At 49.6% G+C, this 71,147-nt stretch overlaps 2 protein-coding genes across 2 annotated transcripts in view; both read left to right on the forward strand.

Annotated features, from left to right (window-relative positions):
* Positions 1–21,299: 21,299 nt before the first annotated feature.
* Positions 21,300–51,850, forward strand: LOC132433034 (protein-arginine deiminase type-4-like). The gene is given in 18 exon segments (XM_060023828.1): positions 21,300–21,318; positions 21,321–21,390; positions 31,114–31,294; positions 32,840–32,906; positions 34,446–34,513; positions 35,974–36,088; positions 37,523–37,648; positions 39,138–39,297; positions 39,958–40,069; positions 41,964–42,071; positions 43,480–43,570; positions 44,761–44,938; positions 47,681–47,822; positions 48,073–48,175; positions 49,013–49,083; positions 49,629–49,644; positions 49,647–49,753; positions 51,617–51,850. Coding segments are annotated over 18 exon segments (1,968 nt in total).
* Positions 51,851–57,419: 5,569 nt separating this feature from the next.
* The window catches only part of PADI6 (peptidyl arginine deiminase 6), a 22,509-nt gene continuing 8,781 nt past the window's right edge, over positions 57,420–71,147 (forward strand). The window contains exons 1-8 of the mRNA XM_060015285.1: positions 57,420–57,511; positions 58,229–58,412; positions 60,116–60,188; positions 63,059–63,123; positions 63,628–63,739; positions 64,546–64,671; positions 68,249–68,427; positions 68,673–68,776. Coding sequence (XP_059871268.1) covers positions 57,420–57,511; positions 58,229–58,412; positions 60,116–60,188; positions 63,059–63,123; positions 63,628–63,739; positions 64,546–64,671; positions 68,249–68,427; positions 68,673–68,776 — 935 coding nt within the window. The remainder of the gene's footprint in view (positions 57,512–58,228; positions 58,413–60,115; positions 60,189–63,058; positions 63,124–63,627; positions 63,740–64,545; positions 64,672–68,248; positions 68,428–68,672; positions 68,777–71,147) is intronic.

Consider the following 71,147-nt stretch of genomic DNA (forward strand, 5'->3'; position numbering starts at 1 on the left):
ACTTGCTGTAACTATGTGGCTCTCACCGTTCTTGGAGACGTGTCCTGGTGTACACATTCATGAGTCTCTAGAACACATTCCTAGAAGGTGTTTAGCTTTATTAACTGGGAGAATGGTGATGCTGTGGAGGAAAAAGGGATAGGAGCCGTTTGGGAGGAAGTAAGCATTCAGGGAGGCCAGCTGCTCTAACAAATAGACTATAAAATGTGTAATGGCTCAGACACTGCCTGTGTTTATCTCCTGCTCAGGCCAACAGTCTAAGGTGGTTCAGGTCTGAATGGTAAGTATGCGTGTTGGGGTGGAGTGGGGGAGCTCTGCTCCACACCGTCCCTCAGGGACCCAGGCTGATGGAGGTTCTGTTGGCTTCACTCTGGGCATTGACCTTGTGCCCCCAGAAAAGAGAAGAGAGAGGGCAGAGAAAGCACACCAGTATCTGAACCACCTCAGGCTGGAAGGGCCCCACTTCACTTCCGTTTACAGTCCAACAGGGAGAACTCAGTGGCCACGTGTGGATGCAGGGGACTCTGGGAAATGTAGTCGTTGGCTGGGCAGCCACCTCCAGAGTCGGGTCCACGTTATAGACGATGGGGAAGGAATTCCTCGTTGATCCCTAGCCACCCCGAACCCAGAGGAGAAGGAATTCCTCGTTGATCCCTAGACACCCCGAACCCAGAGGAGAAGGACACTGGGCCAGGAGAAAAACGTCGTTCATGGCGAGAAGCTTGCCCGGGCTCATCCTTCAGTTTTCGGACCAAGTCTCATTTCTATTCACTTCGTGTCCTACCCTTAGGGATGCAGAGCCAGCCTTCTTCTCACAGTGGTGGCCAGACAGCACAGGCCCACCCCTGTAGGTTCCTCTCTGATCCCTCACCCCATCCCGGGCCCATTCATGTTGTGGTTCTGGGTCTCGCTCGCTGAGCAAGAGACACTGTAAGCAGGGTTTCCTGGAGAGAGATTAATGAGTCAAGGGTTTCTGCAAGGGAAGCTGACAAAGGGCCTCAGGAAGGGCCTGGGGACTGATGAAAGCGTGTTGGGAAGTGTCTCTTTCTGCCTTTTCTGCTTCCCTATTTGTGGCCACGGAGCAATTGGTGTGCCAACACAGAAGTAGGTTGAGATTTATCTGCAAAACTGTCCCTGCCATTGCTCATGAGGAAGAGCTCTGCAGATAGGAAGGAAACAGGAGTGGACTCTCAAACATATTTTCATTTAATCCAGTGAATATTTGTTGAGCACATACTATGTACCCAGGCAATAAGTGACAGTGACTGTAGCACAGTTCAGAGCCCGGGCTCCGGGGCTGGGCTGCCAGGGTGTGCATCCTAGCTTTGCCACCACCAGCTGTGTGACCTCGGGCTGATTGCTTAACCTCTCTGAACTTTACTTTGCTCATTGGTAGAATGGGGATAGTGACAGTACCCATCTCAGGGCGGTGTTGTGAGCAGTGTGACAGATCCGGGTAGGTGATTGGCATAGGGCCTGGCACTCAGCGAACTGCAGCTAAGTGACAGGGAGAAAGTAACTTGAAGTAACTTACCCGAGTAAGCTAAAAAGACAGGTATGTTTGGCTCCAAAGCCTCGTTTTTTCTGCACTGCCGCCTAAGGAGTCTCTTGCCTGCTTTTTTCCTTTTTTTAAAATTTTCTTTTTTTATTGGAGTATAGTTGTTTTACAATGTTCTGTTAGTTTCTGCTGTACAACGAAGTGAATCAGCTATGTGTGTACATATATCCCCTCCCTCTTGGACCTCCCTCCCACTCCCCTGCCCATGCCACCCATCTAGGTCACCACAGAGCACTGAGCTGAGTTCCTTGTGCTATACAACAGATTCCCACTAGCTATCTATTTTACACATGGTAGTGCATATATGTCAATCCTAATCTCCCAATCCGTCCTACCCTCTCCTTACCCCCGCCATGTCCACATGTCCATTCCCTACGTCTGCGTCTCTCTTCCTGCCCTGAAAATAGGTTCATTTCTACCATTTTTCTAGATTCCACATATATGCATTAAGATACGATATTTGTTTTTCTCTTTCTGACTTACTTCACTCTGTATGACAGTCTCTAGGTCCATCCACGTCTCTACAAATGATCCGATTTCGTTCCTTTTTATGGCTGAGTAATATTCCACTGTATATATGTACCACATCTTCTTTATCCATTCATATGTCGATTGATGACATTTGGATTGTTTCCACATCTTGGCTATTGTAGATAGTGCTGCAATGAAGATTCGGGTGCATGTCTCTTTTTGAATTATGGTTTTCTCAGGGTGTATGCCCTGTAGTGGGATTGCTGGGTCATATGGTAGTTTTATTTTTAGTTTTTTAATAAACGTCCATACTGTTCTCCATAGTGGCTGTATAAATTTACATTCCCACCAACAATCTTGCCTGCTTTTTTCTGATGATAAATATTTTTTTAAGATAAGCCGGACAAGGACTTTCCCGGTGGTCCAGTGGTAAAGAATCCGCCTTCCAATGCAGGGGACACGGGTTTGATCCCTGGTCAGGGAACTGAGATCCCACATGCCGCAGGGCAACAAAGTTCGCGCGTTGCAGCTACTGAGATCGCGCTCCTCAGCGAGAGAGCACGCGTGCCGCATACTACAGAGCCCACATGCTCTGGAGCCTGTGCACCACAACCAGAGAGAGAAAACCCGCATGCCACAACTAGAGAGAAGCCCGCGCACTGCAGTGAAAGATCCTGCGTGCCCCAGTGAAGATCCCGAGTGCGGCAACTAAGACCCCACGCAGCCAAAAAAAAAAAAAAAAAAAGAGAAGCTGGACACATAAGAAGTCAGGTGACAGCAAAGCCTTCATTAAGACCACAAGTGTAAGCACTTGCTGCCCACTGGGGGTGGGCAGTGGTGTCTCCCGTTTGCCCACTGCGATGTGTCAGTGGCCACTCTCTTACGATCTGAAGCTGAAACAAACATTGGGCACGTTTTCATGAGGCTCAGGGTGGGAGAGGGGCTGGACTCTATTCCCTCAAGTCCGTCCCATCAGTTCTGGGCACCTGTCCTGGGTCTCCTGGTTGGGTAGCAAGGATTTGGGATGGTTGCTGACAGGATGTCAGGGCGCAGGAGTCCCCCTTGGAGTTCCTAGAAAGGAACGCATGCTTGGAAAGCCGAGGGTGAGCACTGTCGGTGTGGGTGCTCATCTGACGTGTGTGTCATGAACCAGTGGATGCAAACGAAGCGCGATTGATAACTCCCTGAAGCAGAGCTTCTTTGAAGGGTTTAAGGCCAGCAGTAAAGTTAGTTCCATAGTTTCTTTTTTGAACCTGTCTTGGGTCTTTAAATGAGTCTCAGCATCTTGAGAAACAGCATCTCAGTGTTAATTATAACAATTGGAACATCTTAATTACCTTAATCACAGAAATTATAGCTGTCCTGGGCAGTTTCCAGGGCTCGGGCGAGCAGGGACCTGAGCAGGGCTAGGCAGGGAATCATTCAGAAAGGAGCTTTCATGTGAGTAACATGACCGAAGAGGCTCCTGGACAGCTCAGTCATTATACTTACTTATTCTTTTTTTTTTTTTTTTTTTTTTGCGGTATGTGGGCCTCTCACTGTTGTGGCCTCTCCCGTTGCGGAGCACAGGCTCCGGACGCGCAGGCTCAGCGGCCATGGCTCACAGGCTTAGCTGCTCTGCGGCACGTGGGATCTTCCCGGACTGGGGCACGAACCCATGTCCCCTGCATCGGCAGGCGGATTCTCAACCACTGCGCCACCAAGGAAGCCCCTTCTTCTCTATTTTTAATTTTTTATTTCCTTGACACATTTCTCAAGGGACTCCAGGCCACTTATAATAAGGAAATATTCAACAAGCAGGTGACTAAAAAGTAGAGAAACATAAAGACATCAAAGCAGGAAAAATCTCGGACCTAAAGGCCACGGGAAAGGACAAACATATCTATGACCATGAGGATCGAACTAGCACCTGTGGTTAAGCTCAGAGTTAGGATCTGAGCTTCCCAGCAGCCCATGCAAGAAGGGAACCAGAGTTAGGCATCTGATTCTCATTACTGGAAGGAAGGCAACATGCCAAATGATTCCTGCCACACACAGACCTTTGTAAAAGGGTGTGGAGGAGTCAGGGTCCTCGACGACCTTGTAGCAGCAAAAACCTGATGAGAGACCGCCTGGGGCAGAGCCTCTGCTTACTCATCTGTAGAATGTGAGGACTGCTTGCTTTTTGGGTTCTCTGAGGACTAGGCCAGCCCCTGGCAGGCCGTAAGCACCCAACCAAAATTCATTTCTTTACTTTCTATTCCCACTCACTCCCCACAGGATTAGTGCCTTACTATAGTTATTGGTTCCTTATTATCTAGCTATTTAATCCTCATGCCTACTTTATATGGGCACAAGTATCCCTATTATGTGTCCAGCTCAGTGGTAGATTCTGGAGATATAGCAGTGAATGAGCAGATGTGGACCCTGCCTTTAGGGAGCTCACAGATCAGCAAAGAAGCCAGGCAAACAGACAATGGCAACCTGGCAGGGTAAGTACGATTATAAGGACATAATAATACTTATTATTATAAGTATTATTTTTATTTATTAATTAATACTTATTATTATAAGGGCATAATAATACTTACCCTGGCAGGGTAAGTACGATTATAAGGGCATAATAATAATAATCGGCATATAATAATAATAAGTATAATGGCTTCCATTTATTAGCCCTTAATCTGAGCTGAGTACTATACATGACAAGAACAGCATGAGAAAGGAAACCTATAGACTCAGCAATGAACCCAGAAACAAAAATATTCTAAGTAAAACGCTTAGCAAACTGCATTCGAAAAGGATACAATATCAGATTATACAATACCAGGTTAAATTAAATGGATCCCAGGAATGCAAGCTTCATCTCAGAAAATCAGTTCAATAGATTAACAGGTCAAAGAAAAAAAATTATGGAATTTTCTCCATAAATCAGAAAATAACAGTTGATAAAACTTCCATTTATGATTTTAAAATAAAAAACTAAGAATAGGGCTTCCCTGGTGGCGCAGTGGTTGGGAGTCCGCCTGCCGATGCAGGGGACACGGGTTCGTGCCCCGGTCCGGGAAGATCCCACGTGCCACGGAGCGGCTGGGCCCGTGAGCCATGGCCGCTGAGGCTGCGCGTCCGGAGCCTGTGCTCCGCAACGGGAGAAGCCACAGCAGTGAGAGGCCCACGTACTGCAAAAACAAAACAAACAAACAAACAAAAAAACTAAGAATAGAAAGGAACTTCTTTAACCTGATAAAGAATATCTATCATGGTGGATCTCAAAGGGCATCAGCATTGCCAAGGAACTTGTCCAAAATGAAAACCCTCAGGGTTCACCAAGACCTACTGAATCTGAAACTCTGGGGTTTGGGGTAGGGGAGTAATCTGTTTCAATAAGCTCTCCAGGTAACGCTAGTGCCGGTAGAGTTTGACAACCAAGAAACCCACATCAAAAACTATGCTTAATGATGGAATACTGAAAGCATTCCTTCTAGGATCAGAATAAGACAAGAGTGTCCGCTATCATCACTTTTATTCAGCACTGAACAAAGAAAGTTCATGTAGTAGGTAAGGCAAGAAAAAGAAATAAAAGTTTTAAGGATCAGAAAAGAATGATTATATATGTAGAAATCCAAAAGAATCTACAAGCTACAAGAATCAATAAGAGGGTTTTGCAAGGCTATCATTATAAAACCAATACAAAAGTTAACTGGATTTCTATATATCAACAACAAATAGAAAAAAATTTTTAATTTAAATATATCACTTATAATAGCAATAAAAAAGAAAAACAAAATAAAACACCAAAGAGCAAATCTAACAAAAGATGTGTAAAACCTTTATGGAGTATACTCTACAACTGTACTGAAAAACATTAGAGAAGATCTAAATTCATGGAGAGAGTTACCATGTTTATAAATTCAAAGCTTAATATTGAAAAAAATGCCAATTCTCCCCAAGATCTGTAAATTAATGCAAACCCAATTAGAATAGCTACAGTGTATGTGTGTGTAGAACTTATAAGCTGATTATAAAATGTATATAGAAGTATTAAGAGCCAAGAATAGCTAAGTCACTCCTGAAGATGACAAGGTGTGAAAACATGCTCTACCAGGTGTTGACTTATTATAAAGCCATAGTAAATCAAACAATGTAGAATTTATGCAGAGATAGACAGACCATTTACACAGAACAGAGGGCCAGACATTTTATTATTGCATGGGAGAAGTTTTTTATAAACCTATATACTGATCTGTCACCACTTACATGTATTACAGGTATATTTTCTCCCAGGCTGTGGCTTTTCTTTTTACTCTCTTAATCTGTCTTTTAGTCAATAGCAGTTCTTCACTTTAGTGTAACTAAGTTTATCCTTCCTTTCCTTTATCATTTTGTTCTTTGTGGACCAGTATCTAGGATGTATAAAGCACTCCTACCATTCAGTAAAAAACAAAAGAAGAAAAAGGGAAACAAACTGCTAGAAAAATAGGATAAAACTATGAAGAGGGCCTTCACAAAACAAAAAACACAGATTTCCAATAAACAGATGAAAAAGATATTCAACCTCATTAGTAATCAGGAAACTATGAAGGAAAGCCATAGTGGTATAATAGTACATGCACACCAGATGGGCAAAAGTAAATAAATACATAAAGTAAAACTGTTAGTGAGGATACGGAACAACAGAACCCTCGTATATAAATTGCTGATGGGGATAAAACTGGTACAACCACTTTGAAAAATAGTTACTACCCCACACGTTAAAAATGCCCTCACCCTACGCCAGAAACTTGACTCCCTAGGTATATACCTAGAGAAACTCTTGCACTGGTACCTGAAGAGACATGAATATTCATAGCAGCATTTGTCAAATTATCCCCAAACTGGAAACAATGCCCATCTCCAGTAGGATGGATAACTCAATTGTTGTATAGTCATATGGTGGAATATTAGAGAGCAATGAAGATGAACCATTTATGGCTCACACATCAACATGGATGCATCTCACAAACACCACGTTAAGGGAAGGAAGCAAGTCACAGAGGAATAAAGTGTGCTTCCATTTACGTAAAGACCAAAAGCAGGCAAAACTAAACAATAAAGTAAAAACCATAAAGAAAAGCAACAGACTGATGATGGCAAAAGTTCGCATCATTGTTTGCTCTGCAACTGGGGGGAAGGAGTGAGGGAGGTGTCCTCAAACAGTTTCAAAGGTGCTGAAGGCTTTCTATTCCTCAACCCGGGTGGTGTTTCCACGGTGTTCACTTTGTTGTTATTCCTTAAAATGATTGCATGTTACAGGCTCCTCCAAATGCACGATACATTGTGCAGTTTGAAGAAGTGCACACGGATATAAAGACAACCACGGAAAGCGTGCATGAGTGGCTCAAGTTCATCAACACGGCTCACACTGGCCGGAACAAGAGCAGACCCCGCCTCCAGTGGCAGATGACGGATTTGCCAACCCTCGGGAAGGGCTTCTGGGGGTGGGCTGCAAGCAGACCAGCTGCTCCAAAGCTCAGGGAACAGGAGGGCGTCCACAGACGGGTGGCCAGACTACAATGTCATCACTGAGCCCCCTTTCCCCGGAAGAGTCCCTGAGCGCGAGTAGAGGGCAGCTGTGTCATTAAAGCCCTGACCATCTCCGGGTCGGGGCGGGTGCGGGGAGTGGGGGTGGGGAGAGAGGAAGAAAGGGTCCCTGGAGATGGAGATCGTCAAGCAGAATCCCCAGGGGTCTGTGAACCCATCAAACTGTGGGCAAAATATTCCATATTCATTTTTCAGGGGAAATGTGTCCCCAGCTGTGCCCTGCTCCTTGAAGGGCTGAGGACACGGCTCCTGTAACAGATGCTGTCGGTGCCCCCCTACCCCGTCCCTCTTCAGTTCATGGAGGTCCAGCCCGCGAGTGCCAGCACCTGCACTCTGCTTGAGGTTTTCTCTGGCCACCAGAGCCCGCCCATCAAAGTGCAGGGAACTAACGCCCCCCAGGAGCAGCCCTTAACCAACGACTGATGGGACTGGGTGTATTAATACCCTGGCCCCGCTGCTGCTGGGAAGGCTCGCTCTGGAGCCTGAGCTCCGCACCACTTCCCAGGGCTGCCCGGTGGGTTAAGCTCCAGTTACCCGCAGGTGGTGACCAGCTCACTAATATGCCTTCACTGATTCTTCCCTCCCTGTCTCACTTTCCCACTCCCTCCCAGTGTATCCGGCGCCTCTCAAATAAACAACTTACACTCAGATCTTTGTCTTAGAGTCTCCCCTGGGGTAACCCAAACTAAGAAGCCCCAAGAAGATGAAGAACGCTCACAGGGAGTCAGGAAGAGAAACTCCCATCTTGGTTCTGCACCCACTTGACCATGACCCTAGGCCAGTTACAGCTCTTCCCCAAGCCTCACTTTCCCCATCCGCAAGGGAAGGAAAGCTAAGGGCATCTCTATTGCTTCCTTTAAATGCTCAAAAGGGTAAGTGACCATATGCGTTCAGAACACCCATCCTATTTTCAAAATGACAAAATTGTGATGATGGAGAACAGATAGCTGTTGCCAGGGGTTTGGAAAGGTTGAGGGGTAGGTGGGTGGGTGTGACTATAAACAGATAGCAGCAAGGGATATCTTTGCAGTGAAGGAATAGTCTGTATCTTGACTGTGGTGATAGCTAGAGTAATCTACACGTGTCATAAAATGACATTAAATACACACACATTGTGCTCATGTCAATTTCCTGGTTTTGACATTTTGACCATCAAGATGTGACTATTGGGGCAAACTTGTTTAAGGGTAAATGAATGGGGCTTCTCTGTACTGTCTTTGCAACTTCCTGTGAATCATCTATTTCAAAATAAAAAGTTTAAAAAAGTAAAAAAAAAAAAAAAATGGAGAACACCTGTCTTAAATACTGGATGGTATCACATACATGTGGAATCCAAACAACAGAAAAAAGTCCATTGCATAGAAATGGAAAATAGAATGGTGGTTGCCAGAGATTGGGGGAGTGGAAAATAGGATGGTTTAGGTCAAAAGGTACAAATTTTCAGTTATAAAGAGAATAAGTTCTGAGGATCTAATATACAGCATGGTGACTATAGTCAATCATACAGTATTGCATACTTAAAAGTTTCTGAGAGTCGACTGTAGGCATTCTTACCACATACATACACACAAGAGTTAACAAACGTTAACTGTGTCGGGTGACGGATGTGTTAATTATCTTGATCTTGGTAATCATTCTACAATGTATATGCATAGCACATCCTCATGTTGTGCACTTTAAATGTATACAATTATATTTGTCAATTACTGCTCAGCAAAGCTGTTTTAAAAGATAAGGAGAAAAAAGGAACAGCTGTCCTAAACTATGTGTTCTGTGATGGTTAATTTTACGTGTCAACTTGACTAGGCCATGACACCCAGATATCTGGCCAAACTTCAGTCCAGATGTTGCTGTGCAGGTATTTTTGGATGAGATTAACATTTAAATCAGTGGACTTTCAAGTAAAGCAGATCACCCTGCATAATGTGGGTGGGCCCCATCTAATCAGTTGAAGGCCTTAGGAGAAAAAAGACTGACATCCTCCAAGGAAGGGGGAATTCTTCTAGCGGACTGCCTTCAAACTCAACCCACAACATCAGCTCTTCCTTGGGGTTCTCTCCTGCCTGCCCTGCAGATTTGGGGCTCACCAGCCTCCACAATCATGCGAGCTGATTCCTTAAAATCTCTCTCTCTCTCTCATGTGCACACAGTGTATATATATATATTTTTTGTTTTTGAGAGAGAGAGAGAATCTCCTATTGGTTCTGTTTCTTTGACTTTTGTTTCATGTCCCTTGAAGGCAAGGACCCTTCTATCTTCTGTGTCCCTAATAACTAGCACAACACCAGGCACAGAGGTGAGCTCAGCAGATGTCTGTGAATGAACCTAAGTCAGCAGACCAGTGTGTCTGGGGTCTTTTATTTTCCCTCCTAATTGGCCAGTAAAGCCTTGTGGTTAAGGCTTTGCCATTGCTCGATCTGGGTTTAGGTCCTGATTTCTTTCACCACTAGCGTGTGATCTTGTTCAAGTCCTTCAACCTCTCTGAGCCTCAGTTTAGTTGCCTACACAACGAGGGTGATAACCCCTTCCTCCTGGGGTTGATTTGAGGATCACATGAGTTGGTGTGTGTCAGAGACTTCACCTGGCGCCTGCCTGGAGCCCGGGACCTGCTAGTTGATTCTATTGGTTGGAAGCGCAGGACTGGAACATTCTCTGCACAAAGGCAGTTAAGAAGACGTATATTGGGATACCATACTTGAAAACAGGATATCCCAGAAAAATCGAGGCTTTTTCCCTGGATTCCTTAAGACTTGGGAAGGGGACTTGGCACACAGTGAATGCCTAGTAACTGCTTGAAAGGATGGTGCACAGGTAGTATGATGCAGCCACTGGAGGCCCTGCTCAGTGAAAAACAGGACGAGAGCCCTAAACGTGAGGACAGTGGCAGCCCCAGGTCTCATCATCCTCCACCATGGCTTCTGAGCTTTCTGGACTTTATAGGACAAAGAGGCATGTTAATGTTATACTCACAGGGCCCTTGAGTGGCAGCTGAAGATGTCCGGGCAGCCCTCCTTAGTAAGAGGGATGCACAGTGAGGTCTGGAGCACCCAGGAAGAAGAGAGCTAGAGAAGGCAGCCACCAGACAGGCATGCGCTACCTAGACCTCGGCAACACCATTCTCCAGCCCTGCCTGTCAGCCTCCCAGCTGGGTGTAAATCCACTGAGCAAACAAATCCCGGAAAAGATCATCACCCAAGCCTGGCTGAGAAGAATGTGAGGCGTCAGTGTTATTTTAAACCAGCGCTTGGTTCAAGTTTGTATGGCAGGGCTTCCCTGGTGGCGCAGTGGTTAGGAGTCTGCCTGCCAATGCGGGGGGACACGGGTTCAGATCCCTGGTCAGGGAAGATCTCACATGCCGCGAAGCAACTAAGCCTGTGCTCCACAATTACTGAGCCTGCACTCTAGGGCCCTTGTGCCACAACTACTGAGCCCCCGTGCTGCAACTGCTGAAACCCGCGTGCCTAGAGCCTGTGCTCCACAACAAGAGAAGCCACCGCAATGAGAAGCCCGCGCACCGCAAAGAAGAGTAGCCCCCGCTCGCCGCAACTAGAGAAAACCCACGTGTAGCAACGAAGACCCTTGACCCAGTCAAGAATACATAAATAAAAATAAATAAATTTATATTTAAAAAAGTTTGTATGGCAGTGTTATTTTAACGTAGCTCCAGGTTCAAACTTCTAGTTGCTGCTGGAGAGATGCAATCATAGTCTAATCAGAAAAGACAAAGCGATGAATTTGTGAGGTGACGAATTGCCTGCAGGGCTCCGGCTCCTGGTTCTGGTCCTTTCCCTTCCTAATATCCTTCCTGATCAAAATTGCTCTAAAACAACGAGAACATGGGTGGCAGATAGGATGGCAAACATCTGGAACATTTTTCAGTCTCATTAAGAACTAAACACAAAATACCACAATCGAAATAGCAGAAATGAAAACAAAAACAAAAGTTGCTGGGAAAGCCAGGATGAAGTGAGCAGTTGCGTGAATTGCTTATATAGATGTGATTTTATATAATCCTTTGGAGAGCAGTTTCACATATTAGGAATTCTACGTCCAGGAAAATAGACAAGGAAGTAACCCTATTCAGAGACAAATGTTTATTTGGAATTCATAATAACAGAAAATGAGAATAACGCTTGGTCAAAATGTAAAAGCATTTGGGAATGGGTAGGAAAATTGTGGTACCTCCATTTGATGGATTTTATGAAACTTGCAAGGTCTTTACGGTAATATGATAAATACCTTTTTGTTAGGTGAAAAAATCTGGCTACGAAAGGAAGTGACCTGTGAAATGGCAAAATGCCAAATGGGTAAGTGGGAGTGGTTGTAGCAATCATTACCTGTGGAAATGGTTTAAATTGGGCACGATTTGCTTTGAATACATCTTTTAAATGTATGAAAAAAGAGGGAAAAATCAGGTTTATATGTACAAGGTAGAAAGTTGTCTGAGACCTACAAAGTGAAAAAGGTTGAGCAACAGTAGGTTTGGCATAATCTCATCATCTATAATGCTCTAGAAGAAATTCTAGAAGGATCCACACTTAATTGGTAACAGAAGTTACCAGTGGGGAGTGAAATGAGGGGGTGTGGGTGAGGAGGAGTTTCTCTTTCTATTTAAAAAATATTACCTTTGGTATAAGAACTGGAAATTTTAAAAAAACAAATAAATAAAGCTATATAAGAACAGAAAAGGATCCATAAGATATGAAATTAAAAATTCTATATATGAAAAAAATGGAAGGAAATAAAATTATTTGCTAGAAGTGACTGATGGAATCAGGGAATATTTTTATATGTTTCCTCCAACTAGCCTTTTTCCCCCCCAAACTTGTTATTATCAGCCACTTGTAGTAAGAAAGGGGAAATGTCCCATGAACTTTTTAAACGGAGACTATGGAACTCGGTAATCCTGCCATGTGAAATACGGTAGGGCATCTTGGGGGTATCCATCAGCAGGATACAGAGCTCCAACCCTGGAGGCATTCTGAGTTTCTTCCAGCAGCTACAGAGAGAACCTTGACTATGGGGGTGGGGGAAGTGTCCATTTTAAACTCTCAAGTAATGACCTGGTTGCTTTCCCCAAAGATGAGAAGAATTGATCCTTTGAATGAGTCCCTGCCAAGGTGGGGAAGCCTCCTCCCCACAAAGAGGGAAGCAGATCGGGCCCTTCTTCTCCACCATCCAGACCAGATACTTGATTGCTGCCAGCACCCAGCAAGCCCCTCTTACATGTCTGCTGCATGCCCCTTACATCAAACCGTCCAGTGCTGCAGGAAAAATGGCTCGAGCACTGAGCCTGCCTGGGTCCAAATCCCTGTTCAAATCCCTGGCAGTGCCAGACAAGTGCTTCAGTTCTGCATTATCCAGCTGGATGTAATGTAAATAACTATAAACCAGAAAGGAAGAGAATGAAAGAATGTGGAATTCAACGAGGCAGCAAAGCAATTAGTTGAAAAAAATTAGCCTCAGTCCCACAGAGGGTTCCAGATTCAGAGGAAATGAAAGAATTACCTTGAAGGTATAACTTGAAACTGGATAAACTGTCACCCCCCTAAATGACATGGACTTGGAGTCCCCTGTTGTCATAGTGACTAAAAACCATGGGCTCTGTGGTTCTTCTATGGCAAGGAGAGAATCATTTTATGTCTCATGGCCCTGCCCCCAAAACACATCTGGTTGATATTTTCTTGAGATAGTAAAACTGTTCCTATATTTTACAGGAGGCCAGCGGGGGAGTCAGGACTTTCATGACTACCCAGTGGCAATGAGGTTACCCATTTACACACACAGTGCTAGTGGAGACCGTATGGAGAGTAATAACAAGGTATCCTTATGCCTTCCAGCCAGGATGGTATCAGCTGAGGTCAGAATTCCCACCATCATCCTCCACTACAAGAGATATACTTAAGTCTACTGTAGATAAATCAAAATGAAATCCGCAAAAATATTCAGGTAACCCTCAAGAAGGCAGGAAAAAGAAAACAGAAACAAACAAATAATAAAATGACAAATTTAAGCTCTAATATATCAATAATTACATTAAATATAAATTGTCTAAATGCACAAATAAAAAGACAGAGATTAGCAGAATGAATTTTAAAACTATATGTTGTCTACAAAAAACTTACTTCAAACATAAAGAAATAAGTAGGTTTAAAGTGAAAGAATGAAAAAAGATATACCATGCAAATACTAACCAAAAGAAAGCAGGAATAGCTTTATTAATATCAGATAATGTAGACTTCAGAGCAAAATATTTACAGGAGACTGAGAGGTACATAAGATAATGCTAAAAGTTTCAGTCCACCACAAGGCATAGCAATCCTAAACGTGTATGCACCAAACGAAAGAGTTGCAAAACGTGTGAAGAGCTGATAGAACTGAAAGGAAAAACAGACAAATTCAGAATAATAATTGGAGACTTCAACCCTCCTCTCTCAACAATGGAGAGAACAACTAGATGACAAGGATGTAGAAGACCTAAAAGAACTCCATAACTAACAGAATTGAGGTGACATTCATAGAACACTCTACCCAAGAACTTCAGAATAAATATTCTTTCCAAGTACCTACAGAACTTACACCAAATAGATCATATCCTGGGTCATAAAGCAACCTCAACACATTTAAAAGAATTGAAATCATACAGAGTGTGTTCTCTGACACAGTGGAATCAAACTAGAAGACAATGACAGAGAAATAACAGGAAACTCCACTTAGAAACTAAACAATGAACTTCCAAACAATCAATGGGTCAAGGAGAAAATCTCAAGGGAAATTTAAAAATACACTGAACTGAGTGAAAATGAAAAGACAACATATCAAAATAGGTGATGCTCAGCAGAGTTGAGAGGGAATTTATAGTACTAAACGCTTACACTAGAAAAGAGGGAAAATCACAAGTCAATACTCTAAGCTCCCTTCTCGAGTAACTAGATGCAGAATAGCAAAAGACACTCAAACAAGCAGAAGGAAGGAAATAAGATAAAAACAGAAATTAATGAAATTGAAAACAAAAGTAATAAAGAAAATCCATGAAAAAATCTGGTTATTTGAAAAGATCAATAAAATTGTCGAACATCTAGCAAGAACTGACAAATTAAAAAAGAGAAAAGACACAAATTACCAATATCAGGAATGTAATAGAGATATCGATACAGGCCCCGAAGACAACCAAAGTATGATAAGAGGATACTACAAACCATTCTACACACATACATTTGACAACTTAGACGAAATGGACAAATTTCTTGAAAAGCACAAATGAATACAGCTTACGCAATATGAAACAGAAAATTTGAATATCCTTACACCTATTAAGGAAATTGAATTCATAATTTTAAAACTCCCCAAAAAGAAACATCTTGGCCCAAATGGTTTGCTGGAGAATTCTACTAAACAAATAAAGATGAAATAACACCAATTCTACATAGTCTCTTCCAGAAAAATAGAAGAGGTGGGAATATTTCCCAACTCATTGAAAGAGGCAAGTATTACCCTGATACCAAAACCAGACAAAAAACAATACAAAAGAATCCCAAACTACAGACCAATATCACTTGTAAATATAGACATAAATTCTTAACAAAATATTAGCAAATAGAATTCAGCAATATATAAAAAGAATTACATATTATGACCAAGTGAGGTTTATTTCAAGGATGCAAGGCTGTTATAACATCCGAGACTGTTGGTACAGGCAGCCTCATGTGCACAGTCTTTAGGCTCCCCCTAGACCACGTAAGAAGAGGCGCTGGGCCTGGAATACGTCCTTACTAAGAGATAATGAGCGCACAGAGCCTGTGCCAGGCTTGTCACCTTGCTCAGGAATATTTCCCCTATTTTAGGCTCAATGAGCATTCTGTTAAAACGTGTACCCAACGGCTCTGAGGTGCACCCTCAGCTTTCAGTATTTCAGACTTCTTGAGGGAGGGGGAGGTGTTCTTCTCCTGAGGCACAAGAGGGGTGCACTCAGGCCAGTTGCCCTGCCATGGCTGCCGGGGGCACCTGCTAACCATGAGGGACTGATGAACACTATTGCAGCCGATCCCACTCTCTCTTCTCTATGTGAGTAAAAGCATTTCCATCCAGTGCTTGACTCGGTTGTGTTTCCATGGCAACTTTGATACCAAGGTGCAGTGGACAGAAGTGTTTGGACTTCTCTTCCTGGTGCCTGGCATTGTGATGATCTTGCTATCCTCCAAGTAGTTGGAGTCTTCTCCCAGCATTGGTTGCTGGTGTCTGGTGTTCTGTTCGACAATAAGTAGTGTAACCCACCATTTTAATAGGCTAAAGAAGAAAAATCATATCAATGGATGAAGAAAGAGCATTTGAAAAATCCAATAGTCATTCATGATTAAAACTCTTTGCAGATTAGGAATAGAGAGGAACTTCCTCACCTGATGAAGGGCATATACAAAAAATCTACAGTTAACAACATACCTAATGGTGAAAGCCTGAACACTTTCCTCACAAGACTGAGAATGAAACAAGATGACCGTTCTTGCCACTGTTATTCAACTTAGTACTGAAAGTTCTAGCAAGTGTGATAAACCAAGAAAAGAAATAAAAGACATACAAATGAGGAAGGAAGAAATAAAACTGCCTCTATTTGCAGAAGACATGATTATTTACATAGAAAATCCCAAGGAATCTACTGAAAAACTCTCAGAACTAATAAATGAGTTTAGCAAAGTCATGGGATACAAGATTAATACCTAAAAATCAATTGAATTTTGATATACTAGCAATGAACAGGTGGACAAAATTAAGACTACAATACCATTTACAATCGTTCCCCGAAAATGAAATACTTAGGTGTAAATGTACAAGACTTGTATGCTAAAAGCTACAAAAGGCTGATGAAAGAAGATCTAAATAAATGGAGAGCCATACCATGTTCATGAATTGGAAAACTCAACATAGTAAAATGTCAATCCTCCCCAAACTGATATAGAAATTTAATGCAATTACTATCAGAATCCCAGAAAGATTTTTTTGTAGATATAGGTAATATTACTCTAAAACTATATGAAATTATGAAGGAACTATAATAGCTAAAACATTTTTGAAAAAGAAGAATAAGGTGAGAGCAATTAGTCTACCCAATTTCAAGATACAGCTTTAGTAGTCAAAACTGTGTTTGGTTGGTGGATAGACACATAGATCAAGTAAATGAAATAGAGGACACAGAAACAACCCACACAAGGATGGCCAACTGATTCTCTGACAAAATTGCAAAAGCAATTCAATGGAGGAAGGATAGTCTTTTCAACAAATTGTGATAGAGCAAGGATGTATCTTAAAATAAATGGTGTTTTCTATTTAATAAAATACAATATTTCTTGTACACCTACTCTGAGCCAGACACTATTCTAAGCACTAAGGGTATAGCAATGAACAAAGGAAAGTTTCTGCTTTTGTGGTGCTGACATTCTCATGGTCATTTTCCCCAGGAGAAATCCTGGGTGCTAGAAAAGGAAAGTGGGCACCTGGGGTCAAAGATAGGGTAGGAGCCAGCTCCAGAAAAGGAATGCAGGGGCATTGACCTTCCTCTCGCTAGGTCCCCTTCCCCTTCTCAAAGATGGCATAGTGGAAGGTCACAGGCTTTCAATGCAGACAGAACTGTAGTCCACCTCCCGTCTCTGCCCCTGAAGTAATGCTCACTGTCAATGACTAACAGGTCTTCCCTTTATCACGTTGTTGTGGGGTTCACATGAGTGGGTGCAGTAAAAACAGTGCAGGGCAGGGCCTGGCACATCTTAGAGTCAGATGTTGCTCTTGTGTGCCCAAATCCTTCCAGAGCCTGGATGGGTTATATGAAGGAGAGCAGGGAGAGGTGCTCGGGGCAGGGCAGGGCTGTGGGAACAGAAAGAGAAGAAAGTGCAGACGCAGGGCTCTTAGATGAACACCTTAGTAAGAAGGGGAGACTTGCCAATTTTGGCCAGTCTGGATGATCTAGATACACTCCCAATTTTCTACTTGAAGTTATGGAGAGGCTGGGGTTCTTTGTGCTCAAAGGGACTTCAGAGCTCATTGGCCAAGGGGCCTGACCAGGAGGCAGCTGCACATTGCATGGAGTGGGACAAGGGGTAAAGTTCAATCCAAATGTCACCACTTCCTGTCTGTGCAACCGTGGGCAAGTTACCTAACCCCTGCAAGACTCAGTTTCCTCATCTGGAAAATGGGGAGAGTATAATTCAGACAAATTTTGCTGTGAGGATTAGAGATGATGCAAGTCAGCAGCCTGGCACAGGTAAGGGCCACACCAGAAAGCAGAGCAAGTTAGACAAACCTGGGTTTGAAAGCCACTTAGAAGCCATGTGGCCTTGAGCACGGTGCTTCCTGCCTCTGCAGAAATGAGACTATAAGTCCGCCCACTGGTTTATGGTGAGAATTAGAAGTAATACAGCCCAGGGACTTCCTGATGGTGCAGTGGTTAAGACTCCATGCTCCCAATGCAGGGGCACTGGGTTTGATCCCTGATCAGGCAACTAGATCCCACATGCACGCCACAACTAAAAGTTCACATGCCACAACTAAGGAGCCCACATGCCACAACTAAGGCCTGGTGCAGGCACTTCCCTGGTGGCACAGTGGTTAAGAATCTTCCTGCCAGGGGGAAGGGTGAGCTGTGACAGGGCGAGAGAGGCATGGATATATATACACTAACAAACGTAAGGTAGATAGCCAGTGGGAAGCAGCTGCATGGCACAGGGATATCAGCTCGGTGCTTTGTGACCGCCTGGAGGGGTGGGATAGGGAGGGTGGGAGGGAGGGAGACGCAAGAGGGAAGAGATATGGGAACATATGTATATGTATAACTGATTCACTTTGTTATGAAGCAGAAACTAACACACCATTGTAAAACAATTATACCCCAATAAAGATGCTAAAAAAAAAATCAATGAAGAAAAAAAAAAAAAAAAAGAATCTTCCTGCCAATGCAGGGGACACAGTTTCAATCCCTGGTCCAGGAAGATCCCACATGCCGTGAAGCAACTAAACCCGTGCGCCACAACTACTGAGCCCGCGTGCCACAACTACTGAAGCCTGCGTGCCTAGAGCCCGTGCTCCACAACAAGAGAAGCCGCCACAATGAGAAGCCTACGCACTGCAATGAAGAGTAGCCCCCTCTCACTGCAACTAGAGAAAGCCCACATGCAGCAATGAAGACCCAATGCAGCCATAAATAAATAAATAAATAAATTTATTTTAAAAAAATAGTATACAAATGTATGCAATAAAAACGGTTTAAAAAAAAAAGACCTGGTGCAACCACATAAATAAGTAAATAAATATTAAAAAAGAAAGAAAGAAAGAATAGAGCCCAAGGACCTGCTGGCAAGTGTGGCACGTGGTGGGTGTCTAATAGATGGGAGTCTGTGTTATCACCTTAGTCCTTGTAAATCTGTTTTAGACAAAGCCTAATTAGCCTCTAAGAGAGAGCCATGGACTTGAGAGGCATTGGATGAATATTTGTTGGGTGAAGAGCTAAATAAATGAATCTGAGCGTTATCTATGAATGAAGAACACTCAAAGAATGGCCCGGCCATCTCCTCCAAGCACAACTTTGCAGCATACTCAGTCCTGCAGCCTCTGGGAACGATCCCTGATGCCAGTTCCTTTGCCCAGAATGATGTCATCACATTCACCTGGAGGAGGATAGCCAGGCTGGTCACTGGGGCATCAGTTCAGGTGCCCAGTGACCTGGCCCCAAACGCCCAGAGAGCATCAGGCAACCCTCAGCACAACCTGGCTTCCTCCTGGCGAGCAGCTGGGCTGGCGTTTCTGCCTTTCAGCAGAAAGAGAGGGCCCCTTCCTCTGGGGTTTCTGGCCTGGATTCTGAGCCAGATACCCTCATGTGCAAAAGGATTTGCTTCCCAAACCCCAAAGCCCCCTTCAGGCTCTGAAAGGGTAATGTCTTCTGTGAGGGTAACGGCCAGGCCAGGGCCAGGCCAGGTTCTCAGGGATCCTCACAGGAAACTGCCCTCAGGGGTACCACCGTGGGTCAAGTGCTGGGCTGGGTGCTGGGTGCTGGAGAACACCATGGTCTTCAGCCACAAGGGTTTAGTGAGCACCTACTACAAGTCAGGAGCTGTTCTAGGCACTGAGTGTGCAGCTGAGACTGACAAAGGCCCTGCTCTCATGCCTAGTTGGGGCACAGACACTTAAACACACACACACACACACACACACACACACACACACACACACACGATGACAAGCTGTGGCAAATTTCAGGAAAAGAACCAAATGCTCTGCAAGAGAAAAAAGAGAGACAAAGGTAAAGCCACAAAGTCCCTGCCAATAACCACAGACACGGGCACACCGAATGCATCACAGAGTGGTTTATGATACAGAAGATCTGTAAACAGCCTTCACGCCCAGCAGTGCTATGGACTGAATTGTGTCTCCCCACCCCCAATTCATGTTTTGAAGCCTCGGTGGTCTCACTATAATGTGGGCATTGTGATAGGACCCACTTCATGGGGACGTTGGTATGAAGCAGGATTGGAACTCAGGCCTGTCTAATCCCACAGCCCGGCTCTTAATTAATGAGGCAAATGCCTTGTTTCAAAGCCGGAGAAAACAAAAAACACACACGCAATCTCCAACCCCCAAGACACACTCTGTTCACTCCAGATCCCTGTGCGCGCCTCCTCTGGGTGTCCCCTCTGGGACTTGTCCCTCCAACCCCTCACCCATCACCCGACAAGCAGGCAGAGCCTAGCACCAGTGGCCCACACCCAGGGCTCTGCGGCTGAGTGAGCGTTCCCATGTGTGCAGGGAACTCTGGCTTCAAGCTCTGCCACATACTAGCTATGGTGCCTTGGGCCCATCACCTTTCTTCTCTGTGCCTCTGTTTTCCCTTCTGTAAAATGGGTAGTAATAACAAGCCCATACAGACCTTGTACTGCCATAAGAAGTAGATGTGTTGAAGTCTGAAAAGCTCGTGTCACGTGGACAGGCAGCTGATACATCTCATACCCCCAAGAGCAGGATGCCTCTGGTTCAAATCCTGGCTCTACCACTGTGTAACCTCTCTCAGTTTCTTCTTCTGGAAATTGGGGATAATAATTGTACTGACCTCAGAGAGATGCTGAGAGAATGAACTGAGGGAATTATAATAGTACCTACCTCACAGGCTTGCCTTAGTGAGTTATTCCACAAGACGGCCAGAGAAAGGTGCCCGGGACACAGAAAATACAGAAGGGTGGGATGTCACGTGGGTGACCCAGCCCGGCGAGACCTGGCCCAAGCCAGATCGGTCTTTGAATGTGTAGCCCGGTCTGTGACCTTGTGCCTAAAATCTCCCAGCCTCCCCACTTTTCTTGCCTTCTCCTCTCTGATACCCTGTTTGGCACAGTGAAGCAAGGTTGGATGAATCCAGGAGTTCACGGTCCCAGGCAGGGATGGGGCAGTGGGCATGAGGCCTCAGAATTGCACCCCTACCCCCTGATCCCTCGGCTCTTCCCAGGAAACTAACGATCCAGGCTGCCACTGATTCTGGCATCAACACCAAACAGGGTCCCGGTCTGAGGGGGAAGCTCCAGGGCAGAGGAGGGGCTGAGAAGACATGCCAGGGACCTGAGTGGGGAGGGGCTGGGCCACACACCACAGGTGCTGACTCATGGCCTCTGCTGGGCACTGGGTGCTGTGAACGAACCAGCCCTGGGGCTTTCTACAGCCGGAGGGACGAGCTGGCCAGATGATGGCCCAGGGGACAGTGATCCAGTGGCCCCAGAGCAGCCCACCTATGCCGTGTGTGTGCTGGGCACCGAGACGCAGCTGGATGTCTACGGGTGAGCAGGGGACATTCTGGGGTTGGGGGCAGGTCTGGTGATGCTAGATGAGCAGGTTCTGCTGACACAAGACGTGTGTTTGCCTCAAGCTTCAGGCTCCAGCCTCTGCAGCCACCGGCAGGGGAGAAGCTAGAGAGCTAAGACCTGAGTGGCCCTGGGATGTGCGTGGACTCAAGGCAGTGAGTTCATTGCCATGAACAAGTGGGTCTTCCCCAGGGCCTCACCACAAATGCATTATTATAGGGCAAACAGGACCATATCCTTTCACCATTGAGGCAATGGGAGCTCAGAGAGGGTCTGTGACTTACCTAAGGTCACACAGCAAGTGTGCCCTGGAAGCAAGGCTGGACCCTGGACTTCATAGCCCAGACCTGGATCCCCCTGCAGTTTGTTGCCCTACACCTCTCGGCCAAGCCTCCCTCCGTGGGTGGGTAATAGCGTGGGTGTGATGAGACAGGCTGTGGCATGGAGAGGCCGAGGAGGAGACCAGGCCCTGCTATTGGCTAGCCGGGCTGCCTTGGGCAACTGAGCCTCAGTTTCCTCATCTGTGAAATGGGGATTATACCCACTTCGTAGGGTGCTTGTAGGGATTAAATGTGAAAACCATAAAAATGTTTGTTAAGTACTTAGCACAGTGCTGGGCCTACCCCTGGTAGTTGTTCATTCGTTCATCCCTTCATTCATTCATTCAACAAATACCGATTGAATACCTATTATGTCCAAGCCCTGTGCCAGGCTCTGGCTAAACAAGATGGTCTAGGAACGCTCTTGGTGGGCGTGGTTGGGGTCACTGCTGTTGTCAGTAATAGTGGCAGCCCCCGGCTTGATGCTCCAGGCTGAGCATCTGTGGTCCTAGAATGGTGCCCACAGGAGTGTCTGACACATTTCCTTGGAAGTGCCGCTCGTTCCCAGCCCCCAGCCAGCAGTAGGAGAACAGCAGAGACTGAGAGGGTGAGGAGTAGAGGAAGAAGAGGCTGACGGTCACCGGAGGCCACCCGACTCCCAGGAGACAGCCCTTCCATCAGGGAGGCATTGAGCCCTGTGTTCACGCGCCCTTGTGATGTGTGGTTTCTCACACAATAATGGCTGATATTCACATCACACTTGGTGCACACAACTCACTCAGCCCCCTTGTGAGGTAGGCAGTGCTGTAATTCCCATTTTGCAGAAGGGAAAGCTGAGGCTCTGAGAAGTTGAGTAACCCACTGAAGCCACACAGCTAGTTAGTAAGGGAGCCAGAATCGAAACCCAGGCAGCCTGGCTCTGGGACCCTCCTCTCTGCCGCTCCAGCCCTGGACCAGCCCTTCCTGTCACTTCTTGCCTGCCCTTCACAGCAGCTCCTTGCCAGCACCACGTCCTAAGCAGCCACCACCCTCACTCGGCCTGAATTTCCTTCCAAAAGCACAGATGGGCTTGGCAACCCCCCCACCCCAGCACTGCCTCCTTGACCCCCTCCCAGTACAAGCTTCCGTACCTTTGCTCAAGCTGTGTCCCTGCAGCTGGGCTCAGAGGTGCCAGGGCTTAGAAAGACAAGGTGGTAGAGGAACAGACCACAGGCTATGGGTGCCTTTCCAGAGCTGCTCTGACAAGTTCTGCTTATGATTTTCATTCTGAGTTTGGAAGGTACTTTGTCTGCAATGGGAAATACACTGATTATATTCAAACAAAATTTCGCTGCCTGAGATGAATATTGAAACCTGTCGAGGGCTTTCTGTGATGCTTGCAGCTGGAGTCAGGGAGGGATCTTGACTCCAGCTACCACGTGCCAGGCCCTTCTGTTCCTGGTTTCTAATCCTCACAGAAGTTCTGCAAGGGAAACACTATCGGCATGCCCATTTTAGAGAGGAGTACACTGAGGCCTCAAGAGGTGAAAACACTTACCCAAGGTCACCCAAATTAAAGGTGTCCAAGCCAGGAGATTTGAACCCAGGACATTCTGACCCCCAAACTCCCCCTGCTTCCCCAGCACACGCTGCCTCCCAGTGCTGTGGGTCTGGCCTTGCTAGGCACTGCTGTCTGGCTGGTAGAGCTTCCAGAGGGCTTGAGAGATCCAGAAGGGGTGGGGGGGGGGGTGAGTTCCAGGAGGTGGCAACCACGGAGGACCGTGGGCATTCTGGAGCTGCAATCACTGGGGTACTCCTTTTCCTCTGGCGCCTCCTTCTCAACAGGAAACCACTCAGTGTGACAGTGGGGAGCAGGGCAAGATTGTTAGTGTCTCTGAGCCTCAGTTTACTCATCTGTAAAATGGGGACATTAACACCCACCCTGCTGAGTTGCAGTGAGGATTACATTATACAACGCATGCCGAGAGTCTGGCAGAGTGGTCCCCCTTTTCCGTAAGGATTGCATGTGTTGTTGAACCTGAGAGTGTTGCAGACGCCGCTGCCCATCTGGGGGTCGTTGTAAGGAAATGTTAGACGCAGGAGCTGAAGGAATGATGTCGTTTGTCTGGGGCTCAAGTTCTTGGTGCTGCCTCTCTGGAGGCTGTTGGGAGTGACTAGAAGATTCAGCTCTGGGATATCTTATAATAGCACACATGGGTCCCCCAGCCCCCAACACAGTAGAAACCCTTGTGTGTTTATGAAAGTCCCTTGTTTAGGACCTGAGAGGGTCTGGAAAACATCCTAAATCAAATCCCGGTGGTGCCACTTCCCAGCAGGGCCTCACCTCTCTGAGCCTTGGCTTCCCATCTGGCAGAGAGGATGGGATGGCTGTAGAGCCCCAGCAGGTGGCAGACCCATCTGTCCACGCCCTCCTCTCGGTTCTGGAGAGGAAGCCATGCCAGGCGGAGCGAGCCGAGGGGAACCGCCCCGCAGGCAGGTCCTGCGTCCCGCTTTGTCCGCCACTGTCTCTGTCTCCAAGTCTCTGTCTCCCCCTTGTTCTTTGAGCCGCTTGCTCGTTCTCCTGTTGTAACAGACGCATGGCGTGTCCCTCTCCCATCCCCATCCTCCTGCCACGGCACCTGGGCGGCTGGGGACGCCTGGCTTCCCACCCCGGCTTTGTGAGCCTGAAGGCAAACAGCTGCGCATGGAGCAGAGAAGGAGCCTCCGGGCTTTGGCAGAGAAACCAGGGCGAGGAAGGCGTAGGGTCAACTGAGGCACTTGAGCAGAGGGGCACTGGTTCTGCTGTACCATCCCTTGGACGTGAACTGTCCTCCAGCAAGGGCCACGCATTCCTTATTATTACTGTTACCATCATGTCCCTTCATTTCTGATATCATTACCTAGCTACTGAAGAGGGGCGAGCACCACACATGGGCCCTTCAGTCTGCACAACATCGTAGAAAGCATCATCGGAGTAAACATTATTCCCATTTTACAGAGAAAGAAACTGAGACCAGAGAGGGTCAGTGCCTAGGCCAAGGTCACACAGCCTGTCAGAAGTGGCCCAAGCCCATCGCCACTCTCCAGCCCTTTGAGGCTGCCTGCTGTTCCCGGGCTGGCCTGGGAGAGGTTTCCCATGGGCAGCTGAGCCCCTGCGTCCCTGCTAGTCTGCAGGCAAGTGTCTGATCACAAAGAGCCCCAGCCGGCTGCAGACACCACATCCACAGGCACGTGCCATAGCCAGCTGGTGTAGACAGACTGGCCCCTGGGCTATTCAATGTGGTGGCAGGCATAGTTTGTATACTTCCTCCACATTGACCCTGGCTGTCTCCCCGACCCAGACAGTCAGTGCCTCCCAGGGACGACGACCCAGCCATCCTGCTGCCCGGCCACTATTGTGCTGGGAGCAGTTGGGGGCAGGTAGGAAAGCCAGTGCCTGCACCAGGGAGCACACAGGGACGCCTGCTGTTAGAGTTTAGCAGAAGTGGAATGGTGTCTTTGTCAAGGACTGATCCTGTATTGGCTATCTATCACCATGTAACAAGTTGCCCCAAAACATGCTGGCTCAAAACAATAGCGTTTATGATCTCACAGTTTCTGTGGGTCAGGATCCAGTGTGGCTTAGTTGGGCCCTCTGCCCTGGGGGCTCAAAGGCTGCAATGAAGGTGTCAGCGGGACTAAAGTCACATTGAGGCTTGACCAGGGCAGCCCTGCGTCCAAGCTCAGTCATGTGGAGAATTGTGCTCCTCATGGGCTTGTGGACTGAGAGCCTCAGTTCCCTTCACGTGGCTGGCAGGAAGCCTCCCCCAGTTCCCTGCCATGTGGGCCTCTCCATAGCTCACAGCATGGCAGCTGGCTTCATCAAGGTGAGCAAAGGTGAGAGAGAGAGAGAGAGAGAGAGGAGAGAGAAAGAGGTGGGGGAAGAGGTCTTTTGTAACAGCCCATCACTTTTGCCATTTTCCGTTGGTTGAAAGGAAGTCTCTGGGGAGACTTCCTACACTCAGGGGCAGGGAGTTACACAAGGGCATGAACACCAGAGGTGGGGATCATTGGAGACATCTCAGAAGCCTGCCTGCCACGTACTTTTCCCGTATTTCCCTAATTCTCTATAAGGAATACCTACAGCTTTTGAAATGGAGACAAAGAACTTTATTACAAAAACAAAAATGAAAAGTGTAATCATAAAATCCACGTCTTGTGACATTGTGGAGTGAGGGTGGCCTCTCTCAGTTGTTTCCACTATGGTTTGAATCTGCCCCAATTTACCAGCCCTTCTGTCTGTGAGGATTTCACTGTCTGTGGGTCATTCACTGTCGCAGAAAGGGCTGCTCTGAACATCCTTCAACGTGTCTCCTGGTGTACGTGTGCAAAAGATTCTCCAAGAGTGGAATTGCTGGGTTTGGGGTGGGCTAATGTTTGACTTTACAAGGTAACAGCAAGTTCTTTTACAAAGTGCTTAACTTGACACTCCCATGAGCGGTGTGTTAAAGTTGCTGTTGAACCATATAGTCTACGATGTTGTTTTTTACCAATCAAATAGGTGGAAAACCCTGTCTCAAGGCTTTAATATTTCATTTCCTTACTTATTAGTGAGGTGGAGCTCCTCTTTAGATGTTTATCATCCACTTGGGTTTCAATTTCTGTGAAGGCCTGTTTGCATCTTTTGCCCTGGGCTTTTTTTTTCTACTGAGTTGTTTGTCTTTTTCATGTGGAGTAGCCTAGGCTCTTTAAATATTACGGATGCCAAGGCTTGGTAGGTTTTATGCTGTGAATATCTTCTTCTCAGATTATGCTTGCTTTTTCACTGTAGAGAGTCTTTTGATGAACAGAAGTTATTTATTTTCATCTAGTTGAATTTATCAATCTTTTCTTTCTTGTTTATGGATTTTGTGTCTTATTTAATTACGGGCATTAAGATGTCTCCAACAACTTTTGAAAGATACAAATGCTCATTCATGATAAAAAGTCTCAGTAAACTAAGCATAGAGGAGATCTTCAACTTGATAAAGAACATCTACAAGGGCTTCCCTGGTGGCGCAGTGGTTGAGAGTCCTCCTGCCGATGCAGGGGACACAGGTTCGTGCCCCGGTCCGGGAAGATCACACATGCCGTGGAGCGGCTGGGCCCGTGAGCCATGGCCGCTGAGCCTGCGCGTCCGGAGCCTGTGCTCCGCAACGGGAGAGGCCACAGCAGTGAGAGGCCCGTGTACCACAAAAAAAAAAAAAAAAAAAAAAAGAATATCCACAAAAGACTTACAGCTCACATCACACTTAATGGTGAGAAGCTTGAAATTTTCCACTAAAGTCAAGAACAAGGCAAATGTGTTCCCTCTCCCCACTGTTTTTCAACACAATATGGAAAGTCCTAGCTAATGGTTAAGACTAGAAAAGGAAATAAAAGGGATACCAACTGAGAAGAAATAAACTTTTTTTGTTCACCTATGACATGATGATCTATGTAGAAAAACTCAAAGAACTGACAAAAAAACTTCTGGAACTAATAAGCAACTATAACAATGTTGCAGGACACAGTCAATTGCTTTCCTGTATACCAACAATGAACAAATGGAATTTGGAATTAAAAACACAATGCCATTTACATTTGACCCCTCCCAAATTAAATGCTTAGGTATAAATCTAACAAAATATGTATAAAGTCTGTACAAGAAAAACTTCAAAACTCTGATGAAAGATATTAAAGAAGAAGTAAAAAAATGGAGAGCTATTTCATGTTCATGGGTAGGAAAACTCAATATTGTCAGTTCTTCCCAACTTGACCTGTAGATTCAGGGCAATCCCAATCAAAATCCCATCAAGTTATTTTGTGGATATCAACAAACTGATTCTAAAGTTTATATGGAGACACAAAACAAAGAAAACAAACAAAACAAACAAAAAACCCCAGAATAGCCAACAGAATATTGAAGAAGAACAAAGTTGGAGGACCGACACTACCTGACTTCAAGACTTACTGTAAAGTAAATCAACTATACCCGAATAAAAATTATTTTTAGAAAAAGACTTAACTGTAAAGCTACGGTAATCAAGACAATGTGGTATTAGCAAAGGAATAGACAAATGAAACATGGAATAGAATAGAGACCAGAAACCGTGCATAGATATAGCCAACTCATCTTTAGATGCGGCACAGAGGATTTTTATGTCAGTGAAACTACTTGATATGGTACTATAATGGTGGCTATATGTCATTACACATTTGTCCAAATCCACAGAATGTAAAACACCAAGAGGGAACCCTAATGTTAGACTGTGGACTTTGGGTGATAATTATGTGTCAATGTAGGGTCATCAATTCTAATGAATGTACCACTCTGGGGGAAGAGGTTGATAATAGGGGAGGCTATACAGCAGTTGGGGCAGGAGATATATGGAAATCTCTGTAACTTCCTCTCAATTTTGCTGTGAACCTAAAACTTCTCTAGAAAATGAGCTATTTTTTTAAAAAAAAGATGCAAAATTCTGTCTTTCTTAAGTCTTTAGTATATGATGTGAGGATGGGATCAATTTAATTATTTATTCAATGTATTCATTTTCCATATGGATAAGCAATTGTCCCAGCACCATTTATTACACAATCTTCACTTTCTCCAGTTATTTGCAAGACCACCTCTGTCATAGATCAAGGAGAATCTCTCTTAAGTTGCATCTGTCATTTTCTTTACCTAAGCCATTACAATGCAATCCATGACTTTACAGTAAGTCATACGTGGTAGAGCAAGTCCCTCACCTTTTGCTTCTTTTTCTTACAAGGTACTTTGACTATCTTAGCCCCTTGGTTTTCCAAGTAAACCTTGGAATCAACTTGTCAAGTTCAAGTAAAACCCTGGAATTTCTCTGACCATATGAATCTATTTGGAGAGAATTCATACCATGATGATATTAAGCCTTCCTAACCATGTTCATGGTATTTCTTTCTTCTAATTTGGGTCTTCTCTAATGGATTTCAATAAGGTTTGATCATTTTTCTCCATAAAAACCTTACACATCTTTTGTTAGGTTTATCCTAGGTGTTTTACAGTATTTCTTCCTAATGTAAATTATATGCTAATAGTGTGGTTTTTGCCTAAAAATTAATTTTGTCTGATATTAATATATCCATCCCAGCTCTCTCCTGACTAATATTGGCTTCATGTATCTTTTTTCCTTTTTTTTTTAAAACTTCATCTTTCCTGGATCCTTGTATTTTAGGTTCACGTCTTATAAATAGCATGGAGCTGGATTTTATTTCTTTATCTAGTCCCAAACTCTCTTTTAACTAGTAACATTATTTATATTTATTTTGATCATTTATATATTTGAGTTTGCTTTTACCATTTGCTTTTTAGTTTTTGGTTGTCTATTTTTTTCTATGTTGCCTTTTTCTCTGTAATCGCCGTTTTGAATGGAATTATCCATTCTTTTAAAAAATTATTGCATTTTCTCCATGTACAGAAATTTATAAACTCCATTTCTATTCTTTTGGTGAATACTTTTACATTTCTAGAATTCAACACTATCTTAATTCTCTCTTCAGTTGAAGACCTCATACCACTTTAACTCTCATTACCTCTCCCAGTTTACATTCTGCTCTTTTTTTTAATCTCACAATTTTGATATTTTTATAAACTTTTTTTTATACAGACAATATTTTTTAGATTTACCAAAATATTTACCATGTTATTTGTTCACCATTTTTATTGAATCCAGATGATTCTGACATTAGGTATCTTCTTCTTAAAGAATGTCTTTAGAAGTTGCTTTAGTGAAAGTGTGTTGGTTTTAAAACATCAGTTTTTCTTCATCTGAAAATGTTTTTATTAAAATATAATTTTTTATGTACACAAGTCTACGTTAATAGTTATGTTTTCAAGATACTTTGAAGAAAAAAAAAAAGATGAAGAAAAAAAAAAAAGATACTTTGAAGATATTACTCAACTCTCTTCTGGATTTCATTACTGCTGTTGTGAAGTCTACTTTCAATCTATTGATAATTATTATTCTTTTATAGGTGACCTGACTTTTCTTCTTTCTGGATACCTTTAAGATCTGTTTGTCTTTGGTATTCTTTTTTTTTTTTTTTTTATGCGGTACGCGGGCCTCTCACTGCTGTGGCCTCTCCCGTTGCGGAGCACAGGCTCCGGACGCGCAGGCTCAGCGGGCATGGCTCACGGGCCTAGCCGCTCCGCGGCATGTGGGATCCTCCCAGACCGGGGCACGAACCCGTGTCTCCTGCATCGGCAGGCGGACTCTCAACCACTGCGCCACCAGGGAAGCCCCATGTCTTTGGTATTCTTAACCACAGTGAGATGTGTGTGTGTCTGTGTGTGTGTGTCTGTGTGTGTGTATGTGTCTGTGTGTGTATGTGTGTGTGTCTGTGTGTGTATGTGTCTGTGTGTGTGTCTGTGTGTATGTGTCTCTGTGTGTATGTGTGTGTGTCTGTGTGTGTATGTGTATGTGTGTGTCTGTATGTGTGAGTATGTGTCTGTGTGTGTCTGTGTGTGTGTCTGTGTGTGTATGTGTGAGTATGTGTGTGTGTATGTGTCTGTGTCTGTGTGTGTGTCTGTGTGTGTATGTGTCTGTGTGTGTGTATGTGTGTGTGCCTGTGTGTGTCTGTGTGTGTGTCTGTGTGTGTATGTGTGTGTGTATGCAGAGAAGGGAATTCTTGGCAATTTCCCTTACTTTTCACATCTCAGCAATGCTTTGAAAAGTATATTCTAGGGCTTCCCTCGTGGCGCAGTGGTTGAGAATCCGCCTGCCGATGCAGGGGACACGGGTTCGAGCCCTGGTCTGGGAGGATCCCACATGCCGCGGAGCAACTAGGCCCGTGAGCCACACCTACTGAGCCTGCGCATCTGGAGCCTGTGCTCCCCAACGAGAGGCCACGATAGTGAGAGGCCCGCGCACCGCAATGAAGAGTGGACCCCGCTTGTCGCAACTAGAGAAAGCCCTCGCACGGAAACGAAGACCCAACACAGCCAAAAATAAATAAATAAATAAATACAAAAGTATATTCTAACCATGATCCAGTTGTTTTGTAAGGGAAGGTCCTTCAGAGTACTGAGTACTGTTTGTACTGTTCGTGTGATTCTTCATATATGCACAACACTGTGTGTGCGTGTCTGTGTAATATAAGCCTCGGGTACACACATCACTCTATGCATACATCTGTGTGTGTGTGGCTTTTCCTAGTTCAAACGTAACCTCTCCAGGGCAGGGGATTTTCTTCCTGTTTCTCACTACCTCCTGACAACCTACCAGTACTTACTCCCATGGTCAGGGTCAGTCTGGCTGCCTTCTGGTGTCCACACTGGTGGGGAAAGGAAGAACAGTGGGGAGAGCAGTAGTGGGCCAGGCACTGCCTCACCGTGTCCCCCTGTCCTCCCCATCTGTCTCTTCCACAGCTCTGCCCCCAAGGACTGCACATCCTTTAGCATCAGTGCTTCCCCAGGAGTGGTCATAGATGTTGCCCACCACCCTCCAGCCAAGAAGAATCTCACAGGTTCCTCCAAGTGGCCCCTGGACCCTGGGCTGGAGGTGAGCCTGAAGATGAGAGCTGCCAGCGATAGCACAGGTGACCGGAAGGTGAGTGTGGCAGCCGTGGGCTGGGATGTGTAGGAGGAGGTCAGCAGGTCATAACAGGTCAGCCACTCAGTCGACCCAGAACCCCATCCCTCTGCAGGCTCTGGGGAGAATCAGTTCTTTGTCTCTCCCAGCTTCTGGTGGCAGCTGGTATTCCTAGACTTGTGGCCACGTCGCTCCAATCTCTGCCTCCGTGGTCCATTACTTCCTCCTCAACCTGTCAAATCTCCCTCTGCCTCACTCTTATAAGGACACTTGTCATTGGATTTAAGACCTGTCTGGACAATACAGGATGATCTCATTTCAAGATCCTTGATTACATCTGCAAAGATCTTTTTTTTCCAAATAGGGTCACATTCACAGGATCCAGGGATTAGGTCGTGGACGTATCTTTTGGGGAATCACCATTCAACCCGCTGTAGCCGCATTGACTATAGATGGACTCAACAGGACCCTCCAGGATTCCCACAGGGATCTGGGACAACAACCTCTTGTTCCCAGCAGGACAGGCCAAGCAGGATACTTCCTGGGGCAGAGTTGTTGCCTGCTGTAAGAATACAGACCTTGGGCATCAAAGCCGGTCAGCAAGGGTGCAATCAGAGGAAGCTTCCTGGGAGAAGTGGCAAGCTGATGGATGGTATCAATGACCTGCTTAAAAGAGGAAAAGAGAAGCGAGAGCTCTACACAGGGGATGTGGCCTGTGTGCACACTCTGGATAAGAGAGGGTGAGATGTGTGTTGGGGAAGCTGAGGAAGCGCTGTATGGAAAGAAAGGAAGGTAGAAGGGAAGGTGAGGGAGAGAGGGAGCCAGTATTAAAGAGTTTGGCATCAGAGACCTCATTTTCTTAGGACAACAGGAAGCCAATGACAACCTTTCATCCATGAGTAACAAGACCACATATGTATGTTAGAAAGACCCACTGGCTGCAGTGTAGTGAGTCAGTTACATCTAGGCAGCAGACTGGGGGCAGGGCAACCAGTCAGGAGGCTGATGCTGTGGTCTAGATGCAAAGTGACAGTGGGTGTGACACTTCCCTGGATTCCCACTATCTGCAGTACAGGTCGAGACACCTCAGTGCGACCCTCAGGAGCTCCCCTTCTTCTGGTGGCAGCTCTTTGGTTTTGCTTTGGGGAACTCCCCTCCGTCATCTTGCTTAGAAGTGTGGTTCCTGACACTCTGCCCTCCTCTGGCCAGGCGGGGCCAATCAGATGGGTTCTTCCTGGATTTTTAACCTTGGGCAGTGGGAGTTGGTGTTGCCACTCTCCCTCCAATGCCTCTTCCACCACATCCCCATCTGCTGAACTCCTGACACCATGCAGGCAGAGGAAGCCGCTGCCTCCCTGGTCTCCCAAAGGACCCTCTTCTGTACATCATAGTCACCTGAGTGTTTTGCTCCCCTTCCGCTCCCACCAGCTGGGGTGTTCCTAACAGGCTGGGAGCCTGATCCTTGTCTCCTCAGCACCCTGCTCTGAGCTGGAACATAGCAGGCCAGTTAGTGTTTGTTGAATGACTAAGGGAAATCATCAGTGGTTGGCTTCTGTCCTATAGGTTCAGATTTCATACTATGGACCCGAGACCACTCCAGCTGAAGCCCTGCTCTACATCACCGGGGTCGGTAAGTGACGCCAGGGACCTTGGAGCACCACCCCTCTCCCTCCACACACACACCCATGCAAGGCATCTCTCCAGGAGAAACTACACCCTGAAGCTTACTTTAGACTGAGCAGAGAAAAGGATAATTTCTAACCAGTCATGCATCTGGTAGTTCATAAGTATTCCTTCCCCAGTCAGTGAACCCAGAATGGAGCTGGGGAGAGAGGGCGTTTGCAGGAAGCTTCAATTACGTCTCAATATTTTATTTCTCAGCTTAGGAAGTGGTACGTGGATTTTCAACATACGCATCTCTATACCTTTTTGAAACCTCAAATATTTATGAGAAAAAATAGATGATGAGACTGTTTTATGCAATAATATAGACGAGTGTTCCCCAAATTCTATTATTTACATCCCATCTTCACCATTTTTGCCACATCAGTGATCTGCTTGTACTCGTATTTATTTATTCTTCTTCTTTAAATGAAGTACATTTTTAACTTGACCTCATCTGGGACAATAGTATCATAATATTATTATTACTATTTAAACATACATTAAATATATGAACAGCATGTGAAAGCTCCAGGTTTCTTTTCATTAATGAATTTCATTCATTTATTTCATTAATACACATTTTCATAATAATTATTATTATTGTTGATGTTATTATTATATAGCACTTACTCTATGCCAGGCAGGGTGCCAAGACTTTACATTTAAACCTTACAACAATCCAATGAAATTGGCACTATCATTACCACATTTTACAGATGAAGAAACTGAGGTACAAGAGGTAAAGGGACTTGCCCAAGATTCCACAGCTGGTTAGCAAAGGAGCCAGGAAGTTCTGGCCACCAAGCCCTATGCTCTATGGCCCAACATCAATACATGGCTATGGATATGTTTAAAATGTCCTCTAGGTCAATCTCGTTCTGTGAGCTCACGGGGTTGCTACACAATGTCATTGGAACGACCATATAGTCGTGCGCTCTGATGAGAGGGGAAGGATTCAGAAGCAAACATATGCTTTCTCAGCCATGCCATTTGGACAGAGCAGGGTATGTTTGGGGCTGTGGCTTGTCCCCAGTGCAGTCACGGTACACAGAACGAAGAGCCAGGTGGGGTAGGAATAACCACTGTGTCCCCTACCCCAAAGTCACTGGGGCTGGAGTTGGGGCCAGAGGCCTTTGAGAGCCTGGCAAGGTGTCCGTGCAGGGGCTTCGTACCATACATCCATTGGGGTGGCCGAGAACTCTTTCTGAGACCCCTGGGGATGGCCAGACATGCAGGGTCTGGTTGGCATCACAGCTGTGGCAGGTCCTCCATGAGAGCAGAATGTGTGTGGTTAGAAGCCCCGGCTCTGTTGTCAGAATTGCAGCCAGACTTCTTCTTGGGAGACATGGGGGTGTCTTAGAACCTGTGTCTCCTCTGAACCAGTGAGAAAGAAGCCTTTGCGCAGATAGGTCTCCTGGGGAAAGGATTGTCCATCTGGGACCAGACTGAGTGCTCCCACCTTGCACCCTCACTATCCCTCTCCTCTTACTCCCCGGGATTTCAGAAATCTCCTTGAGCGCGGACTTCACTCGCACTGGCAAAATGAAGTCCACCGGAGGCAGGAAGGACCAGGTATGGCTCGACCTTGTCCGGCGCCCCAAATGCTCCCGTAACTCCACTGGCTTCTCCTAGCGCGGCCCCTGGTGGTGATGAGGTGAACAGCGGTCTGTCTCACGTATCCATGTTAATAGTAAACGAAACAAATTTAAGAAGAACAGGAAAAAAAAGAAAATTAAAATCACGAATACCATTACCGTTTTGGTTTACATAGGTCCCATCTATTCTACAAAACTAGATTTTCATGATTGTGGGTTCAGAGAATGTGTTGTCCCACAAACTGGAAACTAGACTCACCCAGTTCATGCACAGCAGAGAGAAAATTTGCAGGCAGGTCTCAACTCTGGCTCAAAAATTCCCTATACTATGGGGAATTCCATGGCGGTCCAATGGTTAGGACTCCACACTTTCACTGCAGGGGGCACGGGTTCGATTCCTGGTCAGGGAAATACGATCCCGCAAGCGCAAAGCGCAGCCAAAAAAAAAAAAATCCCCTATACTAGACTTTAGCTACTGGTGGGAGAGGTTCACATGAGGTGAATAATAAAGAAAAGAGGCAGGGGATAGAGGAGGGAAGGAGCCAGGTGGGGAGAGGGAATGTATGTTGCAGAAATATAGGGTGATGTCGTACGCAGGTGATGAATCGCCTTAACTGGGGTCCATGGATAAACCTCAGGGTGTCCCTGAAACCCCAAAGCTGCCTGCACATTTTTGTGCTGGTGTGCACTGTATTTTATTTATTTATCATTTTGGCCACACCGCATGGCTTGCCGGATAGTATTTCCCCAGCCAGGGATCGAACCCGTGCCCCCTGCAGTGAAAGCACCGAGTCCTAACTGGACCACCAGGGAATTCTCCATATGCTGGTGTGCACTTTAAGATGATATGACCTGTCAAAAATTAATATCCTTTTGTGGGGTCAGTCAAAAGTGGGGGGAAGAATTACAGCTCTGGGAGTGGGATTCATCCTTGGGTCCCTCCCAAAACACAGTCATTCCCCGGGGGAGAATGCTCTCCTACAAACAGAAGATGTCATCACTATTAGAGTCCTGCTGGGAGGGGCTGCTCAATTTGCTTTCATCTTTGGGCAGACAGTAACCAACTGCTAAGAATAGTGCCCACACTTTGGTGAAGGAGTAATTAAGAGTTTTCAGAAGAGGAGCTATTTAGATTTGAGTCTAGACACAAATATTTAGCGCAGTTTGGTTTGCTAATCCAACAGTTTTTAAAAGCTGTTGAAATCAATTTTACTGTCTTGGACTCCTTTTTTTAAGTGGATGAGTGGAATTTGTTTATGACTTTTGGGGCAGGCAAAAATCCACTCTTGGGACCAAAACATTACCTGATGTGGGAACAAAATGTGTAAATCACAAAAGGCTATCGAGGTGCTAGGGCAAGGTGGCTGGGCTTTCCCAGGAGTTGGAGGGACATACACAGGTTCCTAAGTGTGCCCCATCTCTGCTGGGTGTCCACAGAGGACCTGGACCTGGGGCCCTCATGGGCAGGGCGCCATCCTGCTAGTGAACTGTGACAGAGACAATCCCAAATCTTCCACTGTGGACTGCAAGGATGACCAGCTTGACAGCAAAGGTAAAGACCCCCCAAGAACCAATGGGAATAGAGCATTGCCTTTTTGTGAAGCCTTTTGTCCTGAGCCTTGTAACAGCCCTCAGAAACCAGGGTTATTGGAAGCATGTTCTTTTTAGCATGAATGTTATGCAGGTGAAGGAATGGACAGGGGTCCTGAGAGGGCAAGTAACCTGCCCAAGGTCACACAGCAGCCAGGGAAGAGCTGGGAGCAACGCTCAGTCTCCCAATGCCTCCTCCAGGGCTCAATTTCCATCCCCAGCCCGTTAACCAACCCAAACTTCTGCTCTTGGGTCAAACCTGGGGCCCAAAATAATTCAAAATGAAAGCCTGACTAGAGCCCCAAATTCATGCCAGAGCAGCCCTGAGCCCCTGCCATAGGCTGGGCACTGCTCGGACCAGTTCAGAATTCTTAACTCATTTGATCCTTCAGCTCAAGTTTCAGAAGTATGTATGGTCCTCACCCCCACTTTACAGATGGAAAAACTGAGGTATGGGGAAGTTAAGCAATTTGCTCTGGGTCACACAGCTAGTAAGTCACAGGCTCAGGATTTGAACCCAGGCATCCCAACACCAGGGCAGGTTTAGGGGCACAAGTTGGGCGCAGGGTCCCTGCTGGCACACCTCTGAGGCATGGCCAGGGTGGAAGACCTGCACTGGAGGAGGGCGCCGAGGGGGGCAGGATTATTTGGCCAGGGCAGCAGCTGCCGCCTTCCTGGGGAGTTGCTAGAATGGCCTAGAAATGGATGCATTTTAAAGTCGCGTGGAGTTGGCCTGGCCTGATGCCAGGGAGCAGCCTCTACACGCTGCCTGGCACACAGTAGTAACCAAACAGCCCGGGCGCTATAATACGCACTTTACACATATGACTGCACCCTTCCCTCCGTGTGGGCTCTGCGCTCAGCCCTGTGTATTTACGAGGAAGCAGAGGGACGGAGAGCTGCAATACCTCCCCAAGCCCACAGACATCCAGGGTTCAAACCCCGCCCACTCCAGTGCCCTTGACCACGTGACTCTTGTCCAGCCTCTGACTCTCGTCCATCTTCAATCTCCCCAAGCCTTTGCCGGCCACTATTCAGGTTGGCTCACTTCCCACGCAGGCCCCGGGGAGAAACCTTTCCACTCATTCACCCCACAAATAATTATTGAGCACCTGCCTTGTGCTAGGCATTGCTCTAGATGCTTCTCGGAGCTGGGAACAGAGCAACAAACAAGATAAATGTGATTTCCGCTTTGGCCAGCTTACATCCTAAGTTCATCCTAGTGGGAGAGGACCAAAACCTTGAATTCCTTTAATTCTAAAATGAAAAATATTGTTTAAATACTGGAAAGAGCATAAGGAAAATAAAGCAGGTGACGTGATGAAGGGTAGTCTTGGGTGGGGGGGCGTAGTAGTCTCAGGGGCCTGCGTCTCAGGCCATGTCCTTCTCATTCCAGACCTGAAGGACATGTCCTTGGTGACCCTGAGCACGAAGACCCCCAGGGACTTTAGCAAGCACCAGCTGGTGCTCCATGTGGCCAAGTCTGAGATGGATAAAGTCAGGTGTTTCGAGCCAATGGTGAGTCGCCCTTGGCCGTCACCTTGGTGTTCCCTTCCCATCCCAGCCAATGGGACTCAGCCCCTTCACACACACTTCATTGAATAATTCCCGAGCACCTACCCTGTGCCAGGTTCTAAGAACTGAGGATGCAGCAGTAAGCACGATGGACATCTCTGCCCACTGCCTTGTAGAAAGGGCACAGACAAAATGCAGCAAACAAGGTGATGTCCGGTGCTGGGTGAGCACTGAGAAAGAAAGGACCTCCCTCCCAAGGACTGTTGTAGCTGTTCTTTGTGTGTCTGTCTCTGTCTCACACACACACACACACACACACACACACACAGGACTGTTGTTTACAGAGGTTTTTGAATCCAAGCTGACTGCACATCATAACGGTAATAATTTGTTCTCCAACAACCTGGTGATCAGAGACATCAGTAACTTCTCAGCAGCTTGCGAGCACCTGCCACTGAGTGTCGGGCTCGGTTCTAGGCAGAGAACAAAACAAAGTCTCTGCCCTCATGTCACTTTCATCTTAGCGGGTTGAGAGCAATGATATGTAAAATCATTAAGTAAAGTGTCTAGTGCCTCAGACGGCATTAAATGCTACACAGAGGGATGCAACAGCGAAGAGGAAGAGAATGAGGGGTGTGGGGAAGGGGGGCCAGGGAAGGCTTCCCCCAGAAGGTGTCATTGAGCAGACAGAGGTGTGGGAACACCCAGGGGAAGGACACTCCTGGCAGAGGGAACCACAGGTGCAAAGGCCCTGAGGTGGGATGTGCCCATGGGCTTGAGGAATGTAGGGAGGCTGGCTCCGCTGGAGTGCATAATGCAAGGGTTAAGCGGGGGTGGGGGGATGAGGGTGGAGAAGAAAGGCCAGAGGGGAAGGGGCTGGGTCAGGGAGGCAGGAAATGACTGTGGCTTCTAGTCTGTGGGAGGTGGGGGCCCATCTGAGGGCTGTGCAGAGGCGCAACTTGATCTGACTTCCATTCAAACCTCAGCGATTAGACTGACATTGGTTTGGCCACAAACCAACTCCTTGCCTCTATGGAGGTATCACCTCCTCCAGGAAGCCTTCCCTGACCTCCCAGAACTTACTACTATCTGTAATTTTGACTGTCTTTGCTCCTCCCTACTTACCCAGGAGATTGTGCACTCCCTGGGGACCAGGACAGTGACTGTCACCCTGGTCTTTCCAGGTGTCAGCTGAGAGCAGGTGATAGGGAGTGAATGGATGGATGAATGAATGAATGAACTATAACGTATATTGGACTTTCTGCAAAGTTGTGAATGACTCAGGCACCCTCATCGCTCCATTCCTGGACCGCCATCGGGAGGGCGAGGGCGGGGCCTTTAGTCCCTTCCTCCTAAGGGGAGGCTCCTGCCAGATCCCGCTGTGAGGGATCCTTAGGGGGGAGATGCCACGGCCTTGGGAAGGCCTCACACACCAAGAAGACAAGGTCTCAGAAGTAGGGACGCAGACCTGAGCCTCCCCTGCTCTCTCCCAGCAGACAAACAGCCCTCCAGGTACGGGATGATCCTGGGGCCACGGCACCCCTCTCACCCTCTGGAGCTCCAGGGTGGCCATCACAGCACAGACTTCTATGTGGAGGGCCTGGCTTCCCCAGACGCCAGCTTCCCAGGGCTTGTTTCCCTCAATGTCTCCCTGCTGCACATAATAACTGTGATATGTAATAATTTGTCCCCTCAGAGGGCAGCCTGTGAGTCTTCTGCACCGGAAACCCCTGGGCACTCATTTAAAATGCACGTTCTGGGCCAGCCTCTGAACTGCTGGGTCTCGACTCTGGGGACGGGACGGGGCCCAGCTGTGTTTTCACAAGTTGCCGGGGGAGGCTCCTGCAGTCTGAGAGCCCCTGCTAACCATGCGGGGTCACAGGGGGACCTTCCCCTCTCCTCTTCCCATTGCTTTGGGGCAGAAGGGGTGAGAATGTAACCCCATGGTCAGGACGCAGGCTGGAAGCCAGCAAGGCCTGGGTTCGAATCCAGATGGCGTGACCTTGAGCTCTGACCTCCTCATTCTGTCTCCTCCTCGGTGGAAGGCTGCCCACTAGCTCCCCTCCTGGGTTGTTACCAGAGTGTAGCGAGCTATGCTTGCTAAGAGCAGAGACACAGGGTGAGCTGCGGTCTCTGTCCAGGCTCCAGGTGCCTTGGAGCACCCACCGTGCCCCTCCCCTCCTCCATCCAGCCCTGAGGTCCTGCTCCATCCCTAGAGACACCCCAGGGGGTCCAGCTTGCCCCCTCAAGGCCAGCCAAGGCCACTGGCTGCTGAATCAAGGGCACTGAGGAGGTTGTTTTTTCTGTTCTTTTTAGGTTATTTGCAAATGAGGATTTCCTGAAGTCAGTGGCTGCTCTGGCCAAGAAAGCCAGGTGCAGGCTGACGGTCTGTGCCAAGGAGGAGAGCACGAATGACCGGTGGATGCAGGTGCGTGGCCCGGGCACACAGGAGGCGCATCCCTGAGGGTCAAGGGACACGGGGACCTGGGCTCCTAGGGCTCGGCCGAGCACCTGGCTGGTCACCCTTCCTCAGACAGGCGGGGAGTTAGGAGCCTCTGAGGTCCTCACAGACGGAGGGCTCAGGCAAGTGACTCCACTGACATCTACTGTGGACACGTCATGCCCGCCGTGGTCACCAAGATGACCACCTTCCTGCTTGAAAACTCTCAGACAACTTCAGGAAATTGAGGAAATGCTGCAAAGCTCAGGGGGCTGGAGCCCAACCATTCCCCCTAGCAGCCTCCCTCCAAGCCAGCCTTCCCGGGCTCGGCCACCAGGCCAGGCCACACCCCTGCTCCAGCACTTTCCATGGCTCCCATCTCCTCCTTCTCAGCTTGCCTCTCAATCTGGCTGTCCCACACCGGCCACACTGGATCACCATTCCGTCTCTGTGCCAGGCTCCCCCTCCACCCCGTCGTGCCATGAGCCCCCTGAGGGCAGAGAGGGAGTCTCATTCAGCTCAGCACCGAGAACCTGGCATTGGGTGGTGCTAGTGGGCAGTTGGCGGGCTGACCGAGCCTCCGTGCCTCTCCTTCCATGCTGCCCGCCCTGCTCCCACCCCATCCCATAGCCCTGTTCCTTCTCTCCAGCCGCCCTCCCCATTCCCACCCCCACGTCCAAATCAGTCCCGTCCAATCCCAGCTCGAATCCCCTCCGTAAATGTCCTCAATCCTTCCAGCGGGAATTCATTCCTCTTTCTTCTAAACCTCCAAATAATACCCTCTCTTCCTTTCTCATCCTTCCATCTGTGTTAAATCAGGTTGAACCAGAAGAAATGGCTGATATGCCGCCATTTTTTACCTCCAAGAATGGCAATTTCGGATGGTTCAGCTAATAGTGATGTGTCCAAGATCACGCCTGCCTGCTAAAATACAGGCAGGATGTGTACCCCATTCATTTCTGCACCCTCCCCGTCTCTGCCCCATGGGCTCGGCCGGGGCCTCACCTGCCCTCCTTTGGGGCGGAGCTACTGCTGCTCTTTCTCTCTCTCTTTTTTTTTTTTGCGGTACGGGGGGCCTCTCACTCTTGTGGCCTCTCCCGTTGCGGAGCACAGGCTCCAGACGCGCAGGCGGCCATGGCTCACGGGCCCAGCCGCTCCGTGGCACATGGGATCTTCCCAGACCGGGGTACGAACCCGTGTCCCCTGCATCGGCAGGTGGACTCTCAACCACTGCGCCACCAGGAAAGCCCTCTTTCTCTTTTTTTAAAATTAATTTTGACTGGAGTATTGTTGCTTTACAATGTTGTGTTAGTTTCTGCTGTACAGCAAAGTGAATCAGTTACACATATACATATGTCTTCTCTTTCTTAGATTCCCTTCCCTTTTAGGTCACCACGAGCATTGAGTAGAGTTCCCTGTGCTATAAAGTAGGTTCTTTTTAAGAACTCTGGCTTCCCCAGACGCCAGCTTCCCAGGGCTTGTTTCCTCTGACCCGTCCCAACTGAATCAGGAGTCCCTCCTCCGTGTTCCCGAAGACCCCTCACCTCCCTCCCATCACCTCCTAGCACCGGGTGGTGAGTGCCCAGCTCCTGGATCCCCCCTTGAGGACAGGCTCGTACACCATGGGTCTCTGGCATCTGGCCGGGCACTTACCAGGAGCGAGAGTGAAGGGCACGCCATTGATTCCACTACACGTTTGTTCAAATACAGTATAGTAAGCTCTGCTTTCCCGGAGCCCCTCCTCTGGAGTTGAATGTCCCACGTGCATTTGCCCTTGACGGCAAGGGGGAGCGTGTGGATGGTTCCACACCCCCATCCCTGCGCTGGGGGTTGAGACCCAGGCAGTGCACGTAACAGCCTCCCCTGCACTCTCTCTTCACAGGATGAGATGGAGATCGGCTACATCCAAGCCCCACACAAAACGCTGCCCGTGGTCTTTGCCTCCCCAAGGAACAGAGGCCTGAAGGATTTCCCCATCCAATGCATGCTGGTACGTACTAGGCGGGGATGGGCACCAGCGCTGAAACCCTTGCCTTGAGGCCTCCTTCCTCCTTTTCTGTCTCCCACCCCCGCCTGCTGCTGAGCATCCTGCAGGTGTGCGTCCTGCCCAAGCAGCCAGCACACAGGTGGCTGCGGGGCATTTTTGTGATGTGATGAGATCTGGCTCTTCCCTTCCCAGAGCCCTTTCTGGCCATGAGCTCACTTTGTCCTCAGGAAAACCCTGCCGAGGACATTAGTCCTCTCCATAGATGCTCTTGGGACTTCCCTGGCGGTCCAGTGGATTAGACTTCACGCTCCCACTGCAGGGGGCACGGATTCGATCCCTGGTCGGAGAGCTAAGATCCCACATACTGTGCAATGCGGCCAAAAAAAAAAAAAAAAAGATGCTCTTGCTGGAAGGTGAGGGTAGGGCCAGGACCAGAACCTTCCCCAATGTCCAGCTGGAGGCTCTGTCTTTTGGGTGGGAGGCTGGTCTTTGGGGGGCTCCCTCTGGGACATGGGGGTGTTCAGGATCAGAGTGGTCACTTCCTCGGTGTGACTTTGTCAGCCAAGGTCTCTACGTGTGTTTGGGGGGTGGGGCGAGGGTGACATATTAGTGAGTCATGCTTGACTAACCTGGCAGTTTCGGGCAAACTCAGCAAAGAACAATAATAATAATAGTAATAATAATGGTTACATTTAGTGAGCCCGCGTTCTGTGGCATTCAAAGGGCTAAATTCTTACATGAGCGGACTCATTTAATCTAACAACCTCTAAGGTAGATGCTATCACTAGACCCATTTTTTTTTTTTTTGCGGTACACGGGCCTCTCACTGTTGTGGCTTCTCCCGTTGCGGAGCACAGGCTCCGGACGCGCAGGCTCAGCGGCCATGACTCACGGGCCCAGCCGCTCCGCGGCATGTGGGATCTTCCCGGACCGGGGCACGAACCCGTGTCCCCTGCATCGGCAGGCGGACTCTCAACGACTGCGCCACCAGGGAATCCCTAGACCCATTTTATAGATGAAGAAACTGAGGCTCAGAGAGGTGAAGCAGCTTTCCTGAAGTCACACAAAAAGAGAGTGAAGCTAGAATTCAAACTGGGCCATGAGCACCCTGCTTCCTGCTTTCCCAGTAAGACCCCAGGCCTGCGATCTGAGCCTGGACAGCCCCCTAACCTCAGGCACCAGGGAAAACAAAGGAAAGAGTGCGGGGTGCAAGGTTTGCTGTGGTGAATGGCTTTCCAAGGAGCACCCTGTGCCCCAAGGGGAAAGGAAGCAGCCCTGCCCACGCAGGAGGCTTTGAAAAGAAACTTGAGTTTAACTCGCTTGTTCTCCTGTGCTGAGTGGTGACAATGAGGGGATTTAGTTGGGGTCACTGGTGTCTCTCTGCCACAGAATCAGGTTAATCCTGTTTCAGGAGCAGCAGGATGAATTTGCCAGCTGTGCTGAGACTTTGGCCCTTCTCGCTGATTTCAGTCCTATTGTGTTCCATGGCCATGTCTCCAAGAGTGAGGAAGGCTAGGCTCTCTGATGTCACAAGCCAGGTGCCAGGCAGACAGACAGACACCGCAGCACAGGTGTCCTCACCCAACCCACAGACAGCCTCGGAAGAGGGGGGCTGCGACGGTCTCTTAGCCACTCTCGTCTGGGGTATTCAAATCACTCAGGAAAAGAATTGGGATCAAAGTCAAACTCCTCGAAAAGGGAACCCTCTTGCACTGCTGGTGGGAATGTAAATTGATGCAGCCACTGTGGAGAACAGTATGGAGGTTCCTTAAAAAACTACAACTAGAACTACCATACGACCCAGCAATCCCACTACTGGGCATATACCCTGAGAAAACCATAATTCAAAAAGAGTCATGTACCACAATGTTCATTGCAGCTCTATTTACAATAGCCAGGACATGGAAGCAACCTAAGTGTCCATCGACAGATGAATGGATAAAGCAGATGTGGTACATATATACAATGGAATATTACTCAGCCATAAAAAGAAATGAAATTGAGTTATCTGTAGTGAGGTGGATGGACCTAGAGTCTGTCATACAGAGTGAAGTAAGTCAGAAAGAGAAAAACAAATACCGTATGCTAACACATATATATGGAATCTAAAAAACAAACAAAAAAAAGGTTCTGAAGAACCTAGGGGCAGGACAGGAATAAAGACGAAGACATAGAGTATGGACTTGAGGATATGGGGAGGGAAAGGGTAAGCTGGGACGAAGTGAGAGAGTGGCATGAACATACATACACTACCAAACATAAAATAGAGAGCTAGTGGGAAGCAGCCGCATAGCACAGGGAGATCAGCTCCGTGCTTTGTGACCACCTAGAGGGGTGGGATAGGGAGGGTGGGAGGGAGGGAGATGCAAGAGGGAGGAGATATGGGGATATATGTATAGCTGATTCACTTTGTTATAAAGCAGAAACTAACACACCATTGTAAAGCAATTACACTCCAATAAAGATGTTAAAAAAAAAAAGTCAAACTCCTCGCCAGGTAACGGCCCCATCTGCTTCTCCAACCCCGTCATGGGCCACTTTCCCTGTCCCTCACCTGGCTCCAGCCCCACTGGCCTCCTTCCTGTTCTTCAAATGTACCCAACTTGTGCTTGCCCCAGGGCCTTTTCATATGCTGTTCCCGCTTCCTGGTTAGCTTCCCGGTTCACATGTCTGGCTGCTTCTCCACCTTCAGGTCTCAGCTTCAATGCCCTCCTTAGTGAGGCCATCCTGGTACTGAAGGACACATCCACGCCCCTGGCATTCTCCACTGTAGCACTGCTGGTTCCTTCTGTTATAAATCACCGGACTGTTTACTTTCCAACCTCTGTCTCCCTGCTAGACTGGAAGCACCACAAGGGCACGCCTGGGCCGTAGTGCCCATCACTGTACACCAGGCACTTAGCATGCGGCTTACACGTGGTGGGTGTTCTCCCACAAGACAACATCAGTACCTTTTAAACCGGTCGGTGGAACACCAGTAGCACTTGCCATAAGTAGAAGCATTGAAGCTTGAAGTTAAACAGAATGAAGACAAAAGAGCGCTGTTAAATCCAGCTCCACACAAATGACTGCAGAAACTCCGAACCAGGTTCCACCCTCCGCTTGTTAAGACGGGAGGTTAGCGGGTGTTAAGGGAGGATTTGCATCACCCGCTCTGGGACTTTCATCTTTGATGAACCAGAGAGACTGGAGGAGAACTTGGACGCATTCTAAGCCTGTGCTGGAATCTGTAGCGAGTAGCACATGCGAGCATCTCCTGCACATCTTGCTCTGGGTCGGGGGGCCCTTCTCCAGACCATGGATACCCCTTCATTCGCCTGCAGAAATCCAAGCCTGCAGCCTAGGTAGCTTTCTTCTCATGGTGACAGCCAGGGCAGTGACTTGGATGAATTTGCTATTCATTCATCAAATGTTCTTTGAGCACATACTCTGTGCCCAGCCCTGTTCTAGGCACTTGGAATCTATTGGTGAGCAATGCCAAGGCCCCTGCCCTCATGGAGCTGACATTCTAGCCCAGAGAGATTGACAAGGAACAATATGTTTAATGAATAAATACATTACATTATATGTTGGGAGGTGAAATCAAGTACTACAGAAAAAGAAAGAGCAGAATCAAGGGGCTCACAGGTGCCAGAGTGGTGGGGGGACTGGATTGCAATTTTAAATAAAATGGTCAGGGGAGGCCTCTTTGAGAAGCTGACACTGGAGCAAAAACAGGAAAGAGGTGAAGAAGTTGACTCTGTAGATATCTTGGTGAAGAGTGTTCTGGGCGGTGGAACAGCCAGTGCAAAGGCCCTGAGGCAGGGCATGCCTGGCATGTTCACAGAATAGCGAGGAGGCCCGAAGGGGTGGAGCTGAGTGAGCAAGAGGCAAAGTGGTAGGAGAGGCAGAGAGGTGACGGGGATGAGGTGTAGTGGGGAGACGGATCCTGTGAGCTTCTTGGCCATCGTAAAGCCGTTTAGAATCTGAGAAACTGGGGAATCATTGCAGAGTCTTAAACAGAGGATGATTATGACCTGATTGATGTTATTAAAGAGAACCTCTGGCTGCCCACTGAGAATGGACGGCAGCGGGGCAAGGGTGGGAGCAGGGAGAGTGGGGATGAAGCTGGTGCTGTAACTGGAAAGATGATGGGGTTGCAGACCAGGGGAGCAGGGGAGGGGGTGAGAAACAGCCAGATTTGGGACATGTTTTGAGGACAGAGCCAATGGGATTTCCTGATGCTGTGAGGGAGAGACAAGCCTAGATGACTTCAGGTTTTGACCCTTGTGAGTGGCAGGTGTCATCCCTTGAGATGGGAGGACTGGGGGAGGAACAGGGAACAAGGAGCTGGGAAGCGGGGATCAGCAGTTCTGCTTGGGGCAAATGTGAGATATTTAGTCAACATCCAAGTCAGACATTGTGCCACATGTACGGCGTTTGGGAGGGAAATACAGACTGAGATATAAACGTGGGCATGGTCAGCACATGGATGGTATTTCATGAGACTGGGTGAGATCGTCAAAGGAGGGAGTGAATCAAGGACTAGGTCTGGGGCCCCCAGTGCACAGGAGGCTGAGAGGGAGCAATGGCCGAAGCGAAGTGCAGAAAGTGTGGGAGGGACATGAGGGTGACCAGCTGACTCGGATGCTAATGGACAAGGAAGCCTGGGCACTGCCCTTGGGTTTAGCTGTGTGACCACGAAGACCTCGAGGGAGCAGTGTTGACGGCCCAGCCGGGGAGGAAGTCAGGTTGGCATGGGTTTTAGAGAGAAAGGGACGATTTGGAAATGATGGTTTTTAGACTTAAGCTATCACAGACCTCCTTGAGACTAGTCATCTTCCCAGAAAAATGCACCCAAGCTCACTATTTGGGATCTGTTTTCAGGGAGTCTGTGGCCCCCATGAAGCCCCAGGGTACAGACCGTCGACTTGTAGGAAGCCGAGTTATAGGTGCAGTACGTAGACCGAATGATGGCTCCTCAAATGTGGCCTAATCCCCAGAAGCAGATGCTGTCTTACATGGCAACAGGGGCTTTGCAGATGTGATTAAGTTAGGGATTTTGAGATGGGGATTCTCAGGATCTGGGTGGGCTCTATGTAATCACAGCGCTCCTTGTGAGAGGGAGGAAGGTGGGTTGCGGTGGGAAAATGCATGTGATGACAGCAACAGAGGTTGGAGTGACGGGCATTGAAGAGATGGAAGAAGAGGCGACCAGCCAACGTGGCCACTAGAAGCTGAAAAAGGAAAGAAGATGGATTCTCTGCCGGAGCCTCCAAAGGGAACCAACATGCCACCCCTTGATTTTAGCCCAGCGAAACTGATTTCAGACTTCTGACCTCAGAACCGTAAGAGATAAACGTGTGTTGTTCGAAGCCACGAATTGGGTTACAGCAGCAGCTGGAAACTAATACAGGGATGAGAGGTGTGTTACCTGCCCGGTCTTCTCATGAAGATGGAGATGTAATAAAAAAAAAAAAAGGTATCCCAGGGTCTTGAATCCCTTCCCTGAAGGAGAACCTTGACCCCTTCGCCAAGTCCCAGTCCCGAAGAGACTTCCTTGCTAATCCCCACCTTTGTTGGCTCCCCCACCCCCATCTCCCCATAACACTCCTTTAACCCCGCGTTGGCAGCAAGGAAAGCCAGGAGACGCACAAGGACCTGCAGGATTTCCTCAGTGCCCAGCAGGTGCAGGCCCCTGTGAAACTCTACTCCGACTGGCTGTCTGTGGGCCACGTGGATGAGTTCCTGAGCTTCGTTCCAGTGCACAAGAAGGTGCAGTCCGGGGGGCTCCCTGGAGGAAGCCACATGTCTTCTTCTTGGGTTTCCAAACACAGCTCTGCCTCTGCCTGGGGGTGACTGACCTTACCTTCCTGACTCTGTTTTTCCCTCACCCCCAGGAGGGGGCATGTAAGAGGCGGTCTGCCCAGGTCCAAACCCACACTCCCCGTACCCTCAGCAGAACCTTCCTCCTTAGGAGACCCAGGGCAAAGCTGACCTCTGACCCCAGGGTTTCTGCCTCCAGGGCTTCTGGCTGCTCCTGGCCAGCCCCAGGTCCTGCTACAAACTGTTCCAGGAGCGAATGAAGGAAGGCCATGGGGAGGCTCTGCTGTTCCAAGGGGTCAAGAGTAAGATGGCTGTGCCTGTTCTTTTACCTGGGAAACTTCCTCTGCCTTCACATGGTCTCCTATTGCCAGACGGAATCATTCAGGCAACAGACGTCTGAGTAGCCACTGAGCACCAGGCTTTGTGCTAAGTGCTGGGGATGCTGTATGAACAGGGCAGAATAGCTCCCTGCCCTCAGGACCCAGAGTCCAGGGCAAAGTGAGTCAAGGAAACAACTAAACACAGGGGCATTGAGGGGTGTCTGAGAGGAGCTCAAGGAAGGCTTCCTGGAGGAGGCGAAGATCAAGCATGAGCGTGAGAGATGAGCAGGAGTTGGCCAGGCAAACGGGGCAGTGGGATGGAAGGAAGAGAGATATTCCAGACAGAAGGAACAGCAAAGGCACAGAGGCAGGAGAACGCAAGATGTGTTTGAGGACCTGAAAAAAGTTCAGTCTGGGTGGAGCACAGAATGAAATATTTTTTTCAGTGAAATCCACAGACACTGGTCAGAGTCAGAGGTTGAAGTCACCATGGCTGAGAGTTTTCACCTAATATCTGTGTATGTCCTGTAGCATCAGGCAATGGTCAGACCTCTGATTGCCCCTCCAGAAACGGGATCCCTTTGGAGATAAGAAAATTTAAGGGAGCGAAGTTAAAACTCTTAATGAGAACTTACCCTGATAGATTATTTTATTAAAGTCATCTGCCTCCCAGATGCTCATAATAAACCTATATTTTAGGAATCATTGCTGCCCCCATTTTATAGATGGGAAAACTGAGCCCCGACTGGACCTGCTGGGAAGAGCAAAATGGACCTCTGAATTCATCTGCTTTTTTTCTTTTCTTTTTCTCCATGACAGACAAAACCCAGCAGAAAATAAAGGACATTCTGTCAAACGAGAAACTGAGAGAACATAATTCATATGTGGAGGTACTAGCCTGGCTGCCCAGGAGATGCCATATCCCGGGCAGACCCGACACTCCCACCCCCACCTCCAGCCCCCTTCCCTGTGGTTAGAGGCCCAAGGCAGAGCCTTCCACGGGCTCAGTGATGAACAGCCCTGGGATTTGGGTCAATGTGTGTGTGAGAGAGAGAAAGAGAGAGAGGAGACCTTGGTCACCACTACAGGAATACACACAAGGTGATGCACGGAGGAGAGAGAATTGACAAAGCTGGAGCTGGAGAAAGATGGGGGAAACTCTCAGAAACAGAGGGACAGAGGCAGGAGAGAGGCCAAGCGTTGGAGTGACTGGAAAGGCAGGGACACAGAAGCAGAAAAGAGAGGCAGAGGGACTGAGCAGAGGGAGGGAAGGAGGGAGGAAAAGGAGGTGCCCATCACCGCCTTCCTGACCCTGTCCGTGGTCCTTCCCCTGACCGGGCCTCAGCCCCACCTGCCCCTCCCCAACGGCAGTCCGCGCCCCGCCCCGTGCTAGCCCCGCCCCGCCCACCGCCGTCCCCTCCTCCCGCCCCCCCAGAAATGCATCGACTGGAACAGGAGCTGGGCGTGAAGGAAGGGGACATCGTGGACATCCCCCAGCTCTTCAAGCTCCAGAAAGGCTTCAAAGGGACCCTCAAGGTGGAAGCCTTTTTCCCAAACATGGTGAGGAAGTGACCTTCTGAGTAGCCTTAAGTCAGAGAGGCCAGCTGGGCACTGGGTCCAGGAGGCTTGGTTGGCTCCTCACCCGTTGGGGTTTGCACGGCCCTATCCGCCTTACAGAGGCTTTAGGCAACCACCTGGGGGTCAAAGACTATCATCGCCCCCACTTTACAGATGATGCCCAGGGAGACCAGGTCCCTGGCAAGAGGTGGGATTCAGAGCCTGGGGTCTGGCTGAACTGCCCCCTGTGGACTTTCGGTGGCAGGTGAGGTAGGAATGGGGCAGGTTCTGGGGGGCGGAGACAAGCAACAAGCAAGATGCTCTCAGGTCGAATTAAGTACCATGAAGGGAATAAAGGTGGGGCACCTTTTCAGACTGGTCCAGGAAGGCCTCTCTGAGGAGGTTAGGCTGGCACTGCCTGGCTAAGTGGGATTCACCTGTCTGAAGGGTGAACTTGAGGGAGATCCACTTTTGTCGAGAACTTTTAACTGACCCCAGCACCATCTTGAAGTCACCTGGTATATATTTCCCGTCCCTCTGCCCTCTTGCTGTGTCTCTTCCAAGAATAGCCAAAGGCCAGGCAGAAACCTCACCCAATTCTACTGGGGTCCTTCAGCCCCCTCTCCCGCTGCAGCTGCGGATTACAGTTCAGGGAAGAGCCTGTAGTCCCTGGCACAGTGGTCTTCAAACTGGGTTCTCCAGGGCCCTGGGGTTCCAAGGTAGGACCTCAAATGCAGTGGTTTAGATTTTGTCTGTTTCATGCACTGAAGTGCTGCAGAAGATTTTGTTTAGAATAAAGCTTCCTTGGCTAAAATGAGACAGGAGGGGGCACCCTCCTCTTAACCCCTGGAATAAAATTGGCCCCAAGCATTTCATGTTTTCTCCAGTTTAGCCCAGCCAGGCAAGAAAGCTGATGCTGACAGATGGGGGATGAGGCATCTCAGATGAAGTAATCAGCTATGCTGAGGGCCGACTTTGTTCCTCCACTGTGCGCGGCTCCAGAGGGAGCTGGAGCCTGAGCCATGACTCTCCCAGGAGCCCCGTGATGGGCGGTGGGGGCGTGGGCCTGGGCATGGAACAGGCGGAGAAATGAGGAGTGCCAGGCACTTGGCATGGGCTACATCTGAGCGGTGAGATGCCCCTTCGGTGACTCGTAAGCCCTGGAGACTGACTCCGTGCTTACCACGAGCTGGCACAGACTCTGCATACAGGTTCTTCTCCAATTGTCACAGCAATGGAAATGTGTTTGGGTTCTCTTTGCTGATGGGGCCCAGAGAGGCGAAGTGACTTGCCTAAGGCCACACAGCTATATAATAGTAGTGCTGGGATTCAAATCCATGTTGGCCTGGAGCCCAAATCCTCATCCTTTCACCTCACCAGGCCACCTCCCAATATAACGGAGGAAACATAGTCACTTACATAAGGTATAACATATGGAAGGTGCCCCAAAATAGGTAGTCACTTATTCACCAGATCATATCAACAGATATTTATTAAGTGCCTACTCTGTGCCAGGCACTGTGCTGGGAGCTATGGAAACACAGAGGAGGATGACTAACTCACCGGCAGCTTCACGGAGGCGGTGGTACTTGAGCTGGGCCTTGAGTAATCGAGTTTGCCACGGGGTGGCCGTGGGGAAGGAGAGAGCAGTGTTAAGAATGTGGACCCCGGAGTTCGACGGATTTGAGTAGAAGTCCTAGACTCGCTGGGTGGCCTTAAGTAGCTCACGTTACCGGCCTGGGCCTCAGTTTGCTCATCTGTGAAGTGGGGCTGTTATTTCCAAAGGTCAGAAGAGGAAGGGGGCGCTCAGATGGTGCCGCAGGCTGCACGCTGCTGCCCCTGACCTGGGCTCCTGCTTCTTTGCAGGTGAACATGCTGGTGCTGGGGAAGCACCTGGGCATCCCCAAGCCCTTCGGGCCCATCATCAACGGCCGCTGTTGCCTGGAGGAGAAGGTGCGGTCCCTGCTGGAGCCTCTGGGCCTCCACTGCACCTTCATCGATGACTTCTACACCTACCACGTTCAGCAGGGGAATGTGCACTGCGGCACCAACGTGTGCCGGCAGCCCTTCTCCTTCAAGTGGTGGTGCATGGTGCCCTGAGCCCGTTCTGCGCCCCCGTCCCCCCGTCCCTGGAAGATCCTGGCCAGAGGCTCTGGTCCCCTGCAGTGAGGCACAGCAAGAGGTCTTGGGGACATTTTGGCTCCTGGGGAGGGGTGGAGGATCACCCTCTGGGCAGTGGCTTGATTCCTTCCCCTGTGCCCCAGCCCCTGAAATCCTCACCGAGGACCCCAACATGGTCATGGCATTGAAAACTCACTTCTGCTGTGAGAAGCTGCAATGACTTTTTTTTTTTTTTTGCAGTACGCAGGCCTCTCACTGCTGTGGCCTCTCCCGTTGCAGAGCACAGTCTCCGGACGCGCAGGCTCAGCAGCCATGGCTCACAGGCCCAGCCGCTCCGCGGCATGTGGGATCCTCCCGGACCGGGGCACGAACCCACGTCCGCTGCATCGGCAGGCGGACTCTCAACCACTGCGCCACCAGGGAAGCCCCTGCAATGACATTTTACAGTCACTTTGTATGTGAGGTCAAGCTAATGCTCCTGGCGTTCATTCATTTATTCATTCACTCACTGTCATGGTCGAATTGAATATTACAAACGTGAAGGTTCGACCGGGATACATTGAAGGCCAACATTCCTGCGTATGTCTTTCTTTCCCGGGCATACATTGGGTCTATAAAATTTTCTATGATCTGAGCCTAGTTGATTCTAATCTTCCCAAGGAGCCTCTGAGGGAGACTGAGGGGGGAGGAGGAGGGCTGAGGCCCCCAGGGGTGCAGCACATCCCCAGAGCTGCACTGAAGTCAGTTTCCAAACAGCCAGCCAGGTGAACTGCCTGAGGTGTACAGATGCTCATTTGATTATTTGCTTTAATGTGTGTGTATGTTAACTGCACTCCTCTGTATTTCAGGATTAAAAAAATAAAGTTATAAAAAGTTGACTGGATCACAGGGACACTCGGCAGGAAAGAGCAGCAGAGATGAAGTCGTGGCAGCCTCAGGCTTCGGATACCACAGAGCGATATTTATCAGGTTCGAGGGCAAAGGTGCAGCCTGATTCCTGGTCACATTGTCCTTTGGAAAAAAGGCAACAGACATGGAATGCAAGAACCCAAGGGGGACAGGAGAACTGACTGTCGTTTCAAACACGCAAACGTTTCAGACATCAGCAAATTCTCATTGTCTCTGGCATTTGTCATTTCCGTTCCACCAGCTAGAAAGCCCTGTAAAGCAGAGTCTTGTCCCTCTTGTTTTCTGCTGTGCCACACTCCGTCTAGCTGGACGTGGCGCAGAACAGGAGTCATGGGTTTCGTAGAGTGAGGTTGTTAGTCCCCCCTGTGTCCTTTTCATATGTTTTCTTTTATGGCCCTGACATTAGGACGTAAGATTCCCCTGAAGAAAATAAAACTTGGTGACTTGAGGTCTTGATGATTGAGGCCAGATTTTGGCTCCATAGAGCCTGAGATGCTCAGAAAACACCCAGAGATGCTGTTTTCAGGTGGGTCGTGGAGAACATGATGGTGGAAAAAGATGGTCATCCGGAGTGTCTGCCCTCACACAGACTGAGGAGAAAGGGATCCATAAACCCGGTCACCATGTGCTTCTTTCTCTGAAGAGCATCAGCTCCCCCCACCCCCACCCCGCTTGGAATTTGCGGAGGCAGAAGATGCACAAGTGTTTCTTGTGGACAGAAGGGGGCCGTGCACAAGGGGAAGCTGGTGTGAGGTTGTCCCCAGACCTGACCAATAGGGCAGCCTGGAGCAGTGAATGAGCTCAGTGGACAAAAGCGGAAGCCCTTGCCAGATTCCTGGAGCTGCAGAAGGCTGGAGAGATGAGCTGACGGCTAAAGCGGCCCTTGCATCCGCTAAGTGCAAGCGAGCCTCCTCCAACCGCTCATGGGGGATGCGGGGCATCAGTAAAGGAGCCAGGGGAGCCCGAGTGAGAGACAGCACCCGTTTAAGTCCTGCCAGCCCCGTAGAGCATCTTGTGATGGCGCTCAGGAGCAAGAACTTTCCTGCTCCTCCCTCCCTCCCTCACACCCATCTCCCCTCCCTTCTCCTGCAGTCACGTTAGTTTTCTGCAGCTGCTCTAACAAATTACCACAAACTCGGTGGCTTAAAACAACAGAAATTTATCCTCTCACAGTTCTAGAGGCCAGAAGTCCAGAACCAGTTTCACCGGGCTGACATCAAGATGTCCGCAAGGCCGGATCCCTTCCGGAGCCCTAGGGGAGAAACCACCCTTCGCCTCTTCCAGCTTCTGGTGGCTGTCGGCATGCCTCGGCGGGTGGCTGCATCGCTCCAGTCTCTGCCTGTGTGGTCGTTGCCTTCTCCTTCTGTGTATGTCACTCCCTCTGCTTCTCTTATAAAGACACTGGTGATGGCATTTACGGCCCACCCAGATAATCCAGGATAATCTTAGCTCAAAAATTCTTAGTCACATCTGCAAGGACTCTTTCTATATGAGATAACACAGGTTCCAGGGATTAGGGCCTTGATATCTTTCGGGGGCTATTATTCAACCTACTACCGGTTAGGAACCACCACTTGCCAGCTGGACAGATAGAAGGGGAAGAAAGAAGCCAAGCATCCCCTTTCCAGAGTTCTAAGTTTTGCAGCTGCATTAAATCCTAACGGGAAATAACTTAACTTTTTAAAAATTGAAATATAATTGACATATACGTTGTGTAAGTTTAAGGTGTACAAACGTGTTGACTTGATACATTTATATGTTGCAATACGATGACCACTGTAGTGTTAGCTGATACCTGTATCCCATCACATAATTATCACCTTTTGGGGGGGGGATAGATTTAATTTCATAAAAGCAAATTAAGGGGTTTTCTTTTGTGTGGGATTCAACTTTCAAACCTCTGAATTGAGATTGTTTGGTGACTGTTTTATGTCTGGTTCCCGGAAACAGATTCTGCCCACAGGAGGTTTCTGGGCCGGGGGTGGGGTGGGGGGAATGGTGGGAGGGTGCTCTTAGGAACCATAGGTGGGAGGGAGTCTGGGGGGCAGTGGGAGACGATAAACTGGGATGTAGTGACCACAAAGGTTTTGGGAAGTCCCCTGGCATGCTCTGGGGCTGGGCCCTCGGAGTTGTCCTGAATTAAGACAAGCAGCCTGCCCTTTGTCTCCCCACATTGGATGGAGCTGCCCCCAAGGAGGGACTGTAACCTTGGGAATTGGCAGTAGACGATTCCAGGAAAGGGACTTGCTGTGAGCAGCCGGAAGCCAACACTCATAGCAGCTGGGGAATTAATGCCTCTGCCCTGAAGAGGGGGTCAGGTGGCATACCATAATGTCCACCAGTGACCCAAAGTGACCATGGGAGTTGATTATCTCAGGAAACGTCACTGAGGAACTGAGGGAGGACTTCCTACACTGAATCAGCATGTGAGGAAACATGGGAATCCACGTAAAAGTTGCCTTATGGTTACAAACCCCTCGCTTCATTGGAGAGACCTGGGGAAGCCCACTGGGTTATCTTTTGTGGGGACTGGGGGTCATTTAGTCATTTGGGCCACAAAAACTTATTGAGTACCTACTATGTCCAGGACTCTCGTGGATGCTGGAGAGTCAGTGGTGAACAGGAATCCCCCTAGAGGGGGTGCAGGACCTGCTCTAGATCCCTCCAAGCCCCCCTCATGCCCTGAGGGTTCTCCATGCACCAGGCCGAGGGTGCCCCCCACTATACTCAGAGCCCCGCACAAAGCAGGGCTGCCCAAAGCTGGGAGAGACAGAACTCCCATGCTCTTCCGCTCCAGAACCCTGAGCCCAGCCCTCTCGACCCCTCCCAAGTCAGACCATCCCTTTCCTCCAGCCAGGCTCTGGCTGGCTTGTGTGTGAGCAGATAGGTGGATGGGTGCGGGTGAGCCATTTGGGGTGAGAGCATACACACGATGGGCTCCTCCTACCAGAGGGGCAGTTAGGGTCTTCCTGGCCACCCCCTGCCTCCAAGAGCCCCCAAAAAAGCCACTCCTGCAGTTATGCTGCATGCTTAAAGCCTCCAAGGAGGGCTAGTTTTCTTTTTAATCTCAAATTCACCAAGCCTGACTCACCGGCAGCCTTCACACGGTACCCAACTTATGTCCCCCAGGCAGTTACACACAGGTTACTCATCACAGCATCGTATGCCAGGGCAAAAGACTGAACACAAACGCTTATATATGATTGCACAGCCTTCCTCAGAATACTACACAGCCATAACAAAGGCTCAGGATGCTTTTTACCTACTGATACGAAGAACTTCTCTCTGAGTTATAAATACAATGAAGTGAATAAAGCGAGGTACGGAATACTATGCAGAATATATATTACCATTTATGTAAATGCAAGAAAGGGGGGAGGAGATAGGTTCATGTTGGCCTGGTGACGCATAACATTTATTTGGAAAGACTTAGAAGAACCTGATGCCTCTGGCTGCCTGCACGTAAGGGAACTGAGTGGGTGAGAGACAGGAGGAGGGAAACTGTTGCTAAGCCCCTTTCGAACTTGGACCCATGAATGTCATAGCTATTCACGAATAACTATAACCCACACTTAAAACATAAAATGAACAGTTTTAAAGTTAGCTGGTAAGCCTCGTGGGCTGGAACAGGTGTTCTCATTTCTTTGCTCAGTGAACTCAGCAGAGATGGGGAGCAGCTGGTGATGCGCTCAGCGGGGCTCTTTCATCCATTCATTCCACCAATACCTGCCCGGCCCCTGCTGGGAGCTGGTGACACAGCTATGGTCAAGGATCCCCCTAATCACCTGGGCGGGGGCAGCTTCCTGGACCACACCCCAGGAATTTGCAACTTTAAGAAGTCCCCAGGGCTTCCCTGGTGGTGCAGTGGTTGAGAGTCCACCTGCCAATGCAGGGGACATGGGTTTGTGCCCCGGTCTGGGAAGATCCCACATGCCGCGGAGCGGCTGGGCCCGTGAGCCATGGCCGCTGAGCCTGCGCGTCCGGAGTCTGTGCTCGCAGCAGAAGAGGCCACAACAGTGAGAGGCCCGCGTACCGCAAAAAAAAAAAAAAAAAAAAAGAAGCCCCCATCCCCGGATCATTTTTGCAACCACCAGAGTGTTGAGGACCACTGGTCCAGCACTTTGTGCCTTACCTCATCAATTTCCAAGAAACACACACCTTAGAATCCAGGCCCCAGAGCCTAGAGGTGCTGCCACGTGCCCCCCCTCCTGACCACTGCCCCATGCACCCCCTACAGATATTTGCTCCTAACAGCTTCCAGCTGAGTTAAGCCTCCAGCGCCATGGCCAGGTTGACCAGTCCCAGGCACCAGCTTCCCAGAGCCCCTCTTGCTCCCAGCTGGAGGCTGGAGACGTAGGCAGCCAGCCTCAGCCTCCGAGGGTCTGCAGGCACTAGGTGCTTCATAAATTCGTGATGCACGGACTCTGACCCCAGCTGCCCCTCGGCACCTCCCTTCTTCCCAGCAAACCTGCACGGAGAAAATCAGTTACACTTGGGTAGCTGCTTAACAAGGGGGCGGGCTGGAGAGGCCCTGAGCCCATAAGAGGGCAGGGCGATGGGGGAGCCCCGGGGTCATCTGAGGCCACTGTGTGAGGGCTGCTGAGCAGGTCTGGGGGCGGTCAGCTTGGAGGGCCGTGCCATGTCCTTCCAGAGCACTGTCCATCTGTCCTTGGACAGCCCTGCCCATGCCATTTGTGTGCAGGGCATGGAAATCTACCTGGATGTCAATGGGTGAGGAGCTGGGGGCGGGGCCGGGCTGGTGCCTCGTTGCCCTCCTGAGGCTGCCCTTGGATTATGGAGTTGGGGGGTTACCTCCATTCTCCGTATATTACCCTGTCGTCCTGCCTCATCTCAGGGAGCCTAGTTTGGGTCTTTAAGGGCCCCCTAGTCCTGCTTCTGCCCCTCATGGGCTGTGGGGCCGTTGAAGCAAGAGCCTTGCCCCTTCTTGGTCCCCTTACATGTGAAATGGGGGTGAGGTTGGCTCCCAGCGCAGCCGTGAGGATTGAGTGAGGGAGGCTCCCGTGAGCTGGAGCTTCGGTGGGGAGGTGACTCACGAGTCCATGTCTTCCCCAGGTCACGGCACAGACCTCCGAATGTTTTTCCCCTGTAGGGATCCCTTGTGGCTGAGACAAGTGGCTCTCCCCACCTTGGAAGTCAGGAGTTTATAAATAAGATGTATTGATAGCTTGGTAACTTCTAGAGTGTCAGTGGGAGGATGGGGTCTGGGCTGGAGCTTGTCGGAGGGGGGACATGGGGGTCCTTGGAGCAGGGCATGGTAAGAGTAAGGCTGAAGTTGTGTTAGGACCCCAAAACTGCCCTGACCATAAGTTAGGGTGTCTCAGCACCTGAGAGGCTGGGGGGGGCACTCCCCTCCACACCAGCTGCACTCTAGGCTGAGAAGGTGAGGCTCTTGTGCCCCAACTTCTGTCTCCTTGCCGGGCTACCTAGGTGTGCCCCGCAGCAGTGCGAGTCCTTCACCGTCGATAGCTCTCCGGGAGTCGTGGTCCAAATCTATGGCACAGACCCAGTAAGGATCGGGGAGGAGGCTGCCATGAACTGGTGGCCCCTGTCACATCCCACGAACATGCTGGTGGGGATGACGTCCCCCAGCTCTGCCAACGACAAGGGCAAGGTAGGTCCTGGGGGGAAGATGAGGGGGACTCCCCCGGGAGATGGAGCTAACACGACCCCTGGGGTCTCCCTTCTAACAGCTGACGTTTCCTGAGCTCTGAGTCTATGAGTTCAGTGCCAAATGCTTTGCACATCTGACCTTAGTGCTTGCAGCAAACCTGTGAGGTGGGCACTCCGTGACCCCATTTTACAGACGAAGCAACTGAGGTACTGAGTGAGGGAAGTGCTCTGCCCAAGCCAGTAATCAGCTGAACAGGGATTCACGCTCAAGCATGTCTGTCTCCTCCATATGTGCTTCTGACCAGGACACCAGCTTCCAAATTAGCTGCTTTTGAAGTCTGGCTTAAAAGGTTTCAGCAGCAGAACTCAAATGGGCTTTTTGGCTAAGACTGATCTCCCAGCCTCTTGATGAACCTCAAGAGCTGCGCTGAGTTCAACGCTGAGCACTAGGTATCATGAGTTGAATTTCCAGAGGCTGGCATTACCTCCTTTTACATAACAAGGAAACAGAGCTAGAGAGACCCCTGTAAACCTAAATAGCGTAACTACCGTGGGACAGGTCCGGGATCTAAGCCCAAGTCCGTGCCCTTTCCCCTGGGCAGGCTGTCACCCTAACAGAGCCCCTGTGAGGGAGAGGTGCCCTTCCACCTCGTAAAACAGGCTCATCAGAGTCTGAATGGTTAGTGGTGGTTCTGAGTGATTAGAACCACTTGATGCCCAGGCCACACCCTCTGCCAATCAAATCAACCTCTGGGGCTTCACAGCTCCCAGGTGACTCCAATGTGAAGCTGAGGGTGAGAACAGCTGAGGAAGCACTTTCAGGACCAGGGGACTCGTGTTGGCAGAACTTTCTGGAGGGTAGTTAGCAGAGGACTAAGCAGGGCTGACTGAGGGCAGCACACCCCTCTCTACACTGTGCGCAGGGCAGGCAACTCCCTAACAGGCAGGTGGTACACTTAGGTAAGACTGAGCATCTCACAGATAAGGGTGGAGGCTGTGATGTGGCCCAGCTGAGCCTAGAGGAGCTGAGACGTGTTCTCTGCCCAGGGCTCAGCCTCCAGCACCATCGACAGTGAGATGCTTACTCCTGGCCCCAGCTAATGGCTAGTTCCGTGGTTTGTGGTGAAGGCCTGTGGTCAAGGCCAGTGGCTGAAAGGCAGGTCTTTGTCTGAAGACTCCTCTGGAAGCAGAGCTTGGTGTGGGGCACAGGAAAGACTGTCCCGCCCCCAGTGTCCTGCTTCCTTCTGGGCAGCTTAACCCATTGGAGGCCCCACATCCTCATGACCCATCTCATGGGGCAACAGGTGGGGTCCCAGGAGGGGCAGGTCGAGTGGGGAGGATGTATCGTGTGACTTAAAGCTTGACCTCTAGAGCTGGACAGCCAAGACTGTAAATTCTATGCCACCCCTTTTTCTGGCTGAATGATTTAGTCCCTCGATCTCTCTGCCCTTGGGGGTAGAGCCCACCTGGATGGGTTGTTGTGAGGCCTCGGTGTGGAAGGGCCTGGAGGGTCACAGCTTGTTATACACGGGGCTTATTACAGTACGGTGACTCTGTACTGGCTCACAGCAAGGCGCCGGAAGCTCAGAAACTGTAACTCAAGACCAAGGTCAAACGGCCAGACACAGGTACATGGCTCAGGGTCCTGCTCTGGCCCCCCTGCCCTCTAGTGCTCCCATGGGTGCTGGGGTGCTGTCTCCACAGGTTTCGGTCTCCTACTACCAGCACAATGAGGATGTCCCCATGGCCACAGCTGTGCTGTACCTCACGAGCATTGGTGAGTGTCCTCCCAGCCCTGGAGAGGAGGGGTGGGCTTTGCAGAGGCCAGAGGAGCTGAAGGGGGCTCTCCTTGTAACGAGATGCCTCCCGTGGGTCACAGATGGATTCACACAGTACCCGTTCCCATGGTCCCTCAAAGTTCACTGCTGACCTCATTCTCTGACCAGAACAGAGGCCATCGGCACCCCATGTGTTCACGTCATCCACCTACCTGTGTCAGGGTCCTACATTCCGCTTCCTCTGTTGCAATGGATGACGTGTCTGGTCCCAAGTTAATCTTAACCATACCAGACTCTTTCCCCTCTCATTCAATAACATTCCTTCAGCAGTTCTTACTGATGTAGGAAGCCACTACCCCTCCTGCCCTCCTCTTTAGATTGTTCCAGAACAAACTATATCTATTCCCTTAATAGGAACAAGTTATTATGCCTATTCTCTCTTTTTTTTTTTTTTTTTGCGGTATGCGGGCCTCTCACTGTTGTGGCCTCTCCCGCTGCGGAGCACAGGCTCCAGACACGCAGGCTCAGCGGCCATGGCTCACGGGTCCAGCCGCTCCGCGGCATGTGGGGTCTTCCCGGACCGGGGCACCAACCCGTGTTCCCTGCATCGGCAGGCGGACTCTCAACCACTGCACCACCAGGGAAGCCCTATGCCTATTATCTTAAGGAACCAGCTATAATGTCTGTTCTTAGACCTGATTCTATGTTGTCTTCAAACTCCACTCCCCCACCTCTCTGCATCCTTAGTTTTTCCTCACTTTCCCTTGAACCTGCTCAGACGAGACCCCTACCGCCAATGCTGTCCTCATCGAACCCCTGAACACCTTCTACTGCACTCAGTTCCGTGGTCTATGCTCTTCCTCTTCCTGGACCTGTCCTCAGTGTTCACGACACTGGTGGTCCTTTCTTGAGCCATTTAGGGACCCTGCGCTCGGCTTTGCCCCTCTGCAGCTGGCCTTTCCTTCTCAGATCCCTGTGCTGGATCCTTTGGCCACACCCCCCGACCCCGCCTGTCAGTGCAGTGCTGCAGGGCTCAGGCAGCCGGTCACGTGGCTCTGCACACAGCCCACAGGTGACTCGCAAAACTCTCTAGCCCAGCATCGCCCATAAACTTGGGGGGTCTACTCACCAACATAGCTTCCTGAGTGTCTGACCAATGTCTCAAACCTTTCTTTGTAATAACAGGTAACATTTGTTGAATACTTAGAGTGATAGGCAGTTTTCCTATATGTCAAACCAGATCAGATTACCCTAGGAGAGTGTTTCAGAGAAAGCGATATGCAATTTTCAGATCAACATTTCTTCTTTTAATTTTATTTATCTATTTTTTTGGCCCTACCCTGCTGGCACGTGGGATCTTAGTTCCCTGACCAGGGATCAAACCGGCGCCCCTGCATGGGAAGCGTGGAGTCTGAACCAAACTTAATACACCCCAAATTGAACTGATCCCCTCTACCCCCAAGCGCCTCTTTCCTAGTCGTCTCCCACATGATGCTAGAAGCTCCATCCTTCCAGCTGGTCAGGCCCAAGCCCTTGGTGTCGCCCTTACTTTCCTCTTAGCCCGTGTTGATCATGAATCTTGTCGGTGGTGCCTTAAGTCTAGCTCGAATCCAGCCACCAGCCACTCCCAAAGCTCTCAGCCTAGTCCGAGGCATGGTCATCTCTGCCTGGGTCACCGACAGGTCCCTAGTGCGGTTCCCTCCTCCATCCTTGATCCTCTACAGGTCCAGTCTCAATTCGGCCCCCAGAGAGGCACCTCTCTAAAAGGTTATCAGATAACGTCTCTCCCAGTCAAAGCCTCCTACCGCTTGCCCACCCTCAGATTAAAGCTGGCATCACCGTTACCTACACAACCTACCTCAGCTGGCCCCTACGCTACCTCTAACCCACGGCCTCTTTCTCTTCGTTTGTTCATCCTGTTCTAGGCACACTGGCCTCTCTGACCCTTGAAGTTCCCACCATGCACTTCCTATTCTAATTGCTTTTACCCCAGATACTAATACGGGTCACTCTCTTGCCTCCTGCAGGTCTCTGTTCACACTTAGAAGACTTTTCTGATCCAAAACTGAGACACCCCCTCCACCCCCTTGTTCCCTGCGGCATTTTACCATTGGACATAATATGTATTTTACTTATTTCTTCACCCCTTGCCACTGGCGCATGTGTGCATGGGTACGCCCACATACATCCTAAGATCAAAGGAGACAGGGCCTGTCCTGTGCGCTGCTGTATCCCCAGGACCTAGAACAGTGCCTGCTTGGTGACGGGCATCCTTGCCAGGTGCTGAGTGGACAGCAGTAAACGAGGTCTTTTCCCTTGGCCCTGACATTCCAGTTGAGAAATAGCACGCTGAATGTCAAGAGTTATGAACAAAAATACGACCGGGGTGAAGCCACGCGGTGGTCAGCAGGGTGGGGAGTGGTGGAAGGTGGGATGTAAAGACCCAGAAGGAGCCTCTGTGGTGATGCTTGGGCAGAAGCCTAGATCCTCAAGATCTAAAGGGGCTGGAATTGCCGTGTATTGAGCCCTGGCTGTGTCCTAGGGGGCCACGAGCTCTCCCAGAGGCTGGGGAGGAGGGCCTTCCACGTAGGAATCACCTGGGAAGAAGCCAAGAGGCACAAGTGGCCTCGTGACCACAGTGGACTTGTGTTGTGGCCTCCCAGGAGGTTGGGGGAGATACAGGAATACCTGGGCCTCTCCAGGCTTGCTCACGAGACACTGCCTCTGAGGAAATTTCTTCCAAGCCGGCAGCATGCCCAAAGGCTGGAGGGCCCTGATACCAGCCTTAGGCCGCCCTGGGGACTTACCTACAGCTCCAAGGCTGCATCCAGCTGGTCTAGACGGTTGAGGCCTCTCCCTCCTGTTGCAGAGCTCTCCCTGGACGTGGATGTCTACCGCAGTGGGCACTTCGAGACCAATGACAAGCAGGCTAAGGTGAGGCTACCGGGGATGGGAAGCAGGCCAGGCGCCCAGGAGCCAGATCTGGCCCACAGACTCCATTTGGCCTTCAGAGTGTCAAGTGGCTACAATACAGATCAGCACTGATGACGTCAATTTCTAGCTCTTCCAAAAGATTAGAATGTCTGGTGGCACTAGTCTCCCATCTTAGCCTGATTGTGTAACCAACAAGGCCGGAGGGTCAGCTGCCCCCTTCAGATGGGACATGTCTCCTCCAGTTTGCCCCAGACCCCTCCTCCACTGACACTGAGCCAAGGTAGGAAACTGGTAACCCACATCTAGATCTCCACCTTCCTCTCAGCCCGCTTACCTGATGTTACTGTCCTGTCCCTGTAGGTACTTGAGTGGGCAAAGTCTGATCTAGAGGTCCCTGTCACCCTGGAGAAAGGCTTGACTCTGCCCCTGAGGTGGAGTAGCATCTGCAAAGCCAAGGACTTAACCTGGCTTCTGCCTGAACCAACATTCCTGTCTTCTTTACAGAAAAACTGGGTCTGGGGCCCCAAGGGCTGGGGTGCTATCCTTCTTGTGAACTGCAGCCCTGCTGATGCACACCAGCTTGTGGACAGGAAGAGCAAGGTGTTCTCTACAGAGGGTGAGAACTGGCCGCTGACCAAGGACCATCACCCACTTTCCTCCCTGGGCTCTGCCTCCCCTGGGGCTTCACTGCTCCACCCCTCAGCAAACCCAGATTCCAGGCTGATGTCCCTGCTCTGGGCCCATCAAGTCTCTTTTCAATGGCTTGAAAGCGTGTAACTGGGCAGAAAGGGGCCCCTTGGCAAGAACATGGGCTCTGATGTCAGGTAACAAACAGTTACTTCCTGGCCATGAACTTGAGTATGTTAACTTCCCTGGTCTTGTTTTGCCATCTGTAAAATGGGGATGATAAAACGGACATCACAGGTGGTTGAGAAGACTAAATGAAGACACACAAGGGGTAGGCGAGACCCTCCCTAAAAACACTCTTGTAGCCTGGGGCAGGACCCTGGGTGTCCTAGCCAAAGCCCTCTTGGATCTGGTCCTGACTTGTGGTCTGGACGTAGATTCCAGGTCCCAGCAGTAGAATGGGATTTCCTGGTTCACACCAAGGCTGGGGGGGAACGCACGCTGAACTGACCATGCCAGGCCCTGTTCCAGGTGTTTGTGGGGACCATCTACCCCTTACAACTGATGGGGTAGATGCCACCCTCACTCAGAGTGGGCCCCAGCCGTGGCAGGTTGCCTGTAGCCATATGTGCGGCAAGTAGCAGAGACAATGATGCAGGCCTAGGCCAGAGCGGGAGGCACAGCGTCCTCGGTGCTCCAGGGCACAAGCCCCTCCACCCCGACCCTACTGCTCCCTCCATCCCTGGAGCGCTGGCCTCCAGAAGCCCCTGAATCTTTGCCTTGTCTTTTGCTCAGAAACAAAGAGTCTGTCCCAGATGATACTGAGAGTTCAGGGACCCAGCTGCATTTTAAAGAAATGCCGAGTGGTTCTCCACACCTCCAAGGAAGAGTCGGAGAAGGCAAGAGTCTACCGGCCACAAAGTGAGTGTTTCTCCACATGCCAGGGCCAGTTGTGGCCACACCTGCTCCCGGCAGGGTCCCCGTCAGAAGCCAGCTGGGGACCGAGAGCAACAGGTCAGGGTCTATTACAGCCGGACTTGTGTCCCTGGTATCTTCTGGCTGCCACCTTCACCATGGAGTAAGTCTATACACGTGGGTGAGTCATTGTACCTCCAAGCCACTTTCCCCAGTGGGGGCGATGATCGTGCCTCTCCTACAGGACTTTCATAGCTGGATGAAGAGAGGCGGGCATTAGATGAAATGGTGGCTATAGCCTTGTATAGATTAATGTCTTCTCCCGAGTATTCCTGCCAGGCGAATCCATCTGTTTCTTAACTGAGACTTGGCTGTATTAGGTTTTGAGAATTCAGAGGCTGGGAGGCCAGAGTGGCAGCTATGCTAGCACATCCGGCCCAGGTACCACGCAGCCCAGGTACCATGTGGCAGGCAGGTGGCATGTCCCTATTCTACAGATGAAAGCAGGGAGGGCTGCTGGCTTAGACAGTGGATGTGCCCAACTCCAGCAAAATACCCTTCAACAGACAAGTCTTTGGATTTCCCTAAACGGGTTCAGTATTCAGTGCCTCTCAATTAAGATTTAACTCTTTGCTACTTTCTTTAAAAGCCAAGTCTAGCTTCAGCTGGGCAACTGGGGAGCATGTGGTTTGCGGTGGGCCACCTCTGTGTCCAGCGTGGGGGAGCGCGCCGCAGCTCCCTCCTTGCCCACGCTCGGGGGCCTCAGCTCCGAGGTGGCTGTTCCCTCTCTTCTGCAGACCTAGGTCACAGCTGGATTGGAAGTGACCTGGGACTAGCAGAAAAGGCAGCCCAGGCTGTATGTGGTCCTTTGACATGTGGGCTAGAAATGAGCCTTAGAAACTGTGGCTCTAGGCCTGGTTCAGGCCATGAGGGCTGTTCTGGTCCTATGAAGCCCACTATGTCCAGGCAGCTCTGAGGTGGGCTGGGCTGGATGGGCCTTGGACCCTGCTCAGGAGGCCAGGGATGTGTGTACCCGCCCAAGATGCCATACTTCAGGCTACCTACCTGCCTTTTAAAGTATTCAAAAATTTAGGGCAGGGCAACACAGCACACTGTGTTCACATATCCTCCAGGTGAAGCTGAGTTGAGCTGAAGTTGGAGAGCCATAGTCTAAAAGATAGAGCAAAGGAATTTAAGAAAGTTCCAGAGAAATTGAAAGCCAGAGCATAAGGTTCGAGGAAAGAAAGGAAAACACTTGCATGAAAGCAGTGATCAACTATGATCAGCGCGGTTGAGTGACTAAGATGCCCAGATCAGTGGGAAAGTTGGTTTTCAAAGCTGGTCATTAGTGACCTTGGTAAGAACAGTGGGGATAAAAAGAACAGTGGGGATAAACAAGAGTAGGGAGTTCCCTGGAGGTCCAGTGGCTAGGACTCAGCACTTTCACTGCAGTGGCCCAGCTTCAATCCCTGAGGGAACTAAGATCCCACAAGTTGCGCAGTGCAGCCAAAAAAAAGAGTAAAATGGGCAGGCACAGCGAACATAGACCATGGAAGGAGTCTGCCATAAAGGGAAGTATGTGGCGGTAATAACTGGGTGGGGCATGGGGTGGGGGTGGGGAACAGTGTCTGAAGATGGTAGAACACAGCATATCCATGTGCAGATGGGATCCATCCAACAGGGGTGGTGAAATAGATTCAGGAGAAAATTATAGGAATGGATACACAGTACTCAGAATATGGGAAGAGGGAGAGTTAATGGCCACAAAATAGTGTTTCCAAGTACAGCGGAGGCCCCCTCTGAGGTTTGATCATATCCTAAAAGATCTTTCTTTTAGGAAAGATCTAAAAAGATCTAGAAAGTGTGGCTTTCTCCAGCTGCTTGAATGCCAGGGTTGAGGTCTTGGTGTGGGAGCTGACGGCATGTGCAGGGTAGTGGGTCAGGTAATGTGTCTTGGAACGTGAGGAGGGTGCAAAGGGGAGTGAGGGTGGAGGGTGGGAATCGGCCGTGTAGAAAGGTTTGGGGCTGGGATGAGACTGTAGATGAGCTGGAAAGACTGAAAGAAGAGACGCCGCATCTGTCTTGGAGGTGGTATCCGAGCCATGAGCCTTGACATTGGCGTCTAAGATGATGCAGAACTCAAGTTCATTGAAATGAGGTCGCAGAAGCGGACTGGATGGTCTGGTCTATGGTATAAATGGTACCCAGCAGCCTAGTGGTGGAGACAAGCCAGTTCTAGAACAATCCACGGAGGATGGAAAGGGTGGTAGTCAGGTACAGCGAGGAAGGGGGCAGGTGGCATTATCTGATAGTGTGTCCCTCAAAGGGACAGGATTCTTGAGGAATGAAGAGATGGTCTAGAAGTACCATTGAAGATCAAAGGGCAACTGCCCTACCTCTAAGCCCGGGGCACATAGAAGGTAGAAGAAAGGAGCACAGTTCAAGGGAGACTTTCCTCTGTGCCCCGGGGCTCCTGCTCTAGAAGGATAAGGATATTACCTGCCCTCAAAGCCTAGGGCAGATGGACAGACAGCCGAGTTCCAAGCAGGGGCTTGGGGAGTGGAGGTGGTGGGAGGTCAGGTAAGCTGAGCGAAGGCAGAAAGGGCCTTCTGGGTAAAGGTGACTGTGTTGTGGCTGGGTCTCCTGGCCTCCTTTGCTGTATAGAGGGGGTGATCGTTACAGCACCTGCCCCAAAGGATGGTGAGGCTGCAAATGAGTCCGAGCCCCGACCCCAGGTGCCGGCGTGTAGTAAGTCCACAAGAAACGTTAACTGTGCCAAAGCGCAAGCGACTAGATACGAGAGAAGGCCCCCAGCAGCTGGAGGGAGGCCAGGTGGTGGGCAGTCACTGTCCAGCCCAACAGCACGCCAAGCACGCCTCTTGCGAACCCTGGGCGGGGGCCCTGCAGGGACGCAAGGGGTGGTCATCTGGTCTCGCCCCCTCAAGGTCTGGCTCAGGGCAAGCGAGGAAGCCTCCAGGCAGACTAGAAGCAGGAGGCCGCCTAGGTACATCCCCAGCGCTGGGGCTGTCCAGCTGGCCCTGCCACACGCTAAGGCCAAGCCTGCAGCCAGCACCCCTAGCCCTTGCGACGAGGTTCTTCTGCAGAACCGCCTGCAGCCAGTCTGCGAGGCGAGCCACAGCCCCACTCGGGTGATCACTGTGTTGCAACCCAGAGCAAGAGGCCGGTGAAGCAGGCCAGGGCCCCAGCTTGTGTCGGACTTTTTGGGTGAGGCTTCCAAGCCTATCTCTGTACAGCTTCTCATCTTGAAGACTTACGATATTCTCCCCAAGGTTGGCCAAAGCGTAGGCCCACCATGAGCCTTCACCTCTTGAAGGCAGGTGTTTTTATCTGAGTCCCAGCTCCCGACAGGTCTTTGAAGAGTGAGTAACTGGCCCCCGTTTGTGAACAAACACCTGCTGTCCACTAAGCCCTAAACACCAGGAACCTAGGGGCCGAAAAGCCATCTTGGCCCCCGCTCTCCTGGGACTCCCGGCCCGACTTCTGACCTGAGGAGCGTGCCACTGGGTGTGGTGATGGGCACCAGGCTCCTTCAGCAGCCGGTCTGTCCTTCTCTCCTTCCTAGAAGACAGCTCTAGCACCTTTGAGCTGGTGCTGGGGCCTGACCAGCACACCTACAACTTGGCCCCCGTCGAGGATGACTTGGAGGAAACCTTCTACGTTGAAGCCTTAGAGTTCCCATCCGCCAGCTTCTCGGGCTTGATTTCCTACTCGGCCTCCCTGGTGGAAGAGTCTCAAGACCTGGTACATCCCCGGGTAGAAGAGCAGCCCTCAGAGCAGGGACTGTGGGGGAAGGGAGACCTGTCACACCTGGGCAGAAAATGGGAGCACGGTGGGTGGAGCTAGGGTGTCACCTTCGGGTAAGAGTCTGTAGAGGACAGGTAAGGGCGTGGAGGTGGGCTGGGCTGAGCAGCTGGAGGCCCGGTGGGGGGAGGGGGAGAAGGTGGATGGGAACCAGGTCACCAGCAGCACCTCGTCTTATATCGCAGTCGATTCCAGAGACCGTGGTGTACAAAGACACCGTGGTGTTCCGGGTAGCTCCCTGCGTCTTTGTCTCCAGCACCCAGATGCCTCTAGAGGTATACCTGTGCAGGTAAGAAACCCTCCGGCTGCCTGGACCGAGTCTTTTCTATAACTGGCAGGCTCTCCTGTCTGTCGGCGGGGTGGGTAAAGATGATTAGACTTCTCACCAGGAATGTGAAATCCTTCCACCTGAGGCAGCCACCCAATGCTTGTTTGGATACTTACAAGGCTAGGGCTGGAGCCGTGACCACGGCAGTCCCCCTCTGGTCTTAAGGGGAGACAGACAAACAGCATGGTTTCAGGTAGGATCCAGGGCTATAAAGCCAGGTAAAAGGATGGAGGGGTAAGGATGAGATCATTATAGGGACAGCAGGGAAGCCTGCAGAACCAGGAGAGAGCAGGCAAGAGGAGGGGGAGGGGCGACAGGGCAAGGTGAGCAGGGCCTCAACGTATTAGGGCGTAGCCTCCGGGACTGTAACGGACCCCCAGACAGTGGTTTAAAGTCAACTTTCTCCCACCTAGATGCCCACAGTGGCAGTCAGGGGCCCTGGTTCCTTTCAGGCTGTGATAATGCTTTCCCCTGGGCCGGCAGCTTCATCTTTATGATGGAGGCTGAGCACAGGCACTTCTGAGGCCCGGCCCCTAGGAAAGGGGAAGAGCCAAAGTCCGGGCAAAGCCACCCATTTGTCGCTGCTGGAGTCTGGAAGGCTCCTGAATTGCTCTGCTCACGTGCCAATGGCCTGAAGAGGTGCAGGCCACACCTAACGGCAGGGAGGGCAGGAACGATCTCTAGCTATGCGGCTGGAGGAGGGGAGAAAAGACTCTGGCAGGTAAAACCCGTGGGAAACCATCCAGGGTTCTGCACAACCACTCCGGCCACGTGGAAAACCAGAGGTACAAATAAAAGGAACCAGTTCAGCCATTGCGATCACGTGGGCCAGACGCAGCCATGGCTCGGGCCGGGGCGGTGGGAGCGCAGTGGTTAGATTCAGGATTGCTTGGAAGGTAGGCTCCCCCACCCCCAAGTTAGCTGAGGGATGGGATGCAAAGAAACAGGAGTGTCCCCTGGGTTTGGGGTATGCAACGAGATGAATGGTGGTGTCCCTGCCTGGGGTGGGGGGGGTGGTCAATTCGTGCTTTGGCTCTAGAGACATAAAGCTAGAGACACCCGTTACGTTTCTAAGTGTCTGGAGCTCAAGGGAAGGTCTGGCAGCTGGAGATGGGGGGGCCCTGGCACGTTGTGGGTATTCAGAGCCACAGGCCTAGCTGAGCTCAGAGGAGGAGGGAATATATTGGGAAGATGCCTGAGAAGTGAGCTCTAGAGCCGTCGAACCCTCGGCTCCAGACAAGAACCTAGCAAAGGAACCTGAGAAGGAAGAAGTTCAGATGAAAACCAGGAGAGCGGAGACCCAGAGGTGAGGGGAGGGTGATACCTGGTAAGAGGCCAACCATGGGAAATTCCGAGGAGAATAAAGTGCCCACTGGGTTTGGCAAGATGGAGGCCACTGTGCAGAGCGTGATCCTGAGTGGTGGGTTTGAAAGTGTGGTGGGGTCACAATTGCGTCGAAGGAATGAATGGGAGGGGAGTACTCTGCAAAATGCCAGAGAAGTGGTCTGAAGGGGATTTGGGAAAGGGAAGGCTGTTTCTTAAGGGAAGCAAAGAATAATGCTAATGGATGTGATCCAGCAGAGAAGGGGGAAACTTGGTGGGGAAAAAGCGAACAGGTCACATTGGCCTTAATAGATAGGACAGCTCACCCACTTTGTAGGAGCAAATTGACTAGAGGAACTGTTAGTGGTAGGATGCTGTCTGGTGCTAAGGACCTGTTGAAGTTGCCAACTTAGAGAACCGTCACTGTGGTTTTTCTCCAACTATTTTTGGTAACGAGCTCTAGGGAAGAAGAAATGTAGAACTGAATCTAAGCAGGGTTGTGGTTTTGCCAGGCAGATAAGGCCAAGGGGAAGGATAAGGGTATAATTATTATGATGCGTCACAGACTCAAAGTTAGATAAGGAGAAAAGACAAGACACGGGGTGATGGGAATAAAAGCAGTTGAGGGCCAGGCATCACAGTGATATCAAGCTGCTGGCCCAGGGACCAAAGTGAGCAGGGAAGATGGAGGTGATGGAACTGGACAGTTGATCTTGGAGGTGGTGAGACCATTAGGATGGGAGGGTAGAAATAAGACCTTGTCAAGTCAAGGATCTGAAGAGGTCACGGTGGCCTGGCTGTAGCACCTCATGGCAAGGAGTACGTCCATCCCTCCTCCAGACTCAGTGGAGGGAAAGAAGAAAAATAGCTCTTCCACGGGAGGGCTGCTAGGGAGTTGGGTCCACAGAGGAATGCCAGGCTTCAGAATGAGAAGGTAAAAGGGAAGAGCTCGAGGGATTTTGCTGACAACTGATATCCAGGTATAAGATCTTTCTTGTCTTTTGTATCT

The sequence above is a fragment of the Delphinus delphis genome, chromosome 1, assembly GCF_949987515.2.
Source record: "Delphinus delphis chromosome 1, mDelDel1.2, whole genome shotgun sequence".
In the NCBI taxonomy this organism is placed as follows: Eukaryota; Metazoa; Chordata; class Mammalia; order Artiodactyla; family Delphinidae; genus Delphinus; species Delphinus delphis.